This window comes from Diadema antillarum, unplaced genomic scaffold (assembly GCF_040938485.1).
Source record: "Diadema antillarum isolate AM-2024a unplaced genomic scaffold, OU_Dant_1.0 seq00000462_RagTag, whole genome shotgun sequence".
NCBI classification, from domain to species: domain Eukaryota; kingdom Metazoa; phylum Echinodermata; class Echinoidea; order Diadematoida; family Diadematidae; genus Diadema; species Diadema antillarum.
This window is the reverse complement of record NW_027271433.1, coordinates 2216391-2277577: the sequence shown is the minus strand read 5'-3', so window position 1 is coordinate 2277577 and position 61187 is coordinate 2216391. Positions and strand designations below refer to the sequence as shown.

Genomic DNA, 61187 nt, shown 5'->3' with positions numbered 1-61187 from the left:
CAAATATCAGGTTGATGCTACAATCAAGACTACAAACAAAATCGACGCATTTCTCTTGTAACCAGTGATGTTTACAACTGTTTTTTGTGTGCTTTCTACGAGTGATGAGCATTCCCTAAGCCCCGTTCAGATCTCCTGGAATAGTGAAGAGAAATCGCCTGTTCTGTCACAGGAGATAAGTGTGAATTTCCAATTGAACACCACATCTGCCTCAAAGTCGGATGAATTAAATACGAAAAAGACCGGCATCTGACTCGGCAACACTATGTGTATGAGAGACTTCATTCTTTGTGTTGTGTTTGGAGTGTGTCTCACTAACGAGTTACCATCTGCACTGGAAAGTGTGGACATCTGTTTTATGTTTAAAACCACACTTAAGGCAGAGATTCACTTGACCATGGCCACTCGGTTTGACGTAGAGAGTTCAGCTAGCAATCCAGTCATCCAATATGTGATTGCTATGAAATAGGATATATTCAAAGACCATTTTCATATCTACTGACAGAAAGTTGCCTGTAAGCATTAAAGACTAGAAATGTCGCTATGGCGACTGGTATGCCTCCGCCATAATGCATGATTCTCCTAATAGGTCTATAGTACATGTGGACAATGTGTGATTACATTTTCACAAAATTGGCAAAATATTAAAATGACATGTTTGTCACAAATGTATTGAATGTTTACCTTCCTTGACCTATGTTTAATTGGATGAATAGGAGAGCATGTATTTGGGGATTTAAGATTTTTAACTTGACTTTGACCATTTCATAAGTTTATGCACTGAGTAATTTTCAAGGTATGGAGAAAAAGCGCAATTTCTGTATTGAACAGTAAATTGTTATCATTTTCATCTGGCCTTTGATTTATAAGAGAAGCACTGTCACGCAGAACATACATAAATTCAGCATGTACTAAGTTTCAAGATAACTTGAGCCACTTCCGAGATATGGAGAAAAAAGTAAGTTCAGCACGTTCACTTGATCTTTGACCTTTTGACCTTTGACCTTCTTGGCAAAAAAAAAAAAATCCCAGAGAATCTCTATTGGGTTAGACATGCATACATCAAGTTTAAAAAAAAAAAAATATCCTGCTGGCATTGCATAAATATAAGGAAAATAGTAAGATTTTGAAGTATTGCCCTTGACCTTTGACCCCTGACCTTTGACCCCATGAACCCTAAATTCCCTAGATAACCACTGCCAGTCAGTAGATGCATATACACTATGTTCCATGAAGATACCTTGAACAATTTCCAAGATACAGAGAAAAAAGTGACATTTTAACATTTTACTTGACCTTTTGACCTTTGACCTTTTGACCTCACGACCCCAAACTTTCACTAGAGAATCTTAATTGGGTAGTACATGTATACACTAAGTTTCAAGAAAATATCTTCAGGCATTGCATAGATATGGGGGAAATAGTAAAATTTTAAGCATTTGACCTTGACCTTTTGACCTTTGACCTTGAGCATGTGCACCCAAAAGTTGATAGGCACAACTTCACCCCCTAATACACATACATGCCAAGTTTCATTAGGATACCTCAAAAGGTTTTGGTAGTTACCCTGTCCACAAAATTCATTACGGACGAACGGACGGACAACCCGAAAACATAATGCCTCCGGCACCACTTCGTGGCGGAGGCATAAAAATATCTCTCTCACACCCCTTTTGATTACCCCCCCCCCCCCCCCCCCCCCCCCCCGGAACTACATGATGGTGATTAATTTTTAATGTTCCATATCAAATACACTGATACAGTCACACACACGCGTGCATACACACACACGCACATACACACACACACACACACATAAATCGTATGTATTAATCTCTCTCTCTCATATCTCCTTCAAGATCTGGTGTAAAAAAATCCACATCTTGGAATTGACTATCCATTTCTTTGGACTCCTAAACCATTACAAAGAAGTTTATCATGAATGTTTGAATAATACAATCTTTATTCTCAATTTGCCCTTATATACATATTTGCACAAATACACTCTATGGCACAGGACTGGCTCCTTTTAAAATCAGCTCCAGTTCCCTTGCGATTGCCATATGATGAATGTCACTTCAAATCTAGCTTTTCTTTTCCCATTAGGGAACTGATAAAAGTAGACTTGCCAAATCAGTTTTGTGCGAAATTGAGCGAAAATAGGAACTTTCCATAAACCACCCGTCATTCAACATTGTCTATGTCCAGAGATGTAATTGTAACCAGCAGATCAAGAAGAGATACATATTTCTTGAATAAGGACATTTAACCTTTTCCTTTATAAAGAATAGACTACTTTGAAAAGTCCACATTTCTTTTGGCTTAAAACATGCTTTGGATTACTTGCTATATCATCACCAAGCACTGACCTCTTGAATAAGGATATGAAAACGATATTTCCTGCAGCTACACAAATACTTACTGTTTTGCAGACTTTTGGGGTTGATGACTACACACCTGGTCATTGCATCTTTGATTCACAGTAACAGTGTATTAACGGGGATTGGCAGCTGAAAGCTGCTCTATAAAAAAAAGGGGGGATGACGAACAAAAAAACAAAAACACACTTAGATTATTACCCGAAGTGGATATTCATATATTTCCTGTGTTTTAAATTCTATTTTAAATTAAAAATTTCATTGTTTTTGATGTCTGCCCAGACATGATATTCTACCTTTCTAAATGTTGTGTCTAGACATTCAGATTAGACATGAAGATGGTGTTACAACATTTGGAGTCTGATTCAGATTGCTCTCATATCATGTATCCCCCCCCCCCCTCCCAATAAAATACGTGCTGTTGCTACATGCTATTGATATCGGCATGTTCCATTATTTTGTATTCAGTGCCAATTACTCTCAGTCATATTTGAAAGGAATTCACTCACAATATTGACAGGCCAGATTTATAAAAAGCACTTCTGTTTAATCAGTTTTTACATCTGCATTTGATATGCAAGATCACCTCAAGAAGCATGAAGGGAATGACAATTGATGGCATTGTGCTCTGGGAGCATTCAGCCAGAAATCTGAAATCCACTAGAAAAAATGTCACTCTGCACCAATAATCTCCCCATACTTGTTATCAACAAGTCGACCAAGTGATCCAGGTAAAAACAGATGTGAAATGCAGTCCGTAAATAGCCTCAGAGTTGCTATCATTAGACAGTATGCTGTTCTTTTTATCTTTGGTGGAGGTGTAGATGGCTCAATTGCGAACAAATATCCAGGAGCTCATAACATAATAATGATGACCATGACGATGATGATGGTGAGAGAAAACAAGATGAGAGTATAATCAGCCACTTGAGCCTCAAAGCGCGGGAGGGATGGTAAAACTATGTGGTCATCAAAGATGAAATACTTAATGGGTTGATAGACTGGCAGTGTATGTTAATATCTGGGTACAAACACACACACATACACAAAAACTGAATACTAAAGGGGCTACATAGGTTGCCAGAGACTCCAACTTTCCCGTTTTCGACGGGAGATCTCCCGCCGAAAACCCATTTTTGCAAAATCTCCTGTTCTCCCGCTGGAGATTTGATTTCTCCCGCCCTGGCTCTGTGTCTCCCGGTGGAAAGGATTTCTTACTTATTGCTATCGTATGTTGAAAAAATAAGCCTTAGATAGCACCAGAGAACATCTAGAACCCTAGGAACTTCGTGCTTTGCACACATCAACTTGGAGTCTCCCGTTTGCAAGGGGTTTCGGGCGGGAGAATCTCCAGATCAGAAGGTGCTTGGGGTTGGAGTCTCTGGGTTGCTGTTGTTCATCAACTTTATCCTTGAACTGGAAATATGCAGGTCTAAGGCTGTGTATTTAGATAACATGAAAATAAATCAAATAAAGGAAAGTGATGACCTCCGTTGAATGGTTATGAAGTTTGTAAATTTATACCATTGTGGCCAGATATGAGGCTCAGCTTTCACAGCAGCACCAAGAATTTAAAGAATGACATTGAATACATAATATGACACATGTATTGTTTTGCAGGCAAGCATGCATATCTGTGTAACTGTCAACAGTGCTGTAGCTTACTCAGTTGCTTTCTGATGAGAATTTATCAGGAATAAAGAAATGTGGGAAGGTGAAGGGGGGGGGGGGGGGTGGCATTGAGAGAGATTGTCTTCTGGATCTTTTGCTACCCAACTGCAGCATGTCCACTGGTTATCAATCGCACACTGATTGTCAACCAAATTTCCTCCTGTTCATTCCACCTGCCACTGTTTGAAGAAGTCGTTGCCCTTGTCGTCGACGACGATGAACGCGGGGAAGTCTTCCACCTCGACACGCCAGATGGCCTCCATGCCGAGCTCGGGGTATTCCAGCACCTCAACCTTCTTGATGCAGTTCTGGGCCAGGATGGCGGCAGGCCCGCCAATGGACCCCAGGTAGAATCCTCCGTGGGTTTTACAAGCCTTTGTCACCTAGGTGAAGACAAAGGGGAGAACAAGAATGTATGCAACATGATGACCCAATGTCAACTGGGATTCCTAAGGCAATATGTGATATACTAAACAGGAAGCAATATAGATGCAGTGAAGTGAATGGAGAGGGTTTGTTTCAAGTAATATTCATGACAAAATACAATACAGGGAATCCAAGTTATGATGAGGTTGTGGGAACTTCTGATTTTACTTTGTTTAATCCAGTACTGGGTTGTAAACATACTACAAGAGAGATTAGCTAGATACAGCAATGGAAAATCAGAATGCTCCCCTCATTAAAAGCAGTACCTTGTTGTAAGCAAGCTGGTTGGAACAAGGTTTCCCTGTACTGTAAAACATGATATATTCGCGGCATGAATTTTTCGCAAATTGGAACCGACAGCCTTTTTCGTGGCATGAAATTTTTGCGAAGTGCCACTGGCGTTCAATGCATATAGTGTAAACAAGGACTTTCGCGTGCATTTTAATTTCGCGAATCTTGGCGCTCGCAAAATTCGCAAAATTAAAGTGCACGCGAAAATTCCTCGTTTCACAGTATATGGATTTTCTTCAAAACATAATGAATACTTTGTACTTTTTGTACATCACTTTGCTCATGCAGACACAACACCAAAGCTCTGAATGATAACCTTAATGTGCACATGTTTTCAACCACACAGTAGAATTCCATGAGCACGTTTTTCTTCAATTGGCATGGAGTCATTGTCTATGGCTATTAACCTTGGTGTATTGCATTCTACTATTCAAGGAGTTCCCTAGCATCAAACAATCCCTTGTTTCCATTAAAAAAAACAACGAAAAAGAAAACAGAACTACATATAAAACTTTGCTAAGGTAGCCTCCTGATTTTATTGCAAGTCTAAAAAAAAAATCTCGCAAGGGAAGGTTAGCTCTGTGGCAATGATTGAAAACAAAAAGGACACATCAGGGTCTAATCTTAGACATCTTTAGCTGTACTTCCTACTAAATACCTCTTTGCTCCTGTTACCCTTGGCCAACATAACCTTTGACCCTCCCTGAGCTTGGAAGGAGTTGACATAGGAGTCCATCCTACCAGCAGTGGTTGGACCGAAGGAGCCTGATGCGTAGCCCTGTAGAGAGGAAGAAATAAATGAGGCTCAAACCTTCAGATATCAAAAGTGGCTAATGGGAGAGGGTCGTCATGAGTGAAAGAGAAATGTAAATATATTGTAGATGCAAGTACGTGGAAGTGGGCTGACTAGAAATCTGGAGTGGGAGAAATCATTTCCCTCCCGTGAATAAGATGCTACTTGAAGTTTCAAAATAAAGCATACGTATGAAGAACAAAGATTAGCTTTCTTATTAAAATGCATTTAATCAATGTAATTAAAATCCTTATCAAGAGCCAACATCAGGAAAAACACAAATACACATACTTCTTTGTGTGAGCAGATAGTCACTGAATAATTATTCTATCACCAAATGAGCAGACACACACACACACACACACAAATCTATGTACCCATAAACTTGGACAGGCTTGCACAGAAAGAAAAAAAATATTCTACCAATAAAGACAGGGAGACTTTAATAACAATCATCACAACACAAAAAAAGCAGGACAGATTTGGTACAGTAAGTGCAAAAAGTATAAAGTAAAAAAGTTTACATATTGAGAAATGGAGTTCTCTGCTTGGTATATACAGTACCTCTGGTGTCTTAGCGGGTCCAGCATAGTAGACAGGGTGGTCCTTGATGTACTGGGGAAGTCCCTCCCCTGCGTCAATCCTCTCCTGCAGCTTGGCGTGGGCAATGTCCCGGGCTACCACGAGTGTGCCGGTCAGACTCAGCCGCGTCCTGATCGGGTACTGGGTCAGCTCGGCCAGCACTTCATCCATTGGCCGATTCAGGTTGACCTTGATGACCTCTCCGCTCAGGTCGCCCTCCTGTATTTCAGGCAGGTACTTGATGGGGTTCGTCTCAAGCTGCTCTAAGAACACACCCTCACTTGTGATCTTCCCTACAGCCTGTGGATTTCAAGCACACCAGAAGTGAGCAATTTAACCTGTTGAGGACAAATCCCGAATATACTCGGGCAGGTGTGTATGGGAAATGCGTGTTGTAGCAAAATTAGTCTGTCCTCAATGGGTTAAAACTTGTTGCATCATTCCACTAACAATACCTATGAGGTACACGTACATTGACACAGTAAAGCTTGTAGCGCAAACTGTTTACATTGCTTGAAGTTTCATTATTAATGCACTGTATATGAGACAAATTTGAAACATGACAAGGAAAATCCCAGATATAATTTATTTTAGAAGGTGGTGTTTAACACAACATTATGATAATAGCTATTAAAAAAAATATCACATGGTCAAACCTACATAAAGGTCTCAAAGATGACAAGATTTTTAAACCTAAAAAATCCCTTTAATACAGATATCAGTTTTGTGTATTTAACTAATTTTACAAACATTGGATATGAGAGCTTAATACATGTCAATAACTTCCATAATCTAAGATACCGAAGGGAACCTCATATGTACATATTTATGGTCATTCACTCTTGTTTCCTCTTTTGAAGTCATACAACAAAATCATGCATGTCTATTGATTCAAGACTTTTGTGATGGTTGCCCTGACTGTGATACCTGTCGGTCTGCCGAGCAGGACACTCCTATTCCGACTGGACATGACGCACCATGCCTTGGAAGACGAACCACCCTGACATCATGGCAGAAGTACTTCCCTCCAAACTGGGCTCCAATGCCCAGCTGCTGGGACAGTTCATGAATCTGTTTCTCAAGCTCCAGGTCTCGGAATGCCCTGCCGTGATCATTCCCTATCAGGAATGGAAATTTGTGGTGGAAAAAAACATTTTAAAAACTGTCAGCCAAGTCACAAGCAATATGTGATAACAACTTGTACCATGTGTTCACAATTTGTGATTGGATTGTTTGCCTCCTGTTGTCACATCCCAAGTGGGGCTCCTATAACCAGTTCATGAATAGAATCCTACAAAGTTTTTCATATCCAACAATGGATTTTTAATGAACACTATATTAAGCTGAAAATTGGAGAAATGCATCAAGCAAACTGTCACTCAGAGACCTATGGTGAACAGATACATAACTAATGTTTTTGGCACATGCATCTGAGGTATATTATGAAAAAAAAAATCCATCTGTAAAGTGCAAAATTGATTTGTGGAAGATGACTCCTGAATACGGCATTTATTTTGCAAATTAGGACTCGTACAACAAATTTGCAGGTAATTAAATTTGTGATCAAGGACTACTGTGACAGAATATCAGTTGACTCGAGAAATTTGCAGAAATAAAAACACTATGAAATACACCAAGTATGCAGTATACCTTTACAGCTCTATTCCACGATTTGATTGACAGGCTGTAGTGACAATATGAATATGTGCAGCTCTAAATTATCTACCTGATGTTGGCAAGTTGTCATAGTACTTGGTGGAAGCCATCTTGACTGTCTTGAGTGTCATCTCAGCAGAGAGTCCCCCTACTACCAGGGCAAGGTGATACGGTGGGCAGGCTGCAGTACCAAGGGTCTGGATTTGTGTGAAGATGTATATATTCTGTTATCATAACTTGATTCTTTCTTTCTTGAGATCTTTCAAATTCAGCTCCAGAAAATGTGACATTAATTAACAGTTTTGTTACACCCTCATATGTTGGCTAACATATGTGCTAGTGATAGAGACTGCATGGCAATACTCGTGGCTATCGAAGATGTATAGGTTCTGGAGTTATCTTTGAAAGTGATTGGTAGTCCATGGTTTTTGCTACTTGATTAATGACTGCATATATGAAATAGAAAAGAAATTATACATGACAATCACTTTTATTTCAAACACAAATTTTGAAATCAACAAAACTTTACAATTGATTTTTATAAAAATTTCACACTGGTAGTAAAGTAGTCTTGCTTAATGCCTTTAACACCGACTTAAGTGTAATGCCAATTTTCACCAAGGGGTTCTGAAATATTACATCTGGCGGCTTTAGTCTAATCAGACTAATGTTGCATTTTAAACTGTTATCTTTAACTTCATCAGAACGTATACATCCATGGCATTGGCACAGTGACTACATTTCAATAACTGTCTCTCTCTCTCTCTCAAGGAACATTGGGTACCTTTATCTTCTCATTGACGAATGTCATGAGTTTCTCAGGGTTGAGCAGTGCCTTTGTCTGCTGGTAGAGGAAAGTTTTGTTTGCTGAGCCACCCCCTTTGGCTATGAAAAGGAAGTTGTACTCATCACCGGGTGTGGCATAGAGCTCTATCTGTGCTGGAAGATTGGTGCCTGTGTTCACCTCTTTAAACATATCGATTGGCGACACCTTGAGAAGACAACAGAAACAGTCAATATCATGACTGGGGCTGATATCATCAAGTAGATAAGCTATAAACCAAATGTCTTTAACCCATTGAGGACGAGTCCTGAGTATACTCGGGCAAGTGTCTTTGGGAAAGCAAAATCAGCCCATCCTCAATGGGTTAAGATAAAGTGTAAATTCACAGCATGATTAAAGTCACAAAGATGAATAACCATCATACAAGCTGAACAATTTGAGGTCATCATGATTGGCTTTGCACATCAAGGACCTATCTAATGAACACTGAGATAAGCATGATGGTATTATTACTCATCTTTTTGAATGGTTCAGTTTAGTGTCAGGGATGCCATTCACTTCACACACAATTAGTCATGACACCTAGTTTGTTAATGCAAATGGGGCTTGACTGTCTGCTAACAAGGTTTTCTTTACAGAAAATATCTACATTCTATAATCAATATTTCCTAATTCATTTGTGTGTGTGTGTGTGTGTGTGTGTGTGTGTGTGTGTGTGTGTGTGTGTGATTATGATGACACTGGTAAGACAGGAGCAGGAAGGACCGCATAGCTTTTGATGAACATACCACAGGCTTTAGGTACAGTGCACTCCCAATATAATGAAGTCCTCGGAACTGGAGGTTCTCTTTTGTTATATCAAAATTTTGTTATAGGCGAACAGTAAAGGAGATAAAGATTTAGAGATGATAATGATGGGACCTTAATTTCTACATTGTGGTAATTAGGATTCCGTTATAACTGTGTTCATTATAAGGGGAGTGCACTGTACTTGATTATTCAATTCTTACAGGACAAATTGTAACAGACACTCTTGAAATAGCATTGCTCCATTTCCCCATACAGATCATTTGATGCCTATATCAATATCTTGCAGTGTATCAATCACGAACAGCTTACATCTTTCCTTAGAGTAGCGAAGAAGAAGACACTAAAAATAAGCTTAATATTTACTGAAGGCAGTCTACCTGCTACCTCTCTGGATTATTTTTAAACTTTTACTGTGGAAATAGTCTTGCTTAAAGATTAGAAATGAAAAAATAAATTCCATGATATAAGTACAAGATGTACAAAGTGAGAATCTTGCCAGATGGAACAACTAGTTTCATACCATCTAATCAGATTACATTATCATTATGGAACACAACTTGCAAACATCAATGAAAAGCTAGTCATCCGTAACATTTGTGATGCCATCTGTCATTTACCACTGTAATAACAAAATGTTTTGATTCCCTTACCTGTGAGTATCTGAGATTTGTCTGTGTGTATGTATTGTAGACACCTCTCGACAGGTGTTCCTCATCTTTCTCATCTGTCCACACATTCTGACCTCGTTTTCCTGACATGGGAAAATGATTCGGTGCAAGTACAAAGTGCATTCTTGTTATGTTCTGACCTCTTTTCCCTGAATGAAGACAAATTACATTTGCTGTGTCTTCATAAACATCACTTTAATAGCAAAACACTTCAATGTATGTTCAAGTGTTGTTATGAAGATACTGCAGTAAGTCCTCAACTTAATACTGTAACACCAGGGTTATGTGATTATTTACAGCCAACTGAAAGTTCCTAAAATTCTGTTTTAAAATTGAAACAATGGACATCAGGCAAAGACATAACAGGACATTTGTGCAGAATCATTAGGGATTATATGCAACTGTCTACCACAATCTGATGAATGACTTGTTTTGCTGCTTTTTTCTTTTTTATAGAAGAGGGATAATTTTATATGCCACATGATTTTACTTATCAGAAGCCAGATCACTGATTTATATCTTTGGCAGGGAAAGACATATAATAATTGAGGCTGCAATTGAGGAGCATCACGTAATGACAAAGGCCCCTGAAGTTCATAGTGAATATGACATACCTATGATTATAGCAGTTCCCGTGTCCTGGCAACCAGGGAGAACCATTCCTGAGGCAATGTTTGCATTCTTTAGTAGCTCCAGGGCCACAAAGCGATCATTGCTGGATGCTTCTGGATCTTCCAGAATGTTCCGCAGTTGCTGCATGCAGGAGGTGCATGAAATGATGAAATACAGCCGTACATTGAGCAAGGAAACAAAATGTTTCAAAACACAAACAAAACAACAGCCGCAAGATGTCATAATTGGTACAGTGGTATTAGCCCTTACACACGTCATTATAGAGTATCAAAGTTATGATGTCACAGCCTTTGTTATGGCTTAGGGTTGGTTCAACAAAAAAATACCCTTGCACAAGGCTGTGGGCAGTGGGATGGAAATGGGTATGAGCATGGTTTAATAGCAACCACTGTTTTCATAGACATTTGACTTTAATACAAAAGGCTGTTTAGTACCAGTTTCCATGGCGATGAATGGCTATAATGTCACACTTTGGCACTTTATTGTTTGAGACAATACGACAAGTGAAAATGGTGTGAAAACACACTATGACAAATAACAATGTCTAAATAGGTCAATTTCAAATTGACATTGTTGTTTGTATTGCTATTGTTGTTTTCATAACATACATAGGGGGTTTACACTGCTGAAGATTGTTGGATGAGGCTATTACAGAAAACATACAAATCAAACAAACAGACTTTGAACAACAAACTGATGTCTCTGATCCCATCCTAAAACCAATCTCTGTTAAAGACCCCTCTCATCCCATCCCTTGAATTACCCAGTACATGTACATGTGTATATTTAATACATTGAATATGGCAGTCACAGTTACCTGCAGGTGTTGTGGACGGAGAAGATGAGCGATATCAATCATGGCTTGAGAAGCTAGCATCGTCAGAGCCTCTGGTTCCACCTTCAGGATCTTCCTGCCATGAACCTCTAAAGTCGAGACGAAGTCACCTAGGGGTGGTAGATAACGAGTAAAAGGAATATTGAGCATGTGTCATTGCAATCTTATAACAATTCTTAAGTCCAGCAAATGTGCTCTCCTGATCTTTATTTTCTTACCAGTGACTACATGTATGTGTGCTGACCTGGAGATGTGACAGAATGTCTCTTTACATTTCATATCATGTCAACAGTTTATAGTTGTTTATTCCGAAAAGGAAAAAAAAAGACCAAATACTTGACTTTCTTAAAGGGACGCAGTCCTCACGAAATTTAAAAAAATATGTTGTTGTTGGTACCTTCAATGAACTACTTTCATCAAAAACAAACTTTCAAATCACCAAATAAGCTCGTACATTTCGATTAAAAAAGTGTGACTCTGCAAATGAGCAAGTCTTGGCGGAGAGTCATACGTCATCGATGCACAACTCTTTCCAGCGGTGTTCTGCTTGTCATCCCTAGTTATTTATAAATACATGTTTACTATTCATTTTTATATTAATTGTATGTTTACTATTCATTTTTATATTAATTGTATATATAAATAAGCTTGAAATATTTTGTTTGAAATAATAAAACCACATATTGTCACATTTTATGAAAAAATCAGATATGATCATTTTGAACACTTAAATTGGTTTTCTGAGGCACGGCTGTCAACTTGAGAGTAGGGCATCAATGACGTTGCACCTTTTGGCTGGCTCTTACACGATCGCTTGCAGGAATTATTTTTTAAAAATCGCGTACGGAGACAATTTTTGATGGCCACGCGTATAAATTGATGAAAGGTTATATTTTTTACTCTTCTTAATTATCAGTACAGTGAAAATCTCAGGACTGCTTCCCTTTAAATTACTGAAAACTTCAGAGATCTGATTCATTATAGGATCTACATCACAAAGCAAATACAGATGATGCAAAAATCATATCATGCAACATGCACTGCTATATTTAGCATAAAGATTCCATTTCTGGAGCACTTACCGCTGAGTTTTTTGTATGGAGTATCTTGCACCTGCTCTGGTTTGAACATGTCCTGGTAGATGAAAGGCTTGGCTGCAGCAGCCGATGCCTTGCATCTAACCAGGCCATGCCTGACAGCAGGCATGGTGAGTAGTCGTGAGCACAGCATCTATCAGTAAACAAAACATACGGGCAATTCCAGCATTACTGACATTACATTTAGAGAATTTTTTGTGACTTTGTGGGCTTCCTATTTCAACAGCTCAGCATTATCATTCCTAATGCATTACATTCATGGTTTATTCTAACCCAGTCATCCTGAAATGTTAACAGTCTGAGTTTTGATCAGTTACTATATAAATCATTTAGTAGATATTACACAAAATGCTTGTCGTTACAAACATTACATTTTTTGGACATGATTATTTACCTCCATGTGGATAATTGTAAAATTTATGAATCAGAGCATCAAATAAAAGGAATTTTCTTCTGAAATGAATGCTCAGGTCCTGTTTAAGCTGTAGATTGATAATTGTGTACAACACATTCAGCATTTACCATACAGGTTCACAAATGTAGTGTTACGGACATTACATTTTCAGCATTTAATACGGACATTACAACTTTGTCCACTTTTTGAAGTCCCAATATTCATATTTCAACACAGTTCGTATCTCAGACAAAGCTAATATTAGTGTTTTTTTGTGTTGCTGAATATGGAATAATGAAAGCTAAAGATTGTGATTTTACAAAATTTATCAAAAATTTTGCCCAATAAATGGGTTTTTTGAAGAAAAGAATGCCTAAATGCACTTCAATTGTATCAAAATACGACTCAAATGAAAGAACTTAATATGTTCTAGCATTTGATACTAAATTTCAAATTATTGCAGATTTAGGATTTTTAGGAAAAGTAACATTTTTCATGGAATTTCCCACACACAGAATGATCAGATATACAACCATATACAATGTACGTATTAGTACTTTGTGATGAAGCACACGAAAAACCCTGAAAATAGAGTGTACAATAGTTTAGTTTGGTTTGTTAGTTTGTTTATGAGTTTATTTTTTGTCTCTTTGTTTTTATTTTCATAGCTAATGGCCCTTAACCCCACACGTACCTTTTCATTCTACACGCACACAGCCATGATATGCAGGGTGCCGATGTCAAGGTACCCTGCCGATAGGCTAATCTCGAAAGGGTGCGGCGCGGAGTGGAGCAGAGCGGAGTGCTCAACGCACCCGTTCGAGACAAGCCCCCCCGTTTGTCTCAAAAGGGTGCGTTGGGCGGAGTACATTATGTTCGATGAACGCACCCATTCACTCGAATGGGTGCGTAAGCTAGTCTTAGAGGCCAGACTTTTTGTCCCCGTCATAGTTTGCGAGGGGACTATATGAAACAGGCTCCGTACGCACACACACACACACAAATGCTACTTCTAATCGATTCTGATTGTTAGATCTGATAGGGTTTGCTGGGAGCTACCAAACTTAACACATAATTCTGAAATTCATTAGGCCTTATGAAAATTTCTCCAAAACATGAAAATGCTACTTCTCAAGACATTTTACAGTGGATTTTCATTCTATTTATTTTATCTGATAGGGCATTATAGGAGCTATCAAACGTCTACACAGAATTCTGAATTAATTATGTTAATTTATGCAAATTTATATCAGTCATGGGATCTACACGGAGGGGACAAACGCCCCATGTAATTTGCTGAATCACTTATGAAATTGTGTTGTATTTGTTTCTAATCCCAAAAAACAAAACAAATTTCCGCATGATTTCCGCAACTTAATAAATTCATAAAACGCAATGCAAAAGTATGTTTAAAAAATACTACAAAGCCACTAAAATTTACATGAAATACATTTTTTTTCAACTTTTGCCCCCCCCCCCAAAAAAAATCCAAAACATGTATCGACACCGCTGGTGATCGGATGTGAGGTAGCACGTAAAATTACGCATCCTTTCATTGAAGAAGCGCGTACTGTCAAGATTTCCCAATTTGCCCACGAGACCTCTCTAAAAGTATTATGGGATGGACAGCTGACTGCCCCTCCCTCTTGTGTATGATGATCGAGGCGGACGGTGGTGGACTGGACTGGTGGTGTCAATATTATGTACCTTCACACTAAATTGTATAAAAATCCGTCTGTAGAATACAGTAATCTTACGTAAACTTCTGAATGAAACCAATTTAGCTATTTTGCATTGATAAAGTATGACCTCTGACCTTTAATCTAGGCCTACATACACTAGAATGAAAATCCACTGTACAATGTCTTGAGAAGTAGCATTTCCATGTTTTTGGAGAAATTTTCATAAGGCCTAATGAATTTCAGAATTATGTGTTAATGGTAGCTCCCAGCAAGCCCTATCAGATAAAACAATCAGAATCGATTAGAAGTAGCATTTGTGTGTGTGTGTGTGTACGGAGCCTGTTTCATATATACTAGTAGTCCCCTCGTGAACTATGACGGGGACAAAAAGTCTGGCCTCTAAGACTAGCTTTATGCACCCATTCGAGACTAGGCCCCCCCCCCCCCAGTTGTCTCGAATGGGTGCGTTCATCGAACATACTCTGCCCAATGCACCCTTTCGAGACAAAGGGGGGGGGGGGGGGGGGCTTGTCTCGAACGGGTGCATTTAGCGCTCCACTCTGCGCCGCACCCTTTCGAGATAAGCCCTGTCGATATGTGGTACCCTTTTGACATACGCCATGTACAGAGACTCCAACCCAAAGCACTTTCTGATCTGGAGATTCTCCCGCCTGAAACCCCTATCAAACGGGAGACTCCAACTTGATGTGTGTGAAGCGAGAAGTTCCTAGGGTTCTAGATGCTCTCTTGTGCTATCTAAGGCTTATTTTTTCAACATATAGAAATAAGTAAGAAATCCTTTCCAACGGGAGAAATTAAATCTCAAACGGGAGAACGGGAGATTTTGCAAAAATGGGTTTTCGGCGGGAGATCTCCCGTCGAAAACGGGAGAGTTGGAGTCTCTGCATGTAAAACCATTAATGTTTGCACTGTTGCCATTGCTTTATGCATTTATGTGAGCTCGTGAGAGGACTTCACACGCACGTGCATGTGCACTGTCGAGTGTTTGTTGGTGCAATTCTAACCGCACCAGCGACCCCAACCCGTTACAGCGCCCCGCACGCGATATTTTTTTCCCCAGTATGGGAAAGGCATTTATTTGTCTTGGTGACTTGGATAGAGAATATCTATCAAGTCTTTGACTTTATTACTCTCTCTAGCCTTAAGCCTGACAGAATGAACTGTTACAAACTTAATATACTTTAGAAATTAAGAGCAAAAATGAAAACAAGATGTTGAGCAAGACTCCGAATGGGAGTCAAACCACGGACCTTCTGTTTATCAGTCCAAGCCCTAACACACCGTGCCAAAGCGAGGAGATCAGTTCGGGAAACCCACTCACAAGGGGGGCCCCTCCTTATAAGTAACCCGTCCCCCTTATAAGTAACCCCGTCCCCCTTATAAGTAACCCCCGGGGCACCCCTTATAAGGAGTCACCACGCTTTTTTGCAATGCAACGCGAAAATGAAAGGACTGCGGCAATTCGCTTGATTATGTCCATTAAGCTTCACAAGTTTCCTAGTTACTCACAAAATTTGAGCAAAATCGGTTTGAGGCATCATATCTAAAATCATGGATTTAAATGCGATGTCAAACGACCCATGCGAATGCTGAAATGCGAGCGATTACTGGCGACACTCACGCCAGTAATCGCTCGCATTTCAGCATTCGCATGGGTCGTTTGACATCGCATTTAAATCCATGATTTTAGATATGATGCCTCAAACCGATTTTGCTCAAATTTCGTGAGTAACTAGGAAACTTGTGAAGCTTTATGGACATAATCAAGCGAATTGCCGCAGTCCTTTTATTTTCGCGTTGCATCGCAAAAAAGCGTGGAGACTCCTTATAAGGGGTGCCCCGGGGGTTACTTATATTAAGGGGGACGGGGTTAAAGGGGGACGGGTTACTTATAAGGAGGGGCCCCCCTTGTGAGTGGGTTTCCCGAACTGAGATGCCTAAAATGGTGGTCATTGTGCTTAAGAAGTATGCGAACACAATTTGTCTTAGGTAGAGTCCATATACATGTAGTCTTAGGTTTCAGACCTTTTTTGTCAGTAGACTGCCGTAGACTTTACACACACTAGAGTCTAGTGACTTTCCCCATCCTGGGAAAAAAAATATTGCGCCCCGCGCCGGGGTTAGTGCAATTCATGAATTGGTGACTGTGAGTAAAAATTACTCCTAGTTTCTCGGAGTCATCCTCGCCTCGTTATCGGAAGAAGAAGAACAAAAAAGAATGAGAATATCTATTATCATTCTTTACTAAATTTACATATTAAAGTCACTTTTTTCGGGGTCATTCCATCGCCATCGCGATTTAATGGAATGACAGAAAAACACAGCATAAATATGAATGCATGGGACCGTACTTCGTCGGGCCCTGCCTTCTGCGAACTTCAACAAAATCTGCTTTAAATCAGATATGCCTACTACCATTTGTATCATCCTCTTAGCTTCTTACACTCATTAATCAATACATGACATAGATTAAATTCGGACACAAATCAGACATAAAATTAACTAAATAAAGTTGTTACGATTTTACCTTCAAGACGTCAGTCTGTCTGACCTTTGAACTGTTTAAATGCCTGTCCAGACTCGACTCTGCATCTCATTACCATGCAAACCAATGGATGTACGTGTAGCGTGTGAACCGCCCCGCCAATGTTTTGAATAGAAAGCGCTTGCATTGTATTGTATTGCTTGTGAATGAAGACGATTGACTGTATTCAAAACCTGATGGACACACACAAAAGAAAAATTATTTCGCAACTGCTGTGATTTGAGTTGAAATTTATCATGAAGGCACATCTGATGGTGTTAGTTGTGATATTTTCATTTCTTATTTGTGATGCAGACGCTTTCCTTTCGTGGATTTTTGGTCGATCAGAGCAGCAGGAAAAAGATGCCTCTTCTTCGCAGAGCACAACAACCACCGCGGCTGGGCCAGCCGGGCGAGTTCCGTTTGAAATCAAGTCGGCGGACGAAAGATTTCTCGGCACCGGGAAAGAACTAATGGCAGGGCTTTCAGAGTTGGACACTTGCCACCATACGGTACGCCATGCGCCAACAACAGGGTGGAATTCAAGGCATAATTTGTTTTACCAGCTAGAATTTTGATCAAGTTCAATGACACTTAAATTCCCATTCAGTATCAATGACTATCAGACTACCAAATCTAAGTTAATATAGGCCCCTACAGCATGTAAATTAGTAATTACAATTGTAGTATAAATAAAACTAGCATATAACTAAAGGGTCTAACCAGTGTTTTGTAACATTCATCATGTTCATTGGTAAATACACCTGTAATTTATAATCTGCAGATTCGTGGTCAATAATGTCACTGTTGTCTATATGGGCATCATTTCCAGTACCTGCTCTGTCCCTTTCTGTTTTATTTTCATACTTTCGTACACTTGACTTGGGTTGGTTAGGGGGCATTTGTTTGACCGAAAGATCAGTCTGTAATTACAGTATCTTGTCGTCGGGGATATAATCCGCAGAGACTGTGTTTGGCTTCTCGGAATCCCCTCCTTTAATGGAGGAGAGCCGTAAAAGTAAAAAAAAAAAAAAAAAAAAATGAGAAAAGACTCCTCTGGACAGACAGATTTTTCTGTCTAGGCATTTGTATGCCATTCCAAAGACTGTTTGATATAGAACTAGACTCTATATATATTTTTTGTATGTAGAAGTGTTTCACAATTGTATGATGTTTGTTTGTTTCTTTCTTTCTTTCTTTTTTTGTTGTCATAACAGCTATGTTTGTACACTGTACAGTGCAACGATCATTCAACTCAGATCCTACAGTGTATCCTTGTAACATTCTGGGACTGTCAGTACAAAATAAAAAGAGATACCAAAGTACTTCTACTTCTACGTTGGTACTCGACAGGATCCATCACTCTGAATGTAGCATCAAGGGGACATGGGTTAGACAGAAAAATCTGTCTGTTTTTTGAGGATTTTTTTTTTCAATCATTTATTTTTTTTGACATGTATGGCTCTCCTCCATAGACTACATATAGGAGGGGATTCTGTGAAGCCATACGCAGTCTCTGCGGAACATACAATGTACATGTATCTCCCAGGACCAGATAAAGACCAATTTTTTTGGTCAATATGTGGGTTTGAAACTGTTGAACTGAAAACCCAGGATAACTTCTTAAAACATTATGTTAAATAGAGGGTTACAAAAGTTCTATAAATTGTACATAGATGATAAGTTTTGAACGGGAACCTCTACTCAATAGGGTCTTTTAAGACCCTACAAATGACCAGACATACGATATTTGCAGCAGATCTGAATGTAACTGCGACCAGCCCGAACGCAAAGCTCCCACAGTATTTACTGTGTGAAGGAGCGCACCGGGGTTAATCTGCATGGTAACTAAAGTTTTAAACTATTTAGCAATTAGGTTGTACTTCAAAGCCCTTAGTGTCAGAGCCTTAGCCAATGAGTGTATATAACTTTAATTAATGATATGTACATGTATGTAATTGCAGATGTTGGATACTAAATTTATGATAGCATGATATAAATGTTACAAATCTACTTATTCTCTTTATAACAAAATGCTTAGGTCAGGGATGCCTGCATTGATTAAAAAATGATAATGAAGAAAATGATTCAATTAAAGGCAGTATCACATGCCAGTTGTTGCTAGTTTTTTATATTTTTTTTTAAATTTTTTTGTTTAGATTTTTGCTTCACTTTGTAGTATTACTATTAAGCAAAAAAAAAAATGTACTAGACTCATCAAATACTTTCAAAACTGCATTTTAAATTGTCCAACTGATCTCTTCTGTTCTATTTGTGCTATGTTGTGGGTAGGTGGTATATCAACTGAAGGCATCCTGCAATGACATGACCGAGGAAGAAATTGCCAAACTGGGTGTGAGGTTGCTCAACTGTCAATCACAGGCTGAGGGACGGCCTACCTACAAGTGTACAGATGACATGGTGAGCTGTAAAGGTCTTGCCTCGGTTTTGTTTGTTTGTTTTGTTTTCACTTTACAATATTTTTATGTTTTCCCTGTCTTCATAAACTAAACATTGGTTTATTCACATGGTCTGCATCCAGCAGTTCCCTTTAGCATGATATGAACCTGTCACAAGTGTTGACATGGATTTCTATTCTTGAATAAAAGCTTTGCTGTCACATTCTCTCTTTTTAGCTCTGCTCCAGAAGATAACACATTGTGTTTAGATCCTGACATGTGGTAACCTCCCTTAGCAGGTATAATAGACTACAGAATTTTCTTTTTCTTCCCACAAGTTTTTTTTCCTTTCCTTGCCACGTACTTCTGCATCAAGGTGTCATGATAGCACTCCAAAAGGTTTTTTAAAATGCACATTCTTTTTTTCTTTCTTTTTCTAACCCGTTGAGGATGAGTCCTTAGTATACTCGGGCAAGCGTCTATGGGAAATGCGCGTTGTAGCAAAATCAAACCGTCTTCAACATATTGGGTTAATTGTCCTCATTAGTCATAGCCGATGTACATACAATACATGCAACCGGTATTCATGGTGAAAATGTTCTTTTACTGTATTGCCTTGGATTTGCATTATATTAATTTCTGTCCAAGGCTCTTTACTCTACATTTACCTTTGCAGAAAAAAGATAAAACATGCATATGAGAAGATACAAAATGGTAATGGATGATTTAATATCTCTCAGAAATCTTACATCTAGACATTCAGGGAGGTCTAAGGTTATACAACAAGATGCAATACATCAGAAACCCTGCCCTTTTCATGAAAACAGGAAAAATATTGGGCCCTCAGTTGTACAAAGATCATAATCTTGAATTCATTATCATTGGAATACTTACAAAATGTACACGAAAAGGTAATTTTTTTCTTCAACGCATATTTTACATAGAAGCAAGTACTGTGGAAGAACTATGAGGATAAGGATTGAATGAATGAAATTCTCTCTTATTGTGTGACTTGGACAGTAGTTCACAGATAATAGAGCTTGTCCATCTCTTCATCTATGTTATCAATGTGGAAGCAAGTACCATAGAAGAAAAATCTAGAATATTTTTTTTAATGTGTCATTCTGAATGATAAAGAATGGCAGGCTTCTTTAAAGATGGGCTTTTTCCTCCTTCTAGACTGTAGCTGACTGCACTAGTGGCATGGACCCAAACACATGGAATGCCTACCATATCGTTAGCAACAGAGCCAGGTCGGTGTGTTACTCCGTGAGGCAGCAGCAGTTCCAGAGGCAGACCCAGTTTGCCGTCAACCAGCTCGCCTTGAGTGCTGAGGGACAGCTTCACCTCATGGAAGACCTCAAGGTAGGACTAGTCATGTCCCTCACCTGGCCTGGATATTACTGCCCATATGGTGCAAATCGGTCCAGTTTAAAATACTATAATTTTATATAAGTAGTTATGGTACATTATCAAGATTTTAAGATCAACTTTGCTTGCCCTCATAGGGCAGAGTTGATATCTAAAAAAATCATTCAAGGTTATCGCTGTAAATTCTTTTTTAGGGTATACACCATTATCAGCATACAGTACCAAATATTCAATTTTATGCCTCTTTATGCCACTGTATTAATCAGGGCAGCATTTCATGGAACTTGTCAGTCTCTGACAACTACATGTATTTTAAGCTATTGAAATCCTTGCATCTGAGTGACTGAGAGCAAATTTGGTAGTGAAAATCTCTGACAGAATACCTGGTGAAATGACGCTCTGACATCAAAGGAGTTCAGACCTAAATAATGCTCCCTGCTTGACAGTTTATCATGAAGATGATAGATGTTTGACAAGATGCATGATTATACTGTCAGTGACTCAACTGTATGTGACTTGATTCTGTCTTGTGATCAGACTGGTCAAGAAGAGCTGGGCGCCATGGCAACAGATACCTTGCAGACCATCTCGGAGGGTCAGGAGAAACTGGTCAAGACCCAGGAGGCCCTAGGCTCCTCTCAGGCCAGACTGAAAGTCAGCGTGGAGAGCAACATTCGGGACCTGACCAGGGAGAAGGCGCTCATAGCTGCCGGTCATCAGGAGCTGGCCGAAATGACGGACAACATCAAGCACCAGCTGGGTCAGTTTGCATACTGCCTTTGAGATGGATTTCCCAATATCTCTTGTTTTGCGCTGACAGTGTGTATCTGTCAATTATGCAACAATTGCATAATGCTTTCCTCAGAAATTATGGTGACTTCTTAGCTTGTTAGTACTCACATTAGACCAAGTGAGATTTGACTCAGAATCTCCTTTTTTAATGTCCAAAATGATGTCCACTACACCACCCTTGTACTCCCACACAAATTGGTATGATAATGTCGTCAATGTTTGTCCATGATTTAAAAAAAAAAGAGAAAGAAAGAAATACTCTGTGTTGCAGTTTTAATCTATGTGTATAATGAATCATTGCTTCATTCAAATCACAGATGAGGCTACTCGCCAGTTGTTGGACCAGGATCTGGACCAGGCTGCCAAGCATCAGGAACTCCTCAAGGACCTCTCCAGCCTCAGCCGTGTTGCCCAGGATGTCTGGGACAAGCTTGGTATGCAATTAGAGTATAGAAAACATTTTGCAGGGGTTGATCGTAAAGTTACCCTACCTCCTTATGGCTGAGAAACAATGTCAGCTCACCTTGTAACTGCACAACCAGGCAGAGGTCAGGTTAAAATGATAGAAATCGACTACATTTAATGCTGAAATTACACTATTTTCCCCATACCTTCGAGAGTACTGAATGGATACAATTAGTCAAACTAGGTATATACATGCATTTCCGCACAGTGATTTGGTGGAGGGAAAGATTTTTGCCATGGGGTCAAAGGTCAAGTGAAAATTTTAAAATGTCACAATTCTTTTGATAATAGCTCAAAGTATTGTGAAAATTTAATATTACCAGGCAATGATTATTTGAGAAAAAGTTGTGAGCCATGGAGTTGAGTGGCAAGGGTCAAAGGTCAAGTGAAAATGCTCAAATTCCTGAATACTTCCTCACTGAAAAATTTGGCAATCCAAATGAAACTTTGTTCAAGGAATGTAAACACTCAACACATTTGCAGTTGTGCCAAACTTTTAAACATGTCCATTTCATTTTTTTTTTTTGCCAATCATGTGAAACTGTCATCTCACATTGTCAAGATGTACTTCAGATCTATTGAGAGAATAATGCTATCACATTATGGTGGAGGCGTATTAGTCTCTATAGCGACATTTAATTCTAATCTAATACTATGTTGAAAGGCATCCTGTTCCATTCATTTTCTATTTTCCACAGCGCCATGGATATCTTTTATGTGTAGAATGAGTGTGTTATAAGAGTACACTATTACCATTATTATCATCAATATTATAATGAAATTATGCTGCAAGTTATATTGAGTGCCATGATATGATGGGTGGAGATGACGACATGACATACAACCATCTTTCATGATTACTTTCTTTTTGATGTTATGGACTTTAACTTTTGTGGTGCAGACCACAACATGCAGTACATGCACACATACCAGGAGGAGGCTGCTCACCACTACCAGCACACACTGGAGAACCTGCGCAAGATGAACGAGACCATTGCCTACCTCCTGCACGTCATGGAAGACATGCAGGCTGAGATCAACCAGCAGCTTGGCTGGGTCACCTCGCTCCTCAAGTGGACCGGTAAGATGAAGTGATATGCCAGAAGGGGGAAGGAGAAATCGTCATTTTCAAATGTTTCAGATTAGCCTTGAGCTTTAATAAGAGGGGAGCAGCAAAATTGATACCATGTGTTACAAGAAGTCAGAAAAAAAGTACTTGAATCATAATCTACGAAGTTCTAGTTTATAGAGGAATGATGTGGTACCTATACTGTAATCATCTTCTCATTGTTAACACTTACCTCCCCAAAGCATATGAGATATCAAGAGAGATTTTCACTCCTCTGCTTCATAGTCTCTTGCTTTCAAGAGAAATTTTATTTGTAAAAATCAAACATGATTGGCAAGTATTCAAACATTTATGTTTAAGCTTTGCCATTTGATTTAAGGCTTTGAGTTTTAGCTTGCTTCCTATTCTTTATGGGAAAGATGGGGCAGTTCTAGTCACCTTCTCATTACACTCCCATCAATACCTCATAAATTTCTCACTGTCCTGCATAGAAATTTTCACCAAATTTCCTTGTATTTACGTTGCAATGAAAACCCTGTGTCCTGCGCATTGAATATTGTGTTTTGATATTTTCACAATAATGACCCTTTTGGCAGGAAGGGGTTGTAGTTGTTAAACAAACAACCAAAGATATGATTTTTATAATAAATATTTATGTGTACTGGTACTTGTGTACAAGGATATGAGAGACTTTAAAAGTGATTACATCATCACCTAATATGGTTGTACATGTATATGATTGCAGCTAATATCTGTGTTCTATACGTGTGTGTGAAACATCAAAATTCCATTACCTTATTTGTTATTTCATGTACTTTTTTTAAAATGAAACTTCATATTGCTCTTTCCTTTTAGTTATACTCCATGTAGCAAAGTTATCTTGAATATGGATTTGAATTGCATTTGAATTATTTAGAGCTCTCTCAGACGATGGAAAAATCTGTCTTGTAATCATGCTTATGACTCGTAATAGTAATTTTGATTTGAGTTTTGGAGGTACGAGCTTTCTGACCTGTCAATTAAACTCCCAAAGCACATGCTAGATGCATCGCAGGTAGATTACTTTAAATTTCATGTGGTCTGTACGTGGAAGTAAATGTAGGGTCAAGCAAAGCTCCGCCTCCTCACTTATGTTTGGAAGTCAAGTCTTTCAGACTGGAAGTGCGCAATATTAATCAAGCAAGTCAAGATTTGAAAACATTCTGGACCTCAATTTGCTAATCAAGATTGGAGAATTTTGAATTCATGAATTTGCTTTCAGATGCAAGAATGATCTTGATTACAATCAGGATTCTTCTATAGAGATTATAATCATGATTACACAAGAAATGTTTCTACCATCTGAAAGGAAGCTTAGTATTTAACCAAGTTTTCCTTCCTTCCTTTCTTCAGGGGAAAACATGGCGGTCCTAGTCACCTGCACCCTCCACTCCATCTACTTCTTCCTGGCTGCTGTGCTGAGCTCCTTCCTCCAGACACCATTCTTCTCCCGTCTCGTCCTGCTGTTCATAGTGCCGCTGAATGCAGCAGCAGAGATGAAGAATGGCACCAGTCTGGACTTTCCGGCCCTCTCCTTCTTCATCGTTGCCGTGGTAACAGGTTAGTGTCTTCCTCTCCACTCAGGCATTTACTTTGGTAAATCAGAGGCAAATTGTGCCACTGACCCTACCTCAGATGTCAAAACATCATCAGCGTTATTATTATTTTTAGACTTATTATCCATTATCCAATGTTAACAATGTCTGTGGTACATTTATATATGATGCAGTATTTGCGCTGTAGAATAATTGCTGTGTATTTGTATTTTGTATATACATGATTTCATTCCATTTGATTTCTTTCACATGTATGACTCTCATTTAATATTACCAATTTATCTTTGGCATAGTTGCTTTGTACAAGTCAATTTACACCCATTGTATAATATCATTCACAGAGAAAATCTGTGAATATGCTGCTGATTTCTCTCTTATCAAGATAAGAAACTTGTACCATTCCAAAGTTTACCAGGATGCATCATAGTTCATTGTATTCATTATTTTTCAATCAAAATCTAATGTCTGTAACACAAGTTCTGCGTTACACTTTCTTAACCGCAATTGTTGTTGAAATGTTGCTTTCAAGTCATCATTTTTAGTGCAGAGCTCAGATTGGTATTTCAAAACCTTACTTCATCGTTCTTTAAATTGGCTACTAAACAAACTAAGAAGTGGTCAGAGCATAGTATGGTCTATGGTGTGCACTAATGGATTTACCCGTATTTATTTCTTGATTCCAGCAAACTGGCTTGCCCTGTGGATCTCTTCGTATAGACGGAAGGGGGTTGAGAGAATTGAAGCAAGGAAACCTGTGACTCTTTACCTTCCTGATATATCTCACATTCATGGGTACGTTAAAGCTCTCTGTTTATCAGTGAATGAAGTGAATTGTAGCCTGTAAGTGATGTAATACTTGAGCATGCCAGTCTCAGACAACAGCCCTCTTATTAGAAAAAAATGCAAAACCACCACAACAACAACAACCTGTTTTTATGCCTCCGCCACGAAGTGTCGCCGGAGGCATTATGTTTTCGGGTTGTCCGTCTGTCCGTCCGTCCGTCCGTCCGTAATCAATTTTGTGGACAGCATATCTAAAGAACCGTTAGAGGTATCCTAATGAAACTTGGGATGTATATGTATGAGTGGGCGAAGTTGTGCCTATCAACTTTTGGTGCACATGCTCAAGGTCAAAGGTCAAAGATCAAGGTCAAATGCCCAAAATTTCACTATTTCCCCTATATCTCTGCAATGCCGGAGGTATTTTCTTGAAACTTGGTGTATACATGAACTACCAAATGAAAATTCCCCAGAGAGAGTTTTGGGTCATGAGGTCAAAGGTCAAGGGTCAAAGGTCAAGTGAAAATTTTAACATTTCACTTTTTTTCTCCATATCTCACAAATACTTCAAGGTATCTTCATGGAACTTAGTATATATGCATGTACTGACTTGCAGTGATCATGTAGGGAATTTAAGGGTCATGGGTCAAAGGTCAGGGGTCAAAGGTCGAAGTCAACTCATTCAGTCTTATCTATGCAATGCCTGCAGGATTTTTTCTTGAAACTTAGTGTATGCATGTATTACACAATACAGATTCTCTGGGAAGTTTCTTGTCAAAAGTTCAAAGGCCAAAAGGTCAAAGGTCAAGTGAAAGTGTTAAATTTCACACATCTTTAAACTTATAAAAAGGTCAAAAGTTGGGTACAAATCCCCAAATTCCTGCGCTCTTATCAGACAGTATAGCCATTCATCCAAATAAACCTAGTTCAAGGAAAGTGAACATTCAATGCATGTGTGACAAACCTGTCATTTTAATATTTTGCCAGTTATGTGAAACTGTCATCACACATTGTCAAGGCATTGTGCTATAGACCTATTCGGAGAACCATGCATTATGGTGGAGGCATACCAGTCACCATAGCGACATTTCTAGGTATTTTCATATTTTTACTCCTGCATGCAGCAGCCCCAAGTACACTATTTGGAAGCTGAAGACAGTAATTCACTGGGGTAGCCTCATACATGTAGCTGTTGTTTTGCTTTTCCAGCATCCATAGATCTCATCAGCAAGTAATGGCCCATCCATTGAGTAGCATATTTGTCAAATGATATATCAAAGAGTCAAGGTGGAAAGTCCTAGGTAATGGTCAGTCACATTGAAATGATGAAATCCAATGTTGAGCCAGATAAGACTCCTATGAATTGCTTTACAAAGAACAGTATTATCTTTATGAAATATCTGAACATGAAAAAGTCATTCTATATTTCCAACTTCTCTGAGACCACCTGTGTTATTAAAATCCTTTCGCTGAAGAAACAGTAAAAACCAGTTTTCCTCATGTACCATTTTGTATATGTCTTATATCATACCAACCTTATAGCTCTCCAGGCTCAGGTCTGACATTGACCTATGACCCCTCCTCCCTGAGTAGTGATTCCTGCTCCAGTCCAACCGCCCATCACCGTCTCCACTCTACGGGGTACACCAGCATGCTGACGGAAGGAGCCAGGGACATGAGTAGCGTGTTGATGGTGAGGAATCTTGTCTCTTTCATTGCCATGGAAACGCATCATCAGAGAACAATCTAGCCCCATATGCAAGATGACACACAGGACGTCATATAGTTCATGGCATATCTTGTGTAGAAATAGAAAGCTCTTTGTCCTTCCTGCTTGTCAAATATTGATACACTCACAATTGAGTATTGAATTTAAGGCATCCCGAAAAAGAGGGCACTTTTAGACATTCATATGACTAGTTTTCCGTGCCTGAAACTTTTCAGTGCATCATTTCATTTGTTACATAGTATGACATGAAAGTTCATTTTGAATTTCTTTCTTCTTTCTTTATTCTTTGGTGTAAAAATCATACCTTATTGTGAAATGGTTCTAAGTTTATAACCAACAAAGGATCCATTTTTACATATAAGGATAATGCTTTTGCAATGCTTACAGACATTTTTCCACATTTCAATCAAACTGGAGCAATTTTCCTTTAAAACCCTCAGGATAGTCAAAAGAAGAAGCAACCAGTTACTGATGCCAGCAGGGATGAGACATTCAGAGGAGATGTGAACGATACTGGAGACGACAAAGAGACGGAGTCAGACTTCACGAGTGACGAGGGTGAAGACACTCTAGACATGACGTCCAGAAGGTCAGATTTCTCTGGTATCTCTTCACAGGATTCCTGCTTAATTATCTGTTTCCAAATGATACATGTAGGACCCAAAAACTTTGTGTTCACATATAGTCTTGAGGAGTCTGTGCCACTTTTATGAGTGCCCATTCTGTGATGAAGTATTGTTTTCTGTGCTTTGACACATGCTTACTGCACAAGATGAAATGCAGGATGCACCATGTATACACACTATTCCTGTAACCTTTGACCTGACTTTATTGACACAAGTAATGGTGTGCTTTCATGCATTCCCCAAGATAATCCCCCTTATTTGTGTGCTGCGATTATCTTGGTAATAGGTGGAAAAGAATACCCATAGACAGTTCAATGATGTGACATTTTCTCTTGTTTAATGGTGTAGCACTTCTATTAAAATCCATTTCCAAGATTGTCTGAAAGAGGTATTATCTTTATGATACTGTCATCTCATTTTAGCGCTGGCCATTTTGTTGTAGTCGGGTTCCTAGAAAAGGGCTGCATCATGCTCGTACTCTCTTTGAAACAATATATAATACTGTAATCATCTTTTCTGAAATGTGCGAAAATATCTTGATTGCTTCACATTTGAGTAGCTCATCATTTTTAGCTTCTGTTGTCTTGGGTCGTAAATCTGAATTGAATCATTGTAATATACATGTACAAGATCAGCTTCGGTAGTACCTAGATTTAATGCTATACTGTTTGGAAACACCCTGGAGGAATAAGTACTGTATAAGCTGTTATTTTCGCGAATTTTGCGAATCTCAGTTGGATCGCGAATTTAACAACACACGATATGTCTCCATGAGCTAGTGTAGTAGCGCATGTACGTTAGCGTCGGTGTCAGTTCGCGAAAACAACATCTTGCGAAAATGTTTATGACCTCCTCATTCGCAAAAATATCTGTACGCAAAAATAACAGCATATACAGTAGTATGTATTGCGTGCTCTGCTATGTCTTGTAATACTTGCCATGTTATTTGACTCTTTGTCTGCATGTTGCATTTGGTTTTATTCTTATGCTCACTTTACAATGTGTGCTATTAAAAGGTTGCATAGCATGGTTTTTCTCTTCCGTGCATCTAAAAATGTAGATAAGAGTAGAGTTGATCCTTTGCAGATGTATTCCTGTAACAGATTTACAAATGTAGAAGACATGTCAAATAGATACTTAGGCTTTATCTTATGTTTTCTTTATGTTTAAATAATTCTGTCACCATTAATCCCTTTAGCTGTACTTTTATTTTTGGTCACACGTTCAAGTTTCTTATTATCTCACAGATTTTCCAAGAAACATACAGAAGCCACTATAATAAGGAAGAAGCAGAATAATATACTGTTTCTGTTTTACCCTCCTCAACTTATACCCACCCAGAACTCTGACAGTGACAAACCTCAGCACCAATGCTGACCCGACCCCAATGCCCAACGAGCAGTCCACCATGGGAAATGCCATGAGTTTTGGGGCCACCCCAAACCTCTCGGTGACCAAGCGCCAGCTTGGACCCACCCTGGAGCAGGTGCAGATGGCCACGCCCAGTCCGAGTCAGAGGGGGCGCAGGAGTGGCACCCCTTCCAGGTGAGATGGTGCAACATGCCACCTTTTGGCTGGTGTTTCAAAACTTCTTCAAACTTTTTAGATGTTATAATGCATGCATGTGTAATAATGTTTTATTGATTGTCCAGGCAGTTTTTACACACAGTTTGTTGTGATGAGGTCTAAAGTCCTATATTGTAATACTTGTATTCAATGCAAAGCTGTGTTGTGTGTGTTTTGGGCCTTGTGAAACAAGAGATTCCCTTGGTCAGTTTACTTATGAGTCAGCAATGAGAACTATAATCTTGAGCTGTGTTTGTTTTATGCTCAAGACTTAAATGTCTTTTTTCATCACTTATCAAGTTGGTAGATCCATTTCTTATCTCTCCACTTGACAGCAGTACTATGTAGAAAAACTGTGACACTAAAGATGTCATATATAACCATCGTAATGACTACTGATTATAGTTATTATGATTTTGATGGTGATTTATTGTCATTATTACTATCATTATCAAGATGATGATAATTATTATCATCATCATTATCACTATCTGAACTATTGTTGTAATAAGTATCATTATCACTATCATTAGTTTCTTTTTTTTATTTCTTTTTTTTTTTTAATTGACATTGATATTTTCATGAAAGGCAACAGCATTAGATGCTCTTTTATTGGTAATAGGCCTATTTACATTTACTGGTCGGAAGTCAAGCATACCATTACATTTACACAAAATGTTTATAACACATTTCTAGTGTTGCTCATATCAAACAATATCCAATATGCTGTAAAAATGCCACGTGTATATCAGTTACCAGTATGTGATAGTAAAGTTTGATAAGTTTTACATCAGCAGGAATTGTCCCTGTCCTCTAGTTCCAGGTCCTCATCCCCCAGCCGCCGTCCGTGCGGTGGTCTGACCAAGGCGGGTTTTCCCTGCCGTCTTCCCTGTGCCTCAGGCAGGGACTTCTGCTACAGGCATGCTGGAACGCCCACTGGCAGCTTGACCAACACTCCAGCCAAGGCAAACTGAGCCCCCTGCCTGCCTGACCCTTGACCCTTGACCCCTGTCAAGGTGGGAGAAGTCAGCAATTCTCACCCATACTACACCACTTCATGGAACTTGGATTATCTTGCCAAGAAGAAATCTTCATCTTCTGTTACGTAGGGATACAAATTGCATGTTTATTATACCTACAAGTGAGATAGATGAAAGTAGAGATAGCTAGCTGTATGTGGAAACTGCATTGAAAATATTAGTCGGAGTATGACAGCAAACTACCATATGCATAACAGCTACGCACTAACACCCTAACCCACACATGCACAAAGCCTACATGTTGTACTGTAGCACCATCCACTTGCACATGCATAGTATGTCTAAACTTTCTTTGACTTGACATTTCTTGACTTTTCATTCCAGCAATATTCTTCTTCGTAAGTTAGATGTAATGTATTCAGTGGTATCTATGAAATATTTTCTTACATCTCATGTCTTGTTTTCATGTAGCAGTCTTGCTAGAGAGGATTGTCTTTAAAAAAAAAAGGAAAAAAAATGCAAGCTCGTCATAGTGAATTGGTTCCATACATGATTTATAAGTGTGAAATTGTTTTCATGGTTTCACACTATTCAGTTTTATATTAATCTAGGAATGTAATCATTGTAGTTAGAGACAGTAATTACTCTTAACTTCTCACAGGAATTGTCGGAGGGAGACTGTTGATGTAACACTGTGTATGAATTTGATGGGATTGTGCATTTTATAATGTATGTATTTTGACTGACTGAAATCTCTGATTGGCAGATACAAAACTTAGGCAGAATATGACACACACGTGCTACTGCCTACTGAAGGAAGTGTCCTTAATTGCAGTTTACATGCAGCTTGATGTATAGGAGAGATGTGTAGAAAGAGTCATTAGAGTACAGATGGGTCAGATTTGCAGATGTGGTCACGGCAAAAGTATTTTTCTGCTCAGCAAAGATGATAGTAAATAAAAGTTTTTAATCTTCTGTGATTATGTTTAAAAATTGTATGGTGCTCTGAAACTTGTAGCAAGCCTGTGTGGTTTACCTCCATTCTTTTTTTTTCTATGTCTGTGCCTGTCCAGGTGGTAATGCCTGCCTTTACACCAGAATAGAAAGCCACTTTACTTAAGGACAACATGCCTTTGCATTGCAAATATCAGTGGAAGTCGGTTTAGCATTGTTAACAAAAGAAAAAAGAAGCACAAAATCAGTCGCAACATCATGTTCATTGCAATGCTATGTATTATTTTGCCATATCGTCGCTGGGGTGACAAGACCTTGTATCTGCAATTTTGGTAAAAATGACTTTTTTTGGTTAATGGTCAGACAATCAGTTAAGTGATGTCCTGTCCAAATCCTCAATGTATTACCCCAAAAATGAAGCCCCCACGGCATGTCAAAGGAATGTCTATCCCATTGGATACAGTGCTTTGGCTGCCATGTTTTTTTGCTCTCCTGAACATTTGACATTTTGTAGATAACGAGGTCTTGTCGCCCCAGCGACGATATGTGCTAGCTGTTCTTGGGTGTTTTGTTTGTTTGTGAAGAAGGTATTGTCACTTTTTTGTTATTTTCAATTTGAGTTCTCTATTATGTAGTGCATTTGAATAGCTGGCACAAGTCTCTACAGCTGTACTCCTTTCGTACTTTGATACCGCTGCAACAGCCTTAAATCTTGGAACTAGTTATTCACTGAAGAAAAAAGAGCTTGTATTCATTGGTTTGGTTTGGTGTTCAGTGTTTGCACAGACCCAAGTGCTTGTACACTTTATGGTGTGCTTCAGTGTTTAATTTGTGAAATTTGTTCTGTCATCACTTGTGAACTGAAACTGTTTCCCGGATAAATGTATGGTGAGAAATTATGCTTCAAGCAAACAAATATAATTAAATGAAGTAATGATAATGTTCAATAGCTTTGTGGATCCAGTTCCAGGGAATGTAGAACCTGTTATTGTTCCCATAAGCACTTTTCCAGGGAAATGCTAAAGAGCAAAAAGAATGGAACTTTTTCTTCTTCTCTGCCAAAGAATAGTGATTGACCAATTAGGTGTTGTAACTCTGATAAAAGTACAAATGTTTAACCATTCCAAAATAACACAAGTCATTTCAGAGCTGTGTTTAAGTATCTTTACCTATATGTGTATACTCAATGTGAGTGATTTTCATTTTACTCACATGAATTTCACCTTACAGAATAGAAGTGTAGTAACAGATTGAATGTATCTTTTCTTCTCGTATAATTATTTGTTCATTTACTGAATCAAATGCTCTTCTCCCATTACAGTATTAATAACAAAGTATCAAAAGTCATAGTCAGTACTCTTTCCTACCACCTGGTGCTGTAGAATATTATTATGTAATACTTGTCCTGTACTTGTAGTGTGTAATCTCCTAACAATAGGCTGCTATCACATGGCATTCATGGAATCTTTTTGACAAAATATTATATTATATTGTTCTGAATATTACAATGTACATTCATGTCTGTATCATTTTCATCTCCTGCATTGAAGTCGACTTTGCTACCATTATTGACAAAATATGAACTCGTGTAATCAGTACTCTTGTTCGATAAATTTTTTGCAATATGATATCATGTAATACCTGCCCTGGACTTGCAGTGTCTAATTCTGCTTTGAATTCTTTGCAGATTTATATTCATTGAATCTTGCTGGAGAATAAAACTGTACATGTAGTATGCCATTCAGAATGAGATAATGCATGTCTGTGTGATTTTCAACTACTGCATTGAATGCTTCTCTACTATTGTGCTTTAATAACATATATCATATCATAATCAGTACTCATTATATGCCAATTTTTGCAATAGAAAATATGAATCTGTCCTTTTCTTGCAGTGGCTAATTCTACATATTAATGTTTTGCAACAAGTTATTTGTACTCATTGAATTTTGCTATAAAATAAAAGCTGGAGTGTATAATTCTAAAAAGAAAAGAAAAAAAAGAATGCCTGTCTGTGTGTTCTTTCTGACCCTAATTCTGAAGTAGTGTATTTGGCATACTTGAAGTAGTAATTGTTTGGAGATTTGAACTGCATGGAGGAACTGGGTTCGAAATTGAAGTACAATTCCATGCCATGATGAAGTTACATTGATGAGTGGAGTAAATGCAAACAAAAGATGATTATACAGTGTAGTGGTAGATTACAGCACAACACCATTTTGCGTTTCATATTCCTTCAAAATTCTTTTGTTTTTATCCCTGATATAACAAGATTACCCAATATAGAGAAGAAATTTCAGCGGTCCAAAGCAGCTCATTCTATGAGATCCCCTTGTTAGTGTGTGTGTATGTGTGTGTGTGTTTGTGTGTGTGTATAATATGTACTGTGAAAGCTGTTATTTTTGCGCGGATTCAATTTTCATGAATTTCGCGAATCACTGTTGGGCCGGGTATTTAATATGTCAATGTCAGATCGTGAAAACCACATCTCCAAAAATGTCTGTGAACTCCTCGTTCACAAAAATATCTGTATGTGAAAATGACACTTCGTACAGTATGCACATTAGACACACACATTTACACCAAATGATAAGACAGTTACACTGCATGCTCTCTCTAATAACAGCGGAAAGATACTCGCAACTACAAATTTCTCTTAAGATAAAATATCATAACTGCATTTGCTTCAATCCATCGTTTATTTTCTTCACTTTCTTACACATAATATACATTCCACAGTATGCCGCATTTCTAAAAGTGTAAATAGAAGCACATACCATGAGAAAAGTTTACTTTGGGAATAAGGTCTGGATGATCATCAATACCTGATGATAAATGTACTTGTGAAAAAGGATAAACACAGCATTTGCTTTGACGGTTAAAAGTGCAATTCAACACTGTTCCAGTTCACCTTAAAGGCAAATTCCACTCGATTTTCACGATTTTACATCATGAGCAAGTGTAATGCGTAAATCGATAGTGCCATGTATAGATTCGTGGAATTTATTGTGGTCATTGATCAGATAAACCAATACGCTGAAAACCCCAAAACAAATAACACTGAGCAAGGATGATGACATAGGGGGCTCACACATTCCAGTATGTTGCAATGTGATTCCATTACTGTGCCACTTGATTTGTTGAACAACTTCACCTGGGTAGAATTTATGCATGCTTCTTCTTTTGCTCTGCTTCCTTGAGAATCCAATCATGCATTGTCATGTGAAGCTGTTAGGTCATCATACTCGTTCACTGTGATTTGTTATGAATTTTGAAAACATTATTCCTTATCGCAATCACTATAAATTCTGAAACTGTGTACCCAATGTAACCAGTTTACGGATGTACATTCAAATGCCAGTTTGAAAATCATTCAGAGTTCTCCTTTAAAGGGAAAGTTTCCCAAAATGCACATGCGGATTGAGTGAATGATTTTCATAAAAATGAACTTTTGTGGAATTCTCTATGTATTTTCTATATCTCGTACTGCAGCAATGTCATAAACTGTTAACAGTCTTCTCACAAAGCAATGACAGCACCAAAACTTCATAAAACTTCACAACTTCTGAAGAGATTGTGGGATTTTTCTCAAACTTTGACTGATGTGTTCGGCTAATAATGCTGCATTCACTCAATCCACATGTATACTTGGGAAAGCTTGCCCTTTTAAGGAGAGTAAATCAGAACAAACAGAATGGTTAAACTTTTATCACATTGGACACAAGTCTTTACTGAATTTATTTTGCAATGAAGTGAAAAGGAAAGACTTGTATTTTTCCATCAAGTTTGTGCTGTGTTGCAAGATTTTTGTAATGAAGATTAAGGGATGAAAATTTGCATAATGTGGGCGCAATAAATACCACCATCTAAAAAAAAACATGCAAATCATTGAAGTCCACAACTTTCTGATTTTAGGTCTGATTTTGCTGAAACTTGTTCCTTCACTTTGGTCTGATTTACTATATTAAATTAATGAAGAAAAAGAGCTTTACATAGAATTGCACCTTAAGAATATTTGACATGGCTTGAGCGTGTCCAAAATATACAATTTAGGCATTTATTTACAACAAACAAGTACTGAGGGGAGAAAGAAGAAACCAAAATGCTTCATAAAATATGAACAAAACATAGAGCCAAAAACACAGTGATTCTTGTGTGGGCCTTTAAAACTATCATATACAATGAACTTGTATCCCACAGTTAAAGTTACTTTCTTTTAATAGCTCTATCAATCTATTCTCAAACTTGTTATGAAGAGGTTTATTTGTGGTATGAAAATAAGAAAAGTGACATCACAATGTGACAGTGGTAGCCCACTGCAAACATCAACCTCAGAGCCTGCTTTACCTTGAATGGTCAACTCTGGAATTATCGGAAAAGGAAACAAAATTCTTTAATGGATACCACCTACGTCATTGAGCATTACACAAATCTCTCTTACTCAGACCCGTTTAAGAACAGTTATCATTTGTGTAATAATACACATCCATCATCAGTCCATCTTGTCCAAGTATGCTGAAGAGGATTCAAGACTTGTCATAGCTACACAAGTTAACTAGGAATATGAATACTTGATACAGAGTTAAGGTGTGCACATATCGAAGATGAAACACACAGTTTTATTTTATTCTCATTACAATTCATCATTATCTTCAAATTTGAATATTTGTCTCTTTCACAGAGTCACAATAAATTCTGTTGCATGCTGTTGCATGTGCAAAATTGTATCATATCTGTTAATAGCAAAATTGTATCATATCTGTTAATATAATATTTATCTTCTTATTTTGTGTAAAATAGATATTTGATATGAGAAGTAAGACCACATTTACAACACACTTAAGTGCATTTCATATATTCATCTCCTTTTAAATCATTTTTGGAAGTACAGTTGGTGGGGCAGTAAACTGCATATTGCAACCTTTTTAAGACTTACGGTGTGTGTGTTTGGGATGCCGTAAGCGACCCATTAAAACTCTCTTACCTGAGCTTGGAATATTTGTATTCTTGTGTAACATATCCAGCAACAAATAATCACATGTTGTGGAAATGAAAGATAAATATTGATATTCTGCCATGGTGAATTGAGAAGATTTGGCAAACTGGTGTCATGCTGGCTTTAATTTTCATTGTTTATTTTTATATAAGCTCATAGTACTCATCAGCTGAAGAATCTTAGACTTATGAGCAGTGTTAACAAATTCAGAGGAGAGAAAGGATTATATTTCTTTCTATAGCTGGATTTATCCCCTGATTTTCTCTTCTTTTTTTTCTTTTTTTTCTTTTTTTTTGGGGGGGGGGGGGGGGGAAGGGGGTGTCTGCTTTCCTGAAACTGAAAACTTTCCTTTAGAACAACCAAACCATGGCAGCTCTAAGTTTCATTCTTTTATATCATAAAATATCAGGCCTTTGATTGATTTACATCATAAAATCATTGGTATTGCACATACTAACACTACACTTGTCATTTGACAAAAACAAATGACAAACTGGCTAGACTTGGTCATACAATGTAGCTACCGGTGGGACATTTCAAATAACCAACCTACTTGATCTCATTTCTAATCATGGACAGACACAGAAAAGAAAATGGCACGCAAAACATAACCTTGTGTGGCAGTAACCCAAGTCTTATACAAATGCATGGACACAGCTCATCAATGAGTTGTAAATACAGAGTCATTGTTAGAAAAGAATGTATGTATGATATACACATCACCTTTTGATAGATATAAAGACAAACACAAGTAAATGAACAAATGTGAAATGAAGCAAAAGCCTCAGTCAAATTTCAAATGAATTATGTCGAGGACTCTATTGCATACACTAGCCTACAGCTGCTGCTGCTACCAGGACAACAAGCAGAAATCCTGCTGTCTAATTGGCTGTAACAGTTGCTAACATACATGGCAAAGTACTCCTACAGTCAGTCTTCTATTCTACAGGCCCCTACTAGCTCCCATTGCTGAGGCTGCTACAGACTGTAACAAGAAGGTCAAAATTGCTGGCACAACATTGGCTCTTTGGAAACATCAAGCGGAAAAGGCATTGGTGGAAGATAGATCATGACCTGTGCATAATTCTGATAAGAATATTGTGTATATTTTATACATTCTTAAAAATATCTAAATATTTACAGAATTTGCAGTCTCCTTATTTACCTGCAGTATACTGTGTATATAAGATCTGTAGTAAAACAAAACAAAACAAAACAGATTTTTATATCTTCTCCCACAAAAATAATACTAATGACATTGCAATTCATCAATGATTAAGAACAAACATAATGTGATACAATGAATTTTCTAAAAGAGAGTTAATTAGAGAGTTTATTAATTTGTGGAATGTTGACAAGCACCAAGTGACTGTAAATCCACCATAAAAAGACAGTGATACCTAACACAATTTTAAAAAAGTCACTACTGCACAAAACAGACAAAATTACATTACTTCACTAATTATCTCATGTACCTTTGAGGCTTGAGACCACCAAAGTACTCTGTACTTGCACCAGAAATTCGGAAATACCGGTAGTATTCAAGTTTTTACACATGTATGCCTTCTCTATCTGTCAAGGATATACCGTAGCTGTTAGACAAAAGTCAGGCAAACTTCACTATTGGAATTCTACAACACATGGCAAGGTCTCTTTTAATGTCAAAATCATCTCAGACAACAATCATGTCTATTTGAAAAGAAAACAGCTTGCTATCACGAGATTCCCAGCTGATGGAGATAAAGAGAAAGAAATAATGAGAAAAAACAAGTGAGAGAGAGAGAGTGAAGACAGAAAGAAGGAGAGAGAGGAGGAGTATTGAAGAAAGAGACAAACCTGATGTCAGATTGGTAAAAATGAGATCATGGTGGGAAAGTTGTAGTCATAAAATGGGCTTTAGAATCTGTGCGATCTGATTGGTCAATTATCAAGGCAGAATTAATTTTTACTGATCCATACAGAGCCATGCATTTGGTAAAATCTGAATACGTGGCTCACGCCATGTATAGTGTTGTAGGTGTACCAGATGCATGATGGGAAAAAGGTTGAATTTCATGAATTTATGGGCCCATTTTATAAAACGGCCTATGTCGTGGATCAGTGAGAATTTGATGCTCTCATTCAGCTTTGGAAATAGTCTAAAAACCCAATCGCTGCTCTCGTGGGTTTAAACAGTTCCAAAGTTAAACCCGCACATTCAATTTTCACTGATCCACTCTGTCCCGTGCACCATTTGTATACTGTTTATTCTCAACCAGATACAAACTTCAGTGGGATCCTCCAAGAGGACGGATCTTACGTTGAAAAGCAGAGAGAAAAAAAAAAGTGTTGTGAGCTTTACACAGAGGTTGCTTTATGAGAAGCCAAGAAAGACATTGTGTTACCACTGACCGTCTTGTTTATATTTTTATCCTGTATTATCAAGTACATTTCTGTATTTCCACTTAACCCTGAATGCTGTATGAGTTTCCATGACAGGAAACTTGTGAGTGTGACTTTCTAATGCCCAAACTCAAAATGTGTGAGTGTGATCTCACACATCTTTCGTTGAAAAGCAGAGAGAAAAAAAAAAGTGTTTGAGCTCTATGCAGAGGTTACTTATGAGAAGCCAAGAAAGACACTGTGTCACTACTGACCGTCTTGTTTATATTTTTATCCCTTACTATCAAGTAATTTTCTGTATTTCCACTAAACCCTGGATGTTGCATGAGTTTCCACGACAGGAAATGTGCGAGTGTGAATGAATTTCTAATGCCCAAACTAAAAATGATTCCTTGACGTGTTCACCTCAAGATCCACTTTGAAGTAAAGATGAGGCCCCACAGTTATATACAGGTGTATGAACACCATCATGCCTTTGCACATGACGCAATGCCTACAATGTACTATCTACGCAGGGAATGCTCTCATTCACTCATTTCTCATTCACTGAATAAAGTACATCCAAGGTGATGTACAAACTGTCTTGACACTTTACAGATGACCTATTCAGACTAAGAGTGACAGGAGCAACATGAGCATGTGCACAAATAACAGGCAGGCTTCTAATGGCTGAGTAACTAACACTTTGATTACCATAACATTTTGAAAAGAATATTACAGTATACACATCAGGGCGGATCCAGGAATTCCTAAAGGGAAGGCGCCTTTACAAAATTAAAGGGGGCACATGTGCCCCCCCCCCATTTTTTCCTTTTGATTTATTTTGCTTTCACAAAAGAATAAAGAGGGGGCACACGCTGGCCGCCGGTGTGCCCCCCTGTGGATCCACCACTGAATATTGAAGTTACAACAACAATGATGAATAAAAAAAAAAGAAGAGGTACTTAATGCATTTGTCAGTGACCTTATGTCAACATTGTCAACCAGCAGCAAATAGGCAATGACGTTCTGCATGCTGTTGCACTTAACATATTTTTTAAAATCTATTCTAGCCACTTCCTTCCTCTAGAAAGAAAAAAAAAGAGAGAAAAAAAAGGCCATCAAAATTGTACATTTCATGAATTGGATGCATAGTGTTAAAAATATCAAAGTAATACACAGTAAGAACAGGACTTTCATTCACAGTTTAATGACCTTGGTCCCACTTGGAAACCATGCACTACAACGTAATTTCACCACGACACATAGATCGAAAGAAATGCATATTTGGAGACAGTGGTGGGAGATATGTGGAGTCTGCACAAGGTGACGTAGGGAAATCCCCCTATACCAGCAAGATGGGTCACACGGTTGCCTGGCGATGGAGCGTGTGGCACGCGCCTCATCTCAATCCACTCCCTGGTAGCCAGAGGGTCCTGGCGTGTGTTCGTTGGGACTAAACGGGGAGGTGTCTCCATTCCTCTCATCTCCAAATGCTGTTGTGCAGAGCAAAAAAAGACGTATGTACACACATTATCCAAGGCCACATTCATAAAAAATAATGCCTCCGGCATCACCTCGTGGCGGAGGCATAAAAAATCCACAAAATGAATCAGTGCGGATTACACAAATATACACACATTATTCAAGGCCACATTCACTTTGAGGAAATCCTCAAGAAGAAGAACAAAATGCTTTTAGCATTAAATTTTTTCAATACATCCCTCAACAATGAATTCATAATGGCAAAAAATCACTTCTGCGCACCAAATACACAGATGCTATTCTTTGTGACCGGCAGCGCAGTATTCTGAGGTCTTGTTACAAAAAAAGAAGGATTTTCCATCAATTAAAGAGTAACCATTGTCATCTCTTCAAGTACCTTTTTCCTTGAGTCCCCTGCCAAAATTGGAGTAGACCTTTGCCATACAGAGTACCACCGCCACTCTGATGATAAGACCCAGGATGCCGCACACGATGATGGCGTAATTCAGGAGCATGTCTTCCTGCCTGTCGAATTCCTGTGCCACCTGCAACACAGAAAATGGCCATGATAGGAAAAAATAACATAAATATATATACACACACTGTCACACACAATTGTCTCCCCCAGGTCTCCATCCTATGTGTTCAGGACTTTAAGGGTACTGGGGGCAGGGACTAGGGCCATTTTCAAGCGCTCAAAAGCGAACAGAACCGTACCGTACTGTACTGTAACGTACCATGCCATGAGAAAGAAAGTGAAATGATGAATACAGTCAACCTTGCCCAAGTCGAATCTATTTGGACTGAAGAAAGAGCTTTGACTTTGAAAAAATTTGACTTATGAGGGGATATAATAGAAAGAACATAATGAGAAGAGGACTTGAAAAGACCTTTGACTTTAACAGGCAATTATTCAACTTATGCGAGGTCAACGTAAGCAAGGTTGACTGTATGCGCAAAAACATGAGACACACTTAAAACAGAGGAGACAGTGATGACGAAGATGAGACACAACCAACGACATTACAAGTATGCTGTGTACACACAGCAGCTCAAAAAGGCTACAAAATGCTGACTATGGCCTTTTTGAGACAAGCAATATAATGCACATTTGCTTTTCCATAGTGCCCACTGTCCTCTCTCTATTTGGCATGACAGTGGCAAAAACAAATCATGAGCATACATGTGCAATTCGACATTGCCATCAACTTGAAAGCCAAGGTTTGTGAATGCAAGCAGTATTTGGGACAGGTACTGTATCATTCTGCTATAAAAGTGAATTTAAAAAGGACAAATTGTGTTCAATGTCTAAAAATGTGGGACGGCTTCTGTTTTGCGGAAACTAATCATGAGTCATGAGAGAAAGAATGGTGTCCTTTAAGAGTGTAGTATTACAGGAAATTCTGCGACCCTTATCCTCAGAGACCAGTTACCACGTTCCCAGGAATTCAAAGAAAATGAGGAGCACCTATCCATAACAGGAAATAACAATTACATCAGAGCGTATAGAAAAGACCAACATGTTTCAACACTTTCTCTTGCCTTATATCATTTCTATATTTAAAAGCATGAAAAACAAAGGACAGTATGAATAACTCACAAGTACTATCTTGTAGATGATGTAGGCTGGCTCAAACACACTTGTGATGAAAAAGAGCCACGCAAGTTGTCTGTTTTCATATCGCATCTGTAGACAAGGTCAAAGAATGGAGCTAGTCATCATCAAAAGTCAATGAGTCTTTAAATATAAAATAATGATATGATATAATAACTGCTGCAGATCCCCTTCCCTGAAATAAAAACCCATAGTAATGCACTCTGAAAATAAATGAATGAATAGAAATTGAAGGCAAATTTCATATCATACTGGTTGTAAAATGGGGATATGCACGTACTAATAGGGCTACACAAAGATTTTATTGTCAATATATTTTAAAAAGAGAATTAACAATTTTGAAATATCATCAATACAAGTTGCCAATTTTGATTAAGACGCAAAAGTAAGTAGATATCATCTTAAAATTTGACTTCATTTTTATGTGGCATTTCTGGAACAATAACACCTAACCTCCTTTCTTCACACCATAAATAGTATGACATGTAGAAGAAAGCTCTTTTCTGAGCCTCCTAACAGTTCAATGAAATCCACTCTATGATGACAGTAATGGTAGAACTGCACACATCTTCACAATTTTAGCATGCCCATCTGTGTGTGTGTGTGTGTGTGTGTGTGTGTGTGTGTGTTTCCACCTTTAGTTCAAACTGAGAATTGAAAAAGAAATAGTTGTGACATATGACATCTCAGGTTAATATACCACTTTCATTTACTCACACTGCAGTTACAAGTGTTCAATAATCATGCCGAAGATGACGTGGTCATGAAGTGAAATCATTGGAATTAAGGCTTACAGACTTTGTTGATGAGCACCTACCAGTACATACACAGGAATCAGCTATAATAAGAAAAAAAAAGAAGTATTTTCAACTTTTATGGGGTTATAATCTTACAACAAATCTCCATGACATTGTACAGAGTATACTGTATTGATACTCACCACTAAAAAGCCGATTATAGCCCATATGACAGCATAGGCGATGCCAATACCGATAACCAGCTGCTCCAGTAGTTCAATTTGCTTGACACCATTCTCCAGGACCAAAATGACCATACTGACCTGCACGTACGTATGATTGGGTGGGGATGAGAGAGGGTTCAAAGGTCAGCTAATTCTTCTCTTTCTCGACACAAGTAGACATCAGAAGCAGAGCATTACTATCAATGGTGAATCTTCATGATGAATGTACAGTCAAACCTATATTAGCGGCCACCAGCTTGTGATACATTGTAGTGGCCACTGAAAAATCCCCTGCACCAAATGCTGTATTATAGACACTATATATAGCAGTCACCTGCTAACGCGGCCAGCGGCCATTCACTTTGTATCCCTTGGTGATTACGCAACTGCGTACAGCCGCCACAAAAATTTTACTAACCATTAAATTAGCCATGAATAGGTTAGCTCTTACGTTCATTAGGCGTTTTCACATCAGCCCGATGTTTCGAAATAGCGAGCTATTTTGCTGACTATTTTCTGCGAAAAATATCTCGAGCTTGAATTTTTATCAGGCTGATGTGAAAATGCCTAGTGTGTAAATTCTAAGAGTCCTATTAAAAGAACAGAAGAAGGCTAAAAGAAAATTAAAAATCCGCATATTATAGCTGCTCATGCAAACTTATTTGCTCTTTGGTTGTTGTTGTTGTTTTAAGAACATGTGGTATTTTATGCTATCACACAATGCAAGTGTTGAAATTCAAATTGGCCACTGACCTATAGATCTATAGTGGCCACCTCTCTACAGTGGCCACTTTTGTCGTTTTCCTTGGGTGGCCGCTTATAGACAGGTTTGACTGTATTCTTCATAGGGCTTACCTTGACAACCAATGGGTATGCCCTCTCCAACCCATGAGTATACAGGCATAATGAAAGCTTGAAATGGTCTCGAAATAATTGCTGAAACAGCACACTTGGCAAAAAATCACTTTCAAAGCAATTATAATAATAATAATTGTTTTGGATATAAACTCCAAATTTTATTGTCCGAAAATGGAAATTCTTTTTTGCCCAATTGATCGTGGGCCCGGGAGCCACTGAGCAGCGCCAGATCGACGTTGCTCTAACCTTTTCAACTGCTGAACGGCAAACAAGGTAGCAGTAACTCCCATCTTTTAACGTCTTTTGGTATGACGCGGCCGGGGTTCGAACCCACGACCTCCCGATTGTGAGGCAGCCGCTCTACTTACTGAGCCAACACACCTAACCATGCACAATTTTCCATAACTATCATGCCCTCCTAACACTTGGTTCTTCATGCACTTTATTTGGAGGGAACTGGACTAGGAAATTATGGAAAAACTTTAAACCTTCCCTGATTAACTTGGAATTTCCTGCTTCAATAGTTTGACAGCTTCATCACTTGAAAACACATTGATTTCCGTATTTTCACAGAAAAATTTCAGCCCAAGTAAACTACAGAATGCCTTTGAAAGGGGCAAACTTTCACTGATGTGTTCTACTAATATTGCTGCATTTACTTGGTCCACACTATTAAAAGGTGAACTTGTCCTTTAAGTATTTTTAGTGGCAAATGTCTGTCAGAGAAGTAGACTTCCTGTTACCACTTGTTAGATTTGTATTGTGAGTCCATAGTGTTATTTGTGTTTGACAGTTGCTTCCATGTTCACTTATCAAGGACCAAGTTGCATTTGAAACATTCAAGGTCTTTTCAAAATAAAGACTTCAAAATACACATGTACATGTGTATGAAGAAATAGCTTGATTTACCTGGCAAGGAGTTGGAAAATAGAATGAAATACTGTATACGCCAAATATTTCGTGAGGTTTTTATTTTCACGAATTTCGCGAGTCGGCTCCTATTCGCAAAATCAAAAACACTCGAAATTATTGACTCTAATGCCGATATGAATGTGACGTACGCGTATACATTTCTCCGTTCAGTACATTACTCCACGATCACGAATTTTACCACTCGCGAAATTGTCGGGAAGTCCCGATTTGCAAAAATTTAGACTCGCGAAATATATGGCGTATACAGTATGTTTATTGTGGTTAGTCTTTGCCAAATGACTTCTCTGAAATTTCTCTCTCTCTCTCACCCATAGTGTGTTATGCTAAATAGGGCTGAAGTATTCATATATGATGATCAGATTGATCAATGGCAAGATTTCTGGTTGCATGCATACTAACCCATCGAAGGTGACTTTGTTTATTCTCAATATAGACTCCGATTTGAGCTATCTCAGGTAATGTTAAAGGAAATACCATCTGTTTTTCTTTCAAGTCATTTTAGATAGAGTTGTCTTATATGGTTGTACATAGCACAATTATTTACAGAGGGCATCTGTTGAATACAATAGCTTGTTGTTGAATCCTAACCTTCAAACCTTGGCTGACATAGATCAGCAAAAAGTGTACCAAAGGCATGGTTGCCAGTATCAGTCAAAGTACAAAACTTAGGTCAAGGGCTGAGATGAGCATTGTAGTATTCAGTTGAATGCAAGCTGAGTATCATGTAATGGCTTGGGCATACAACATTGCACCATTTACCATTGAGCTTTCCCTCTCTAGATCTTTTAGGAAGTACTACTAGATACATGGATGTATTGAATTACAATGTAACCTGTCGAAGATGAGCTAATTTAGCTGCAACACAAATTTCTCATAGACACTAGCACAAGAATACAAGGGACTAGTCTTCAATGGGTTTAATAATTACCAAGGTCAATTTAGTGTCTCACCTGTTATAAAAAATACTATTATGAATAATATTTCATAACTGTAGTATTGCAAACTTTTCAACATAAGCTATTAAGTATTGAGTTATAAAGTCCATCAAACATATGCTCCAATTGTATTGTCAAGGTATCTCCTGGGCTACATACATTGTATTTGTAATGGGAACAGTCACTGTGTGTATACATTGTATGTCAAAGCTATTTCTGGCATGCCACCATAATGTACGGTACATAACATGCTCCTTATCCAACTTCTACCCTGTCATTTCCACCTCTTATAAGTTACTGGTATCTGACCCTGAATGTGTGGTTTGCTCCTCTACAACTAGGTGCCCTGAAAAGTGTGTGGAATTCTATGCCGCTGAGCAGAGGTCTTTGTGTACAAACTTTGAGATAAACCCTTTCAAAGTACCAAGGCATTTAGCTGTAACTTGGTATGCTTTTCCATTCCATCAGCATTCACCTTTAACTACTCCAAATTTGATCTATAAAGTTGTGAGTTAGTCATACATGTATTATAGCCAGTCCCCTTTAAATAGGTATTATACAGCAATGTGCCTCAGTCCAACAGGTACAGTTTTAGGCAGTAATTACATACAGCAGGGATTAGGGAGATTCAGGTAATCTCTGTTCAATGGCAGTTAGTTTTCAGCATCTGTGGTAAACGGCAAAGAAAGCACGGCAGCAGATGTGACAAGGAAATAGTACAAGTTAAGGGCTAAAGGATAAATTTCTGTTAGAGTGTTGCTTCTATGATGACAAATGACAAAGTGACACAAGTACATCATTGTATACCATGTACATGTACTTAGTGTTAATACAGGATAGCTCATGGTAGGGGAGGGTATGGCTGGGTTTGGAACAGGTAGGAGGATGTGATTTTAGAGAGGGCAATGGTAGGGAAAAGTGAGGTAATAGTGAGCAAAGACGGAGCAAATGTAAGAGTGGATGGGGTTTCCAGGTGGGGCATAAAGAGGGTAAAGATCTGACAATGAAGGAACAGGGACAAGTTGAGGGAGGGTGAGGATGATGCAGGAAAGGAATTGAAGATGTGACAGGCACATTGTGAGAAAGAGGTGGGGAGGGGTGGGGGAAACAGTAGGTCTGGGAGAATGTAAGGGCTGGGCAGGGAAACAGCAATGGTGAGCAAGGGAGGTGACAACAACATGGATATGAAAAACAATGATTGCAATAATTACTACAATAAGAACAATTCTCATCATCATCACCTTGACACTATTAAGGATGAGACTACAATCATGGTAAAGGAAGTTTATCTATCTCACCTCTAACTGAAGATCAAATTTCAGCAATGATTCACACAGGAACATATATTGGCACATATCTGTAGCAGGATGGAAATAGAATGTAAAACACATTAAATATAAAAAAAACCATGAAAGACATTCGAGCACATCTGAGCAATGGAGAGGGTCGGTTCATTCAAAACAAGGTAAGGTTTAAAGATGTAATAGGGCAATTCCATGGTAACTGATGTTAGGCGTAAGGATTTTCATAAAATTGTTTATGTTGTAGTCTTGTGAACGAAATCACCCGGGGCTTGTAATTAGCATTGATGAATGAGTTCATGAGAATGAAGAAATAGGTGGAAAGTTTTTCTCTCAAACTGCATTTCTTATCACATAGCAAGTGAAAATGTGACAGTAACTGACGTTACGGAAAAAGGACATCAAATTGGGAAATTATGGTGTAGATTTAAATAGAAATATCTCATGTCCCTGACTTCTAAACTTTTATGTGTTTAATATAGCAATAAACCTAGGTTCTTAGGAACATGTGTGCAAAATAATGTGCACTTTAGATATTTCCTTTTAGCACCATGCCAATTTCAGTGAAGGCATGATGGTAACTGATGTATACGCTTATATTTGCCATAGGGTTTGCACATGGAAAATCATGATTAGGAATAGTTTTGTGATATTTTATAATTCTGATCTTTCAGAGTGATTTGTTTGATATGGAATCATACCTTGGTTCATCAATTACAAATAACCAAAAGAAATGAAACATAAGTTCATATTTTCTGAAAGAGCTACTCTTCTTCTACATTATTCCCGAGTTTGGGATCATAAAATGAATGGAAAAATGTGTTTTCAGCAGTTTTTCTACAATCCTTTTTTTGTAGAGTAGTGAGATCAGGTACATATGTCTAATAGAGGCCCCTTTTCATTTCTTGAAAATGCTTTGCACACTCTTCACTTTCAACTCTAATGAATTTTGGAAGGATAATGCTACAGCTTTGAAAGTTGGCATTAATCATGGACAGAATGTTTTTAATAGAGCATGGCCCCTGCTCAATTGCAGCTAAATCTGATAATCCCTTCATTGTTGTTGCTCCAGTGCTTTACATCCTGTTTTTTGTCCCATTCATCGCAAAGCTAGTACGGTTTGGTATTATGAAAGCACTTGATTAGACCCTGTACTTCAGAGCCTCTTTTCTCAGTTCACACTTTTCCAGAGTATGTGCTTTCTTTCCAATACTTAGATAGGTAGGGAGAGACCATTTTAATTGAATTATACATCATTTTCAAGCTTAGAGTCTGCTCTTTCAGAATCTGCCCTTAACTAAAAATCCATGTCTGGCAACTTTTTGTTGGTTTTGTGATGCAGGGTCACATATCATAGTCATCCTCTAACTTTAAGTCTAATTCTTTGCTTAAATCGAGCAATACAATGATGTAGAACCCCTCCCCTGAAAATATGAAAATCTGAGTTTTTTGTTTGCATTTTTTTCTTCTCTTGAGTACAGAAGTCAACATTATATTTCTAATGAAGTGACTGATATATACAATTTATGTGTTCCCTACAATTATAGGTATAGATTCACTTTTCAAAAAGAAAATGAAGATGTTATATAATTTGACCAACAACATTAAACAATAAAGACAGAAATGCATTGTGCAGTGATGTTAGATCTATTGTGTCTGTAGTAAATCATGGTACAGATATACCATTCTGAATGAGAGTAAAGTGTAGAGTACATTTTAGTGTTCATATTCTTGGTGATGCAGCACGATTTTGAGTAAAGGTGGCCTCATTTCATTGTTTTACAAAAATCTCACATGTTCTTGAAGAGCAAACAACAAAGTAATTTACTAATTGTATTGTCACAAGTTTGTCCTTTATACATTTGCCTTCTAGAAACTTCATGCAATGATCAATACAGAAATATTACTTCAGCGTGTGCTAGCTGATTTTTTTTTTGTCCACAAAATTTTTAACATTTCCTGTTTTCTGACAATTAACCCACTTAACCCAAGCTTCGATGGAGTTATTAGCTTTCAAAGACACCAAACTTATCATCTTACCCCAGCTATAATAGATTCAAGTTGTGACTTATTCATTCATTCATTCAAATTAATGAATTCAAATAAATGAACTCAAATGAATTAAAATTGAATGAATGAATAAATGGATGAAGAGCAATATTTAGCTTGATTAGAAACAATTTTCCCTATGAGACATGAATTTACAGTATTCCTTCTCAGATATCCCATCAAAGTCAGAAAATGATTTTGGTGACTTTTTGGCAGTTCTGTGGCTGGTAGTCATGTATTCCAGCCTACTCTCCACTTCTGGCTCCTAATTCCCCTTTATTCACCTAGTTCCCTGTCACTAGTGATGCCTGTAAATAGAGTCGAGGGCAAATCCCTTCGGCATGAGTTGAGCCATGTCGGGATCTCATTCACTGATGACTCAAAACTTGTTACCCAGTTACCAGCATTTTATGAGCCATGGCCAATAGCACCTTGTTGTGTCTAGTCACTATGGGCTGGTAAACTGTAAGGGAGTACCATGTACCTGCATACCAGCTTGAATGACACGACAAACATTTTTATAGCATAGAGTACTTGATACCAGTATATTTCTAGAGGTCTTCAATCAAGTGAATGTCTGCAAAGAATGCAAACATACTGACGCTACTTGTTACACTGCTTCCATGTCCACTATCTACAGCAATAATGAATCACACATTTTCTGGAGAAATCGAAAATTTCTCATTTGCCCAGCGTACAGCATTTTAAGCTGTAGAGCCCTGCTTCCACAACTTTGTATGTGCTGTGTTACACATTGCAAAAATTTGTGTTGCTTTTTAAATCATGCTCAGTCTATGGTTTAACTCAAGCCTGAAATGCATTTTTGGCCCTTTGTTGGTCAGAAGAATATTGTATACAATATTCTTTTTAAAAAAAATCTTTTACTGAATTAATGCAATGACTGCATCTTAAAAGTGGTTTTGTATCCAACAACCCTTGAGTAGTGGAACCACTATTTTGTCTCATTTAAAAAATCTAAAGGTGAATGCCTGTCCTGAAGGCAATACGTATAGCAATCCAAAAAAAAAAAAAAAAAATGCATGTGACATATTTTTCCATATATGTTTGTCATATGTGAGCACCAGTTATATCCTCACACAGACAGAAACAGTTATTTACAAGTGTATCTTGCTAAATTTGTAAACAAAGGGCTCGTACTTTAAAACAATGGAAAAACAGGGATGTGTGTTATCAACAAATTTTAATGTACTGTGCTGCCATGAAGAGCTAAGTCACAAGATCATAGAGGATTTGAAAGCGAAAGTGGAGGAAGCGTAATATTGAAATTGAAGGTTGTGAAGAAAAAGCTCCTATGAGGAGAAAAGAGCTCTTTCACACTGACAAAAGGACTTGTTAAAAACCTGTTTCATGCTCATCAAACAATATTTGTAAGTCTGAACTGTAGTAATGTTTTGCCAAAATATGTTTCTACACTCACATGTGCTCAGGGTGTGGTTGCAGGGTGCTCAAATGAAATGCCTACTTGGAATGAGCAACTTACATTCACAGATGGGTGAGCAGTATGAATGGGGTACCAGCCTGACAAATGTATGAGGTTCTTACCCAAATACCTTCACGCAAACTAAGAGATATCCTTTGCCACACCCTGCACAATGCTTTCCAATCGAGCTTTACTTAATTCTAGGTGTATGCTGAATTCTAAGTGTACATTTACAATGTATAAAGTGAACAGTACTACGACATGTTTGAGCAATCAGCGCTCAGCTTGATCTAAATGGACTTCCAATGACAATCCGAACACTCCTCAAATTTATGCATGTATGGTTCATACATTCCAAGCACAGATGTATACTCTTGCATGACTATACAGACGTACCAGCATATTAGATTAATAATCATAATGACTCAGACATTGCTAATTGTACAAGATTTTTTCTGTAGCATGCAAAGAATTTAAAGGGGATAATTTCTAATGCATAGTCAAGCAAGAGTAGCATTGAAGGGCCTCAGAAAGAGGAAGGCAGGAACTAAAGAGGTTTATGTCAGCCATGCTATCAGTATACAAAATTGTGTAAATGATAACAACAACATTGCTTTTTAGCTTCCCCTTTTTAGCTGCTTTTTAGCTTCCCCTCCATTTTCAACATCAAATAACTTGTAAATGCTTATCTATTTCTTCCTTAATCTATGGTGTTTATATTTCAACATATTGAGAATATGTATTTTTATTTCCATATTATTGTTTTTTTCGAGAGATATATTTGTACACTGCCACTCTCCTGAAAATGAAATGAACAAAATGAAACATAACACTAATAATGATGATAATAATAATAATAATAATAATAATAATACACTACTACTACTACTACTACTACTACTACTAATAATAATAATGATAATAATATGACAATTATAAAACTGATGACCAAACAAAAATGTGGTCAGCCCTCCTAAAAGTATTGTCCTACCTAGAAATATAATCTGTATTAAATTGGTGTTTTATGTGAAAAGATAGCACACAAACAACAATTATGCAATTGTTCTTCTGAGACTTTTTTCTTCACCCCATCAATTTGAGGAAAAATGAAATGACCCATTGAAACATGACATTGAAAAAAACAATATTCGTTTTAAGTCCACACTATGTTAAAACCATGGGACAATGTAGCAAAAAAAAAAACACAAACACTTGAATTGTCACCTTTATTAAAAACATGGGTGTTACAATATTACTTTGTGTGAGCAACCTTTTCCCTTTCTTTAATTGCTTTTTTTTTTAGGGGGGGGGGGGGAAGGGGCTAACCTACTGTACTTTTCCAGTTGAGTTTGTATCAATAAGATTGTAGGTGTTGTTGACTTGATATGGATACCTTTACTTGAACAAAAGCAAACCAACATTGAATAAATCTTTGATACTTTCATTTGGACACTCTTCAACTGATCAAAACAGTTTAGTTTTGTCATTTCTTGGATATCCTAATTGCAAAGATTTCTTTGCAGAAACTTTACACCAAGAGAGGCTCTAACGTGGAAAGTCTGTAAAGCAATGCAGAACAAACTAGGGCACCTCACATGATGGGCAAGTACTTGTTGAACATTGGAGCTTTCTTCCAGGATTATATATCCTGGCCGACCACAAGTTTCCCTTCACAAACAGTGATCAGTCATGAACCATGCAGTCATCCTATCATGTGGTTATTGATCACTGATTCTAGATACTGATCTCATACTCTCCTCACACTCAGGACTGGTACATGTACATGATGAATGCCCCATCGGGAATTGTCATATTCCAGTTTGATAACATAACCTGCTGTGGTTGTGCAGTGTGCTGCTTGGTAAATAATAATGATAATGATAACAAAATAATAATAATAATAATAATGATGATGATAATGATAATAATAATAATAATAATAATAATAATAATAATAATAATAATAATAATAATAATAATAATAATAATAATAAAATAATAACAATAATGATAATAATGATAATGATGATAATAATAATAATAATAATAATAATAATAATAATAATAATAATAATAATAATGATAATAATAATTTGGTCTTATTTACCCAGGGTAGCCTCTTCAGTGTTAGCACTGCTGTACATGAGGGCCCTGCATTTATTACTATCCAAGCATCTACCCCTAGGTCAAGAATATATCATGCTATTGGGTAAAAACACCTTGTCAGAGGACAGAAGCACTTGGCAATAATTGAACCTGAGACCTCCATTGAAAGTCAAGAGTCTTATCCACCATGCCACGGTGCCCCCACTAATAATCAGACAAATGCTTCAGTGCAAACTCCATACCGATGAAACTCTTAATGTATCAAATTCTTTTTATAATTTTCATCATCATGTCATCAAGACTCTAATCCAATTAACCCAATGAGGATGAGTTCTGAGTATACTCGGGCAGGTGTCTATGGGAAATGCGTGTTGTAGCAAATTCAGCCCGTCCTCAACCGGTTATCTGGGTCATATTTTGCTGAAACACCACCACTTGCAATAACCTATGCCTCAAAATGATCACTGATATCTATTATTGAAATAAAAAAACAAAACAATCACATTAGTTTAATTTTCTTGATAACAATGGCTAATTCCTGATGTATCCAATATAAAACTACTGAGTGCACTGTCTTAACCCTTGTTGTTTGGCAGTTGTAGTGGGACTACATGACGGAAGGGGGCCATCATGTTGGTGGTTACATGTATATCACAGGGGCGGATCCAGGAATTCTGTAAAGGGGGGGGGGGGGGGGCGCAACTAATATTTCTGGTGCCACTTCCGGGTTTCATTTCATTTTTTTTCTTTTTATTTCTTTTGTTTTTAACGAAAAATAAAGGGGGGGGGGTGTGCGCCGAATGCACCCCCCTCTGGCTCCGCCACTGTATCATGCTTTGGACATGCGTATTAATTCACGCCACTACATGCAAGGACAGTCTCCTGGCAGTAATCATTATGCCTTTCTTTGCTCTTTCTCTTACAATGACTGCATGAACAAGTGACTGAAAATTTTATCTCTAGGGTACCACTGAAAATGGTAGAGCTCCCTTTAGACACATAGTAGCATGGGGATTCACTAATTGGAAAGGCTAAACCAACTCGGCAATATATATTCCAGCATCCCTATAACAAATTTTAATGTCATGTATCTCTAGGTAGGAAACAGAAGAACTGCGATCGAGTCAAAAGTTAATAATGAATATATGCTTTAATGCACATTTGCCACGCCCCTACGGAAATGTTTGGGGCAGACAAATCATTTGTCCCCCAAGCAATTCCCGAGATGAGGAATATATATAAAAAAAAAATGCTGATGGGCAATTCAATACTAGCAGGTTGTGTTTGTCATGCTTTTCCAATGAACCCCAATGGAGAGTCAATGAAGATCAATTCAATAGGCCAATCTTCTCTGCCCATGCTACTACAACTGTAGGTCTTCTTCCAGAGGAGGAAACTTTGTCTCCCAGACCTCCTAGTTTGCAGGCACAAACTCGTGTTGGTCACAAAGGAGTGAGATGCTAAGACTACAACATGCACCACTGGCATTGTAGCCTCTCCCAACAAGGGAAAGTATACATTACAGGGCCTACTGTAAATGCAGAAATTTTCGTGGTACATTCACTTTTGCATATTTCGTGCTACTCTTTGTCTAGCGAAAATTTTAAAACCAGCTAAAATATCTTGCACAATTTTCTCTGCACATCTTGACTGGGTTGACAATTGCACACAGCGAATTCGAGAACCCCTGAGTATTTTTTTTTTTTGGAGCCACTCAGTGCAAGCAAATTAGTCACGTGAAAATTTCAACGTTTACAGTTTGAGACAGTGCCAGTGGTGCATGCTGTAGTCTTGGTGCAGACTCCTTTGTGACCAAACTTTTTTTTATTTTTTTATCTTTTATTTTTTTTTTTTTTTGGGGGGGGCACTGCAAACATGCTTCCAAGGGTCAAGAGATTTACCAAAATTCTTCCTTGTTTGCAAGCAAACAACAGCAGGGGGTTCTATTAAACTATGCGATGTATTCATGATGTGCATTCTCAGAGCGCAAGAATGCAGTAAGACATAAGCAAAGGCCAAACATATCTGACCCATGCACTGGTTTGTGATATATTGCTGAGTGTGTATAGAAAGGTTAAGAAATGGATATTTTCATTGAAGACACCTACAATTTGCTGTGCCTTTTAATGTATTTCTAAAGACCTGCAATATACATGAGAATCAGTATCTTCAATTTATGAACTTCTTAAAGTCCAAATAAATGTCTTCATTTTTCTCACGTGTGATTGAATGCAGGACTGTGTGTGTGTGTTTAATTTCTGAATTAATGTCAAATTCCCACATGCGAGAGATGCTTTATGTGTTACCCTTGACCTTACCACATCAGTTGTTTGCTGGTTGTAAAGACTAAATCTCGCTAAGGTTGTGATTTATGGTGGTCTCATAGTGCATGTTTTCATGAAGTAAAATACATTTACAGAACAATCTATGTCTGAAAAAAAAGTATAGATAAAAAAACTGCAAGGCTGAATGCAACTTACATTTGACCTACTACAAACTGGTGCTGTACTGAAGTTGAGAAATAAAAATAATCTAATTCAAAATATTTTGGACAATTTGCTTATTTTTTTATTTACACATTTTGTTGGTCATTTTAACTTGAAAAGACAATTTCTTCCCTTTTTATGACTACAATGCATTCACAAAAGTAAATAATAAAAAATGACGGTATGTAAAGGGCAAGATGGACTGGAAGAAGTTATCATACAGCATGATTTTAGCTCATGAAGGATTAAAGTGCATGTCTTCAGACACCATATACATGACTAGTTTTTTACCACTCTTAAAACTCGTACTATGTGTATCCAGTCACTCCAAGTTATTCTACGCAGGTTATGTACCTTGACAAAGACTACACTTTGCTTCCCATAACAGGGAAGAGACTGAAATGAAATCGCACAGTGCCATCATAACAGGAAAATCCATATCACTGTTCTATTCATTTCATTTAGAAACAGTATCATTTTGAATGCCAGCAATTCTTACAAGACCACCACAGTGGACATAAACTCCAACAAGTGAAAAGCGGACTGGGAAACAGAAAGAACTATAAAGGACCTCACTAACCTTGTAATTCAATGCTTGCCCCAACCGTTCGGAAGATGAGGTTTCTTGAGTCGTAGTACTGTTTTGCAATGTAGACAGCCATGATGGACACCACCGGGCCAACGGCGGCTACGAGGATGAGGCGTGTCTGGGAGGAATTCAAACCAAGAAATGTTAGGCTCTTGTACACGCTATAGCACCTAAAAGTTCCTTGCAATGTCAACTTTTCCTCACTATGGAAGCATCTCTCAATGTGAGCATGGGCTTTCGCTTATTGAGTATGAATTTTTGGAGACTAATATCATAGATGAGCTATGATACTACAAGTTACAAGTTTTTACAATGATATAAAGAAGAAGTCATATAACATAAAACTGTATGCAACTTTAATTGTACAACCAGTGACGAAACCAATGTACTCAAGTACTCATAATATCAAATTTTAATAGCTCGTCATTTCAGGTTCCATCTGCTGGAGAAGATTGTAAGATTCCTTAATTAAAAGGTTTTTGTATCCCTGCCCCCCCCCCCCCCCCCAAGAAGATGAAAATGTAAAATTTTTGAATTTTTGAATTTGGATCCCCCACAGGGTCCAAGGGTGGCATCCCCAGATCCGCCATGAAGAAATTGAAACTAGTGTGTACACTCACCAATCCACTACTTACTCATAGCACTTCCGTGTAATAGAGCTCTTTCACTTTTGGTTACACGGATCCGGAGATGGACGGTGTACAATGAATGCCAGACAATGAAAGATTGCAACAGCTCATAAATAGCTAATAAAGCAACTTATAATAGCACCCCTTAACATGCTTCAAAACGTTACAGAAATATGAGTAGCCTCCTATTCAGAACACGAAATTGACCAGTTCCTCTTCTCACACCCATACATTATCCAAACTTTTATGAGTTTCACATTTTACAAAATGACTAATCAATCAATGGCTATATTGCTGGCTGGTAGTTTAGCTTTCAGGTTGCCTTTCCCAATGTTTGGTTCTAGACTCACCAGCTTGACCTCTGGAGAAGTGGTTCCCGGTGTGGTGTAGTTGATGATGCAGTAAATGAGGACGATAAAAACGCCAGCAACAAATATAAGCAGCTCATTGGCCCTCTCCCCAAAGACACCATTGAGCACATAGAACAGTATGAACACTGGCAGAAGGAGAGAAACATATCAAAATATGGAATGTGAAATCGCTCGAAGCAAAAGTTGTGTGAAAACATAAAACGAGGAATGTTCGCGTGCATTTTAATTTCGCGAATTTTGCAAGCACTAAGATTCGCGAAATTAAAATGCATGCAAAATTTCTTTTCTACACTATATGCATTGAACACCAGTGGCAATTCATGAAAATTTCCTGCCATGAAAAAGGCCGTTGGCTCTAATTCGCGAAAATTTCCTGCCTCAATCTATCATGTTTTACATTAACTGCTAATAATACGTTTAGAATTATAATTACCACATGGGCATCATCTATCAAAGAAAGTATTTACGTGAAATGTCGGCTTATCTGTTTTATGGAAACTAAAGAAAGGCACAGTCAAGGGATTCACATTTCATCTCAACCCATTGAAAACAAGTCCCGAGAATACTCGCAGAGGTGCCTATGGAAAATACGCGTTATAGCAGAACCAGTTCGTCCTCAACGAGTTAAGTTCTTGACATGAGGTATAATGTATTGTATGCATGCACAAAGTCATACTATAGTTGTACAGCAACCAGGAAGCAGTAAGACTGTAACAACCTGACCACAAGTTTAATGATCAAGCAAGTGACAGTCTTTTGAAAGAAAATCTCACATTAATGATAGAATTTGAATATACTGATACTCTTTTTCTTCTAGCAACTAGAATATCTGGGCATGTGCATTTTTCTGTTTTTTAATAACTTTACCCGCAAAATGCGTTTGGGCTACATGTAATGATAGGGCACTTAGGATACTGGAACAAGAACCAAAGAAAAGAAGCCAATTTCTTTCACTGAAAAAACAAACACTGATTGAAAATAAATCTATAAGATTTGATTATTTGACATGTTTCTTCACTCTGTTGCTTCTATGTATGGAAAAATGTTTGTCACTGTTTTTGAGTGTCATATGATTTGTTCCATTCTACACCTAATAGAGCAAAGGAACTCAAGGAAATTAAATACTTTCAACAAACATGAATCATGTATACTCTTATATTGAAAGGTCATACACAAAACCAATCAATTCCAGATCACATGCACTTGAATCAGTATGGATTTCATTCTGTTGTCCTACAATGCATAGAACATTCTACATTAAATATGTATCCACAACCATACACTGCAGATTTCCTGTGTAATCCTGTGCTTTGTTTGGATCCTACTTCGTTGTTGTTGGGTTTTTTTAACTGTGCACTGGACTCTTGTTCATTGACTTGAATCTAAATGAACAATAATTTGATATTTTTGTGTCAAAGACTCACAATCTTCTGTTAGCATCTAGTTTCTTCCTTTTTATTGACTGAATCTAACCACTGATCAATGATTAAATGGATGATGCCAATGCTATTAGCCTGTTGGGGTTTCTGTAGTCACCACATGACTGCAAGGCATGCAACCTACCACAGTATATCCCACCTACATTGTACACAAGTGAAATCTTCATTATCTCATACTGTCCCCGAAAGAAAGTAGTATGAGGCCAAGTAAAGAAAGTTAATAGTTTCTTGTTCCTGCCAGCATCATTTTGTTGCTTCATCAAAAAAAAGAATTGTTACATTTTGAAAAGATACAAAGATGAAATTCAGCACATGCACAGCCTGCTTATTGTTATTGTACAAAAATACTGTCTGGAAATTACACAGTTACAAATTGTACCTGAATGGTGTTGTGCAATGAATTGGCCATTTTCAAGTTAATTACATGTACATCTACTGCATCCTGGAAAGGCAAAAAAAAAAAAAAAAAGAATAAATAAATAAAATGAAAAAGAAAAAGTGCCTGCATTCTCCTTTAAAAAAAAGTTAGGACAAGAAGCTAACAATTCTTTTTACTTGGCCTTTAAACAGCACCCTGTTGTGCTCTACATGTACCTGCATTGAACAAGAGGAGAACTGCAAAGGTGGCATCAATATTGCTGTCACCAGTTTTGTCTCGAAGGAGCTCCACCAGTCTAGCGATGGTGAGGCCGATGACCACCAGGATACTCACGATGGACAGGAAGAGGAACACCCATTCTAACTTGGACACGTCCCTCACTGACCGCCTCTATTGGTCAGCAAGCATTCCGGGACAGTGCAATACACAGACAGGAGACGGGAGGATAGGGAGAGACAGAGAAAATATTGATGGCACATGAGTCACATGACAGGGGTCGTAACAATTTTTCTTCTCTCTTGTTGAAATTCTTGCTTTCACATAAACAAATACTTTTTATTTGAATTAAATTCTAAGATTACAAATTATAACTTTTGGGGTGCTCCATACAGCTCCCTCACGAGTACTGTCTTTAGTACATTTAATAAGGGGAAGGTATAGAGTCTAGATCTAGTTTTGGTTGAGATGGGGATTCAGATATGACTTTTTGTACGAAAATTACGAACCACTTTAATGACATAAGCTAATTCAAGTTCATCTTAAGAGCATACAGTTCTGAGAGGAATTCAAAGTTTATTTGATGAAAATCATTTTTGAACTGGCCGAGATATCAAAAAACAAAGTAGGGCCTAACCAAAACAAAATGGTCCTGATAAAAGATGGGTCCCACCTGATATTATATAACAAAAAAAAAAGCCTCATTGGGTTTGGATTTCAGCCATTTCAAGACCCATTTTTATCAAATCAACTTTGAATTCCTCTTAGAACTGTAGATCTACGTTCTTTCATATTTTATAAGACTCAGAATCGAGAGGTTTCTCGTTATCCCCCTTCCCACACACACAAAAGTACTGGAAAGCTGAAGCCCCATCTTAAGCTTAGCCAAAACTATGTTAATAGTTAAATGTGTTAGGTCTACAATCCATTTTGTAACTTCATGTAGATCTGTCTAATCAAGTTTGTACCAGACTTTTTTTTTGTTGAGAATTTACCCATGCCATGTGAAAAAGTGAGGAAGAATTTCATTTTCAGGTAGACATCTGCTACAAACAAAAGACCAACATATCAATTTTTATCATGAATACAAACATCTATATCAAACAACTTACTGAGAAAATTAGGCCATAGGACTATTCCAGATGTTTTTTTGTGAGGGTCTAACAGTTAGAGATAAACCTTTCACTGATCAGAGTGACTTCTGTTGGTTCTACTTCTAGGACACTGAAACAAGGAAATGGGGCAATGAGGTCGGGCTGGCTAAGTAAGAGCTAACACTAAATTTATAACAGTTCAAAAAATGAGCTACGTTGAAAGTGAACTGATATTATTGAACTAATTACAGCTGGGAAGTTATCACAACATTCAATAGCTGGGCACTGAAAAGTACAAATGTATTAGTCGATGTCAAACTGGACCAGCCAGCGATACTCGCTCCTTACCTGTCCAACAGGCGTTCGTACAACATTGCTCCCCGCAGTCGGTATTCCCAAATCTTCGAAGGTAATGGTCCCTTCACCTGCTGCCGTCGCTCCGCCCCCGGCCCCGCTGCGGCCGCCGCCACCACCGCCGACTCCCCCTCCTCCTTTATCCGTCATCTTGCCAATTGCTGCATCTATCGCGTACAACGCCGTTGTGATCACGAAATCTCTCTTCAGATTATAACTGTAAATGGATGTTGGTGTCAACGTCCAACTTTCACTTTCGATTCACAGTAGATCGTTGTTTCAAAACGGTTAAAATTGTAATCCTTTCTAGAGTCTTATTAGAGCACTCGTGGTAGCATACAGTCACGAGATCCTCACACGCATTCAGACTGCACAGTACACACACACTTCTTGACTCCTGAGTGTGTGCGATTTTATTTATGTACAGTAGTATGGGTTACCTGTGAGTTCATTGCACTGTGTCGTGCAGTCCCTGATGACTGAAGCTAGACGAGAAAACAATCAACTGCGTTTCGATGGGTATGGTGATGCAAAATAGTCATGTATAACAAGAACGGAACAAGAGGATAGAAAGTACGAAATACTCTATCCGAATGCTAAATACAATGTACTTCTAGTGATCCTTGAAAGACAATGAAATGTACAGAGACCTTTTTAGTATAGTCATCGAGCTATCTTATATCAGACATTACGGTGAGTTGACAATTCCGCAATGGAAGATTTTATTGTTAAATTTCAGTTTGATATTTGGCCGCCCGGGTCTCTGACAATCATAAATGGACTGCAATGTGATGAATGAAGTCAGAAGTCTGATCTGCCCATTATAGTTTTTGTATCCAAAATAATATGAATGGTTAAACTAGGAAAATATCAGTTTAATCATGAATAGTGCAAAGTTTTGATTAGAATACGTGTATTAAATAGATTGTTTATTGAAGATAAAGGAGTAGGTCCCTATTGTCAGTCCCCTTTCGTGGAATCTATTTAAAGATACAATACCCAGCGTTACGCCCTCCAC

At 38.0% G+C, this 61187-nt stretch overlaps 3 protein-coding genes across 3 annotated transcripts; 1 reads left to right on the top strand and 2 right to left on the bottom strand.

Annotated features, from left to right (window-relative positions):
* Positions 1-4177: 4177 nt before the first annotated feature.
* On the bottom strand, positions 4178-17287 carry LOC139733157 (fumarate hydratase class I, aerobic-like). The gene is made up of 11 exons (XM_071643998.1): positions 17249-17287; positions 12610-12757; positions 11510-11637; positions 10674-10812; positions 10042-10142; positions 8582-8788; positions 7868-7994; positions 7069-7259; positions 6124-6441; positions 5425-5544; positions 4178-4432 (listed from the first exon to the last, which is right to left on the bottom strand). Exons 2-11 carry the CDS (start codon positions 12755-12757, stop codon positions 4214-4216), a joined length of 1698 nt encoding a protein of 565 aa, XP_071500099.1. The 5' UTR covers positions 17249-17287; the 3' UTR covers positions 4178-4213.
* Positions 17288-17406: 119 nt separating this feature from the next.
* Positions 17407-32129, top strand: LOC139733156 (protein brambleberry-like). Its single transcript, XM_071643997.1, has 12 exons — positions 17407-17757; positions 19538-19666; positions 20824-21009; positions 21553-21775; positions 22125-22241; positions 23174-23353; positions 24734-24940; positions 25620-25728; positions 27259-27409; positions 27886-28034; positions 29413-29616; positions 30455-32129. The coding sequence occupies exons 1-12, from the start codon at positions 17503-17505 to the stop codon at positions 30609-30611; spliced, it is 2067 nt and encodes a 688-aa protein (XP_071500098.1). The 5' UTR covers positions 17407-17502; the 3' UTR covers positions 30612-32129.
* Positions 32130-39912: 7783 nt separating this feature from the next.
* On the bottom strand, positions 39913-60319 carry LOC139733190 (uncharacterized). The gene is made up of 9 exons (XM_071644033.1): positions 60164-60319; positions 58721-58895; positions 56667-56812; positions 55679-55805; positions 47014-47072; positions 42969-43088; positions 42014-42100; positions 40811-40958; positions 39913-40424 (listed from the first exon to the last, which is right to left on the bottom strand). Exons 1-9 carry the CDS (start codon positions 60317-60319, stop codon positions 40336-40338), a joined length of 1107 nt encoding a protein of 368 aa, XP_071500134.1. The 3' UTR covers positions 39913-40335.
* Between the last annotated feature and the right edge of the window lie 868 nt (positions 60320-61187).

Coding starts and splice junctions, on each gene's coding strand:
- LOC139733157 (XM_071643998.1), bottom strand. CDS start 12,757: ATGCTGTGCTCACGACTACTCACCATGCCTGCTGTCAGGCATGGCCTG. Junction 10,143..10,673: donor GGGAACTGCTATAATCATAG/GTATGTCATATT, acceptor TTCCCATGTCAG/GAAAACGAGGTCAGAATGTG. Junction 7,995..8,581: donor TCGTCAATGAGAAGATAAAG/GTACCCAATGTT, acceptor ACACAAATCCAG/ACCCTTGGTACTGCAGCCTG.
- LOC139733156 (XM_071643997.1), top strand. CDS start 17,503: ATGAAGGCACATCTGATGGTGTTAGTTGTGATATTTTCATTTCTTATT. Junction 17,758..19,537: donor TGGACACTTGCCACCATACG/GTACGCCATGCG, acceptor TGTTGTGGGTAG/GTGGTATATCAACTGAAGGC. Junction 19,667..20,823: donor ACAAGTGTACAGATGACATG/GTGAGCTGTAAA, acceptor TCCTCCTTCTAG/ACTGTAGCTGACTGCACTAG.
- LOC139733190 (XM_071644033.1), bottom strand. CDS start 60,319: ATGACGGATAAAGGAGGAGGGGGAGTCGGCGGTGGTGGCGGCGGCCGC. Junction 58,896..60,163: donor TACGAACGCCTGTTGGACAG/GTAAGGAGCGAG, acceptor GCTGACCAATAG/AGGCGGTCAGTGAGGGACGT. Junction 47,073..55,678: donor GGCAAGCATTGAATTACAAG/GTTAGTGAGGTC, acceptor ATCCTGCTACAG/ATATGTGCCAATATATGTTC.